At 37.7% G+C, this 72,089-nt stretch overlaps 4 protein-coding genes across 5 annotated transcripts; 3 read left to right on the forward strand and 1 right to left on the reverse strand.

The window, feature by feature from the left end:
• The first annotated feature begins 10,903 nt into the window (after positions 1-10,903).
• Positions 10,904-12,149, forward strand: LOC141658703 (fatty acid elongase 3-like). The gene has a single exon (XM_074465578.1). The coding sequence runs from the start codon at positions 10,960-10,962 to the stop codon at positions 11,875-11,877; it is 918 nt and encodes a 305-aa protein (XP_074321679.1). The 5' UTR covers positions 10,904-10,959; the 3' UTR covers positions 11,878-12,149.
• A 4,481-nt stretch (positions 12,150-16,630) lies between these two features.
• On the forward strand, positions 16,631-24,775 carry LOC141586700 (protein DETOXIFICATION 33-like). Its single transcript, XM_074408008.1, has 9 exons — positions 16,631-17,166; positions 19,326-19,521; positions 21,176-21,521; positions 22,706-22,792; positions 22,971-23,027; positions 23,237-23,475; positions 23,585-23,703; positions 24,113-24,199; positions 24,285-24,775. The coding sequence occupies exons 1-9, from the start codon at positions 16,867-16,869 to the stop codon at positions 24,339-24,341; spliced, it is 1,488 nt and encodes a 495-aa protein (XP_074264109.1). The 5' UTR covers positions 16,631-16,866; the 3' UTR covers positions 24,342-24,775.
• A 20,682-nt stretch (positions 24,776-45,457) lies between these two features.
• On the forward strand, positions 45,458-51,949 carry LOC141586701 (putative E3 ubiquitin-protein ligase ARI2). 2 transcript variants are annotated; one of them, XM_074408009.1, is made up of 8 exons: positions 45,458-45,688; positions 45,861-46,049; positions 46,790-46,822; positions 46,950-47,223; positions 48,085-48,565; positions 49,700-50,251; positions 50,458-50,603; positions 51,530-51,949. In XM_074408009.1, the coding sequence occupies exons 2-8, from the start codon at positions 45,873-45,875 to the stop codon at positions 51,751-51,753; spliced, it is 1,887 nt and encodes a 628-aa protein (XP_074264110.1). In that variant the 5' UTR covers positions 45,458-45,688; positions 45,861-45,872; the 3' UTR covers positions 51,754-51,949. The 2 variants fall into 2 exon arrangements, with proteins under 2 accessions (XP_074264110.1, XP_074264111.1); XM_074408010.1 differs by having other exon boundaries at positions 45,458-46,049; positions 51,453-51,949.
• Positions 51,950-53,251: 1,302 nt separating this feature from the next.
• On the reverse strand, positions 53,252-57,270 carry LOC141586702 (uncharacterized). The gene is made up of 5 exons (XM_074408011.1): positions 57,039-57,270; positions 56,860-56,920; positions 55,716-56,123; positions 54,766-55,106; positions 53,252-53,716 (listed from the first exon to the last, which is right to left on the reverse strand). The coding sequence occupies exons 1-5, from the start codon at positions 57,105-57,107 to the stop codon at positions 53,498-53,500; spliced, it is 1,098 nt and encodes a 365-aa protein (XP_074264112.1). The 5' UTR covers positions 57,108-57,270; the 3' UTR covers positions 53,252-53,497.
• Positions 57,271-72,089: the final 14,819 nt, after the last annotated feature.

Consider the following 72,089-nt stretch of genomic DNA (forward strand, 5'->3'; position numbering starts at 1 on the left):
GTATAAAATGCGTGATTTCCATGTAAATTTCGGCAGCATGACGGCGTAAACCGTTGTCTACCAAACCTGTTCAAGAACTAACCTGCAGGTACAAGCAACACAACCCAAAGCGGCAAAGGCACTCGGGCCATCATATATACAAATGTACAAGCAAACTGGGGGCTTGCGCCCCGAATCAAGTTCCAAAGTCCAGGCAAACTGGGGGCTTGCGCCCCAAACAAGTCCAAAAATGTTCAAAATCAAGTCTACAAGAACTACGCAGACCACTGCTGGGCACCCTCCAACTCAGCAACCCTCGCCGTAAGAGCAGCAATCTCGGCGTCCCGAAACTCGAGCTCCCTCGACAAGCGAGCCGTCTCCTCCCGAGACTGGGTCAACTCCCGCTCCAGCTCACGACCGACCTGTGGACAACAAGAAATTGGCTCATGTCAATCAATTCAAACAAAACTGAAAAATCAAATATCAAGAGAAATCAAATGAGGTTCATACCTGACGATCTCGACCACCGACAAGCGCCTCGATGGCGGTGGCTCGTAGTCGGTTGGCCACCCTCCATAGTGCCACAAACCGGGATGGCGCGACCTGCATTTCAAAAGAAATTCTCAGTAAAGTGAACAAGGTCAATCAAATGTGTTCTTACACGAAAGGTATATAAGCTGGAAGCTCACCCTCCGAATCGATCTTGCCGATCGTCTAGGCCAAAGATCACGGCTACGTCAAAGTCACGCAACTCGGAGATCGTCGTCCTCCCGGTCGCGTCGGTGTACTCAAGAGTCTCGGGGGTACCTTTGGGGGCTCGACGCCCGCCGCCTCAACCTCTGCGAAGACAAATAGCTCTCATTAATCGATGATCTTTTATCATAACTCTCGAAATCAAATCAAGAAAAGTAAAGGATACTCACTACTCGGCCGCACGCCAACCTCCCGTAAAGGAATCTTTGAGTAGTCCTCGCCGAGGCGAGAAGAAGGTCGTCACCACCGGCACCGGCCAGGTCCGCCTCCTCTCGGCCTCGAAGGCTCCTAAACATCGTCCTCGGAGGGTCAATGGGAACCGTCAACGCGCCCGAGAGCACCGGACGAGCCAAACGCTCGCCCGGATACACACGGGACCCATCGACGTCCACAACGGCCGACTCGGGCTCCTAGGTCGAAGGACCTCGGCGACAAAAGGAGGCGCTCCGGCGTACTCCGCCAAGTCAGGCACCCTTTGCGACAATATAAAGGCAAAGATCATTCCTATGATCAAATAGAAGCAAAGTACAAGAGATGCACATACAAGTGAGATACTCACGCTGCTCAGCTGAAGGGCGTTCACATCCCGCCGATAGACATTGTGAGAAGAGCACTTGCTCTTCGTCCTGCACATCACCCAATCCCTCACCACGGGATAGGCCTTCTCCAACGGCTCTGTCCTCTTGGGCACGAAGCTCGGGAAGTAGGAGTACACCCATGCCTACAAAACAAGATGATCAATGACGATCTTTCGCGATTCAACAAAGAAAAGAATTTATTTTGGTCTAAAGGAAGGTTCGTACCTCCAACAGTAGTCCAGGTCCGACAGCGCCAGGAGAAGTCCCCTTCTCCATCAACTCCGGACGAACCATGGCCCTCATGAAGCGGATGAGGACCGCAAAACCAGCAGTAACCCAGTCCCAGCGTCCTAGGGAACTCAGGTCAGAAAGAAAGGGAAGAAGCTTCGTCGATAGCCTCTCGCCCTTGTCTCCGAGGTAAATCGAAGACAAGAACCACCAAAGCCACAGACGAGCTCTCTGCTCAGCTGTACAAGGAGGAGGAGCAGTCTCCCTCCCATCGATTGTCACCAGCTCCGGGGTCTTCCCCGCAAAGTAGTCTCGGACGTAGGTACTGGGTACCAAGCCCGGGACTGCGACAGCCTTCGGCGATAAGTTCCAGCCGATCAACCTCCTCGCCTCGGCCGAATCCGCCCTCATGGCAGTCTCCGGCCACACCATCTCCTCGGTCCCACAAGGCAGACCAGAAATCATGCCGTAATCCTCCAGAGTAACTCCCACCTCACCAAAAGGCAGGTGAAACGTGGAAGTCGTGTCCCAGAATCGATCAGAAGGCGCGGACCAGGCTAAGGTTAGCCCGCAACTTCCTCTTCACGATATCCCTCCGGACCTAAACCGAGAGGACCAAACGCTCCACGCTCGATCATGGCCCTCTCCTCCGCCGACAGTCGCTCGTAGTGCTCCATCATTTGTCGTGTAACCCGAGAACGACCGATGTTCCGGCCTCCTATTATGATTTGAAACAAGGCTATCTTTAGTTTTGAATAAAATTTGCAAGAAATTTGGACAAAAAGAATGAAAGAGAATAGGTGATGAGTAGTGAATTCTTATTTACCAAGCTCTTCACCGATCCGTAGGACGGGTGACCCTCTGCGACCCACACGAGGTGCCTACTCTCCCAGGTCTCGGCCCACGCGGGAGCTCCCTCGGTGACGACCTCTCTGCCGACGTTGGTCTGCGTCTCGGGGGCCTCCTCCTCCTCCTCGACGGCCTCCTCCTCGTGAGCCTCGCCTCCAGTGGCCATCACCGCGTCGGTGAAGACCTGCTCCAAAGCCTCCTCAACAGCAGCGTCTATCTCCATGGGAGTCCTCCCAGAAGTAGAAGCCTCATCACCTGCAACATTAAAGTAAATTTAGGCCGCGTCACTGGACGACGAGCCTTTGTTAAGGAGTTTTCGAGCCTCCGGAGCCCTGAAAACTGTCCTTTCTGGCCATCCTTGGCCATATTCCCGCCATCCCAATCACTCGTGTGATAAATTGGGTCAAGTCAAGTCCAAGTCAAAGCCTAGTTCCGGGTTCAAGTCGAAAACTCGGCAGCATTTTGTTATAACGGCGATTATGCCCTAGAAAGGTGCCCTGAAAAAGTTGTCGCAAACCAAAATTTCGAGATGACAGGAAGTTTACCCATCATCCAAGGATCCCAAATATCAAATTTCGTCGCCAATGGACAATCCTAAGGCCATTTTCGAAGCAATTTACGGTTCAGCTGTGAAACCGTCTCAAAATTCGCTCAAGGGCTCAAAACTCGATGAAAATTCAAAGTGAATACATGGTTATGTTCCTAACATTGCCTACTATCCATTTCTAGCATCAATTTGGCAAAGCAAATTCATTTGGGGGAAAAGCCCCAAATTTTCGATCAAAAGGGTCGAAAACCCTAACTCTTGCGGCTCAAAATTCGACAAATACGGATGATTAATGCAAGATTAAGACACATACCTCGATTAGTCATGTTTAAAGCAAGCTTTTGAATCCAACCTCGACGGAAATGGTGAAGATTTGAGAGAGAAATTGAAAGAATTGAGTTTCGAAATAATGAAGAATAAACCTTCTGATTTCGCGTTTTTACGCGGAAATTGCCAAATTGGGGAAAAGACGCAAAGCAGCTGCGCCTCTTCCAAGAGACGCAGCTCTTCTTTGCGCCTCTTCCTGGTGTTCCCACCATACGAATTTTCAAAAATTCGTTATGAGTTCGTTATTAGTGGGCCCATCTTTGGTGCGCCTCTTCTTCAACGCTATTATATTCTTTTGGTCCGTTTCGACGATCTTCTTTCGTTCGCCCACGTTTTTGTGACAAAGATTTTGCAAAGTATTGTCCAGATTCGTTTTACCCAGCGCGACAGTATTTTGCAGTATTGTCCAGATTCATTTTACCCGGCGCGACAGTATTTTGCAGTATTGTCCCAAATTCATCTTGTCCGGCGCAGCAGTATTTTGCAGTATTGCTCAGTTTATTTTGTCCGGCGCAGTAGTATTTTGCAGTACTGCTCACTCAAGATTCCTCTCACGACGATCAAGATGTTCCTAGTCGTCAATATTTCCCCAGCAAGAGTTCGCTTGAGACCAATGCAAGCGGGTTCCCCAGCAGTTTCTACCGACGTCCTGCTGCTTTCAATATTTCTTGTTTCCCCGAGGAGTCCGACAAGGTGTCGCTCTCCAAAAGTTCCTATACCCAAAACTTAATTACCTCTAGGTTGAACTTATATTTGACCTCCTTCCCGTCGATGCTTTCTTTTAGGGTCCCACACCCTAGCACCAATCCTTATATATCTTTTAGGTCTTACCCTTAGCTCCCAAGCTCAAACCTTAGCTCCTATGCAAACTCCGGAAGCATCTCGAGAAAGAAGTCTCAGGTATGGTCTCTTCTTATGGCTGGCGAGCTTCCTTACGTAGTCTAATGGACTTTAAACGACCCTCCCCGATAGTCGACAGACTCTAAAATGTTCCCGACGACAGGTCCTTGGTTCAGACCCCTTGAGCCGCCTCGCGTCGCCATAGTCGTCAGGTTGTAATCTTCGATTGACCTGATGGCTATACTTTGACTTTCGCCTTGTCCAAGCCTCAGTCAAAGTGGGGGCTCTGTAGACACCTCGTTTCTGCACCTCCCGCAAACCACCCGGTGATGATTGGGCCGCATGTTCGATTCGCGGAACGATTTGTGACAGTTCGTAAGATTATCGTCAAGTGATTGCTCAAATATTAATGTCTACCTCTTAGTTGTCATCTACGTCCTGATACGGTCGTTTTGACAGTAATTAGAGTATATTCGGAGTCCGGGTCAAAAACCGTCTCCATTTTTCGATATTTGTTAAATCCGAGTCGAATGTTGGAATGTTCCGGATATTTCTATTCCATATTTCATAAATTTTATCTTTTGGCAAATAATATCCCGTAATATTCAAAAGATAATCGAATTATTTCCGTCCTACCATAACTCAAACGCGGAAATCTTTCTTCAGCAGGAGGAAACCTCCTGGGAACAGACGCAGCAGGTGCTGCGCCTCTTCCAAGAGACGCAGTGACTGCTGCGCCTCTTCCAGTGCCCTTCTTTGCATGATTTACGTATCTTTTTTATATCTTTCCGAGATTCACTTCCAAAGAGTCTCCGAAACCCTATTCCTTCACGTGATTAGTATAAATAGGAGCCTTCGTTCCTCATATTTCTCACGCGAGTGTCCGCCCTTCTCTTCTCCCTTTGCATTCTAGACTTCGTTCTTACTAATTGGCGCCTACGTGCTTGGACTTCCGACCACGTAAGCTCGGATCTTTCCGGGTACCAGCCTCTCCGTTGCATGACCGACCAATTTGACCAACTACACAATAATCAACTTAAATTAATCAATCGTTTTCCTCTTACGAGGGCACTCTCTCTTTGCATTCGCGTCGAGCATTCACTAGTCGATATCTTAGTCCTTCTTGTTTCGTCAACATGTAAGTCTGAGGGTGTAATCTCTCTTTTACTTATTGTATTTTGTTTATCGTATCACCTCATGTAAGATTTATGTCGAAAACACCGTTAAAATCGATTTCTAAAACCGTCTTTCAAACCCCTTTTACGGATTTTCGTAGAGATCGACGATCGAGAAAAGACGCAAAGAATCGCTGCGCCTCTTGAAGGAGCGCAGTTCCTGCTGCGCCTCTTCGTGAGGCTGCCGCAGTTCCTGCTTCTTTTCTTCTTCTTCGTCCTCTGTAATTCGTTGTTCTTATTTGATTTCGTTTGTTTGTTCTTTAATTCGTTCACATGATAGCGTAATTAATCACATGTATATTATTCATCATCCATTAATATGTTTTAATTATCACAAATCCGACTTAAATCCTGAATAATCCATATTTGCGGGTTTTCGTCATTTAATATTCAAACCCGGATTTTAGAGATTCAATTCGTTCATATTGAGTTTCTGGAATTCGTCATTGATATAGTTTTCATCTGTTTATCCATTAATTCGTCATTAATTCGTCATCAATTCATCATGTTTAGTTTGCTCTATTCACCGATGTCACTAATTAATCATTCATTAACATCGTCCCTTCACATAATTAATCCGTTTAATTCCGTCTCATTCATGTTTTACTGTTTTTATGACTAATTCACATGTTAAATAATCTATTAACCACTTTCATCCGAGTAATTATATCTAATCAATCCTTAAAATTAACAATTAACCTTAACGATTTGCGATTCGGCTTCACGGCCCGAGAATTCACCCTTGAACAGACGCAAAGAATCGCCGCGCCTCTTCCAGAGGGCGCAGTTCCTGCTGCGCCTGTTCCAGGATGAGTTCTGTCCCTGAACTCCGTTTTTGCCTTGACATAGTTTAATTAGTCTACGTATTAACTAGCTATTATCCGTATATCACGCTAATTCCTGTTCGTTAATTTATTTCTTTTATTCTTTTATTCTTTTTTCCCAAATTATCCGTTTTAAAGGTATTTTCGACATAAATCGCCTATTCCAATGTAATTAATGTAATTTTCATTATTGTATTTCTTTTATTGTATTCCTTTCATTGCTTGTATGCTTTCACATGTAAATGAGCATTAAATCCTACTTCGACCCAATTGTTTGCTAATTACGTGTCAACCGACTTAGTCTAATCTTCACATGCTAGGATCAAAACAATGGATGTTGCATTGCATGCATATAGCCGACAGTATATCGAGTACGAATAACTTCCCTAATCATTAGTAGAGGCCGCTATCGAGGCGGGCGGGATTAGGTGTTCGATCAAAAGAGCTTCCTAATACGTACCCTCACCCCTTACTCCAGATCTCCGTGAGCACCCGTGTTCATTGGCATCCACGAGAGTCATTCTAGACATAGAATGCTAAGGGTAACGATTGCTTAGTGTTCATGTCACTACTTTGTGTCTTGACATGACACGAGGTATTCGAACGGTTCCAATTTCCCATAAAAATTGGTGGCGACTCCATACAAAATGCAAACGCTTGTCCCTCGTTTCTCACCAAGCGCCCCCGTGGGCGGCCCGCTGTCCACAGTATGTTGACTAGATGCCCTTATTCTTTCGAGATTTAATTATTATTTTTTGTTATGAAAGAAACAAATGAGAATTTATTAAGAAAGTATGTGGTAAGGGTAAGGGTTACTGCAAAGTTGTGGAGGTAGTTGGTTTGAGATTGTTTCTTACTTCCTTGCTTGTACTTTATAATATATTTTTCCTTATCTGAAAATCATATCTGGTAGCAGAGCCTTACACGAGTCCTCCACTTTAATTTTTGAACTATAGTATGCGTTATGTATGCATCACATGCTCTTAATGCAGTTCTTGTTCCCTTCATTTTGTTATGTCTGGCTTAATAATCGTCAAGTTTTTGGTCCAAACTGAAGTTTGGAGTGTCATTTGTTTATTTTTAGTTCTCTTAAATCTCAGTGTGGAATTATTTATCATCTTCGCTCATATTGACATTTGACAAATGATAATACCTTTTAGAACTATTTGTACTTATATCTTTATCGTACTCACTGCCCATTTTATTTCTCCTTTCTACTACTCATATCATAAGTATGGCTGTTCTTGTTATTAGTGACAGGTTATCACCGGAAACATTTTATCCTTTTATCTCTCCTTTCTTTCGAGTGGATCAATTGACGTTGCTGTAAGATGTGCGGGTGAAGTTGCAGCATGAATTCAAGATGAGATTGTGTACATGTAGTGCTATGCTATTAATCTGAAGTTATGTAATAGGATTCTGTTAATTTGCTGGCTGTTTTGGCTCTAGTTGTGGAACAAGTATATTGGTATTTTGTTTTTTATTTTAATGAGGATAAATATATTAATTTTCATCCAATTATCATTTATATATTTTTTTTTAAAAACCAAGAGGGATAGAGACCTGTTAGCTTACCCAACCGTTCTCTTTTCCTAGGAAAAGAGAACGCCTATCAGGTGTTCTCTAAAGCTCATTTCAACTGTTATCTATGATTGTGAATACAAAACGCCTCGTCCAAGCGTTCTTTAAGCTTTAGAGAACACTGAGTTGAAGAACGCCTCTAAGGCGTTCTCTAAAGCTCATTTCAACAGTTCTCTAAGCTTAATTTTGTAGTAGTGCCAAGTCGAACATTGGGCTCTGATACCACTTGTTGTGCGGAAGCGTGAATATCTCGTGTTGGGCCTCTGCTGCATCTATGTCCACTGACCATAACAGTACGATATTGTCCGCTTTGGGCCAAGCCCTCACGGATTTACTCTTGGGCTCCTTCCCAAAAGGTCCCGTACTATTATATTTTGTAGACACTTATAAAGTTGATCTTTCATCTTTATTCTACCGATGTGGGACATGGATTTGCACCCTAACATTTACAAATTCTCAATTATGACAGACACTTTTCGTCACAAGCTTATGACCTCTCACAAATTGTAAGAGGGAGAAAGTTTGTGACAGGTCACAAACAAGACCTTTTGATCTATTCTAGGCCCAAAGGGATGATGTTCTCAATCCAACGCTATCATCATACCCTACATGGACTATGAACTACAAAGCTAGTACACATCCGATATTTTTCATGTTTTGAGGCGGGATAAATAGTACCCCGTACAACTTAGACTATTAATAAGAAGTTAATTTAGCTAATCAGAGATTTGTATTCTCAAGTTCGAGTAATAAAAATACTGTTAGGGTGCAAACTCATGTCCCACATCGGTAGAATAAAGATGGAAGATCATCTTTATAAGTGTCTAGAAAATATAATAGTACGAGGCCTTTTGGGAAGGTGCCCAAGAGTAAATCCGTGAGGGCTTGGCCCAAAGCGGACAATATCGTACTATTATGAGCAGTGGACACAGATGCAGCAGAGGCCCAATCCGTGATATTCACGCTTCCGCACAACAAGTGGTATCAGAGCCCAAGGTTAAAAACTTGGGCCTAGGCCCCGTGACGTACAAATGGTGGAGCTTGGAGAGCAGGACAGATAGCATTCGCGAGTCACGGAGGCATGGGCTCGATCTGGCAGACTGTTTGTAAAAAGCTTAAGTCCATGGGAGGTACGTTGGTGAAGCATAGAGACAAAACTCGAAGATGACTTACATTGTAAGGCGCGGAATTCCGACATTGGTTTCACAGTTGTGAGACGACAGGCTATCCAAGAGAAGATCGTCAGCAACCCCGGGAGGTAGGCTGAGGCTTAGTGGAGGCAACATTAGTCTCACAGTTGTGAGACGGCAGGCCATCCAAGAGAAGATCGTCAGCAACCCCGGGAGGTAGGCTGGCGCTTAGTGGAGGCAACATTAGTCTCACAGTTGTGAGACGGCAGGCCATCCAAGAGAAGATCGTCAGCGATCCCGGCAAGGTAGGGCTGAGGCTTAGTAGAGGCAACATTGGTCTCACAGTTGTGAGACGGCAGGCCACCCAAGAGAAGATCGTCAGCGACCCGGTGGGGTGGGCTGAGGCTTAGTGGAGGCAAAATTGGTCCCACGGTAGTTACCGTGAGATGGGAGGACCCGATCCAGGTTATATTGGATGCAGAGGAGTTTGGCACGCAACTGTAGCACAGAGTCCCATGGAGGGACAGTAGACCCATGGGGAGACACATGGTGTGTCGGTTAAGGGGAGGTTAAGTCTTGGTGATGCTAAGGCGTGTCTAGAAGAAAGTTGGAGCTGTAGGGTGTGGGAAGTTGAAGTTCTCCATGGAGGTCAAGGTACGAGTCAAGATGATGGTCCTTAGTTTGAGGGGAGGATTTGTTAGGGTGCAAACCCATGTCTCACATCGGTAAAATAAAGATGGAAGATCATCTTTATAAGTGTCTAGAGAATATAATAGTACGAGGCTTTTGGGAAGGAGCCCAAGAGTAAATCCGTGAGGGCTTGGCCCAAAGCGGACAATATCGTACTATTATAAGCAGTGGACATAGATGCAGCAGAGGCCCAACACGTGATATTCACGCTTCCGCACAACAAATACGAGTATATTAAAATTAACGAGATAAAGCGGTACCACTCTTGTGATCCTATTAACCTCAAATCCAAACAAAATCGAGTTATGCAAGCAATTAAACTTATTAAACCCGTGAAGAGTTATTGTGCTGGAGTGTTTCCACACATAGATTAGACTCTCCCTTCACAATCATCCTCATCCAACATAGACAATTAGACATCTCTTAATAAATCGTAGCAAGAAGCTCGCGGTCAGCATTTTGCGTTGCAAAAAGTCGTAGTGGCCTACTTGTCAATGTCTACGTAAGAACCTCTAAATCTATCCTAACTGAAAATTAATATAACTCCGCAATACACAAGTCCTCTGATTCTAGAAGTATGACAATTCAAAAGACCACGCCTACGGAACCTTCTATTATCACTTTGAAAAAAGATCCAACATGATCCGGGAGCTAAAAAAAGAAGAGGGGACTATTTTTCAACTATATGCTTTTGAGCTACAAAAGTCCTCCAAATGAAGAAGCATCTAATGTACCGCTTACCTATACATTTATTAATGTGAAAATTCCGAATTAAACTAAAAATAGTTATTTTCTCTGTTTTGGTCAATTGTTGTTATTTGGTTTGGGCACAAGACTAAGAAAAGAGTAGGGGTCAATTACTAAATGACAAATGGGCCAAATTGAGTGTAAATGATTAAATTGCTCATCAAGTTCATTCTTGAAATAGTAAGGATATATAACAGTTGATTGAGACACCTCAAAATGAAATAAGACAACAAATGACCGAAATAGAGGGAGTATTTTTTTTTTTTTACTAAATACGAGTAATTAGTGAAAACTGTACTGAAATGAAAAATGAGTGTGCTAGCTACATTGTATTGCATGTTGTAGATGACTGATCTGACCACACCTAAACGAAGATCGCAAAAACATTGATATTTTCCTTGTCAATGGATACTACATCATAAAACTTTTACGAGAACATTATGAAAATACTTTTACGTGATTGTATGGATCCGATCGTATGATTTATAATTGAATTTTAGTTATTTTTTTACCCTAAAAATAAATAAATAAACTAGTTGAAACTTGTACCAATATTTTCTTTTTCCAGAAATTAACCCTAAACTTGACCATTCAAATCTCAAACGCCTATATATAACACCCTAAGGAACTTTGTTTTACTTTGGTCATACCCAAATACCCAATACATTTCCAATCTCACAAGACCAATTACATTCATAAACTTACAACACCATGCAATCTATCAAATATTACCTAGCCGACCACCCAACCATACTAAACTTCAGGTGGGGTCCAACCCAAACATGGTTCTCAACATGGTCATTCCTCATCTACACCCTAACCATCTACACCACCCTCTCTCTTTTCCTCCACTACACCCTCTCCCTCCTCCTCCCTAACCGCCGCCGTTTTCGCTTCCCCCTAGGCCCCATCCCATCCCTACACACCCTCCTCATTTGCCTCACATCCACCATCATTTTCGCTGGCACCCTTATATCCGCCACTGCTGAGATACACGATAACTCGAGGTGGCTTTGGAGACGGAGCCACCTTCGGACCACACCCGTAAGGTGGCTCCTATGTTTTCCACCAGGAACCCGGCCTTCAGGCCGGGTTTTCTTCTGGTCTTACGCTTTTTACCTCTCTAGGCTTTTCCTACACCTCCCTAGGACTTTTTTGAAGATATTACGACGTCGTCCCGTTACGTTCTTTCATGTTATGAATCAGTCATGTATGTTGCTCACGTCTTTTTTGTGGCTTGAGTTTTCTCAGTCTTTTCAAGTGCTTGCAATATTGTTGTTGACTTTTCTATACGCCGTCGTTTACGGGTACAAGTTTTGGGTTGGTGTTGGACTGCCACGTGCCAAGTTTCCATTTGTTGTGAACTGTCAGGTTGTATTGCTTGCGTGTAACTTGGTGTGCCACGCTGGAGTAATGTTGTTACATTATTTAAGCGTTAATAGAGGTGGGTGTAACGGGATTGGTGCCTGGGGATTTAATTCAGCGTGTAACGGTCTCATCCTTATACTGTTCTTTAAGGATTATAAGAACAGGATTGCTCGAAGTTTGATGGACGACGATTATTCTAGCCATTACTCAAGAATGGATTCAAGGGAGATATTTACTATCGAGAAAAGGAGAAAGGATTAATTCGAGTTTATTTATGCTTAGTTTTTAATTGTGTATATATTTTTGAGGGGAAAAGGATGTGCTCCAACTAACAAAAAGTAATTGCATATGTCATAGAAGTATGAAAATGTAGGGTGATTGACTGTGAGTGAGGTTGAAAATTTTTAAGTTATGGCACACTCGTTTGTATATACGAGCTGTATACAACTCTTTTAAGAGGATTTTGCTAACATTTCTCCATGTTTGTTACGAGAATGTATCAGCCTTTAACATTATGGTTTGACTTATTATAATGTTTCAGTTTTCAAACATCAATGTCAATGAGAATAATAATACTTCCTCCATTCAACTCCACTCTACCACTTTCTTTTTTCACGTTTGTCAACGCGTGTTTTACGCGTTAGATATCGTTAGCTATGTATTTGCAAAAATTATAAAAGTTAGATATTTTTAATGTACTCGTAAAGACGAATCAAACAAGATCCCACATGAATATATTTCCCCTTACGTATCGAGAGAAAATTGAAATTGAATACACAATTGTGAATAGGTAGAGTGGAGTTGAATGGAGGAAGTACTTAAGTGCGGCACGAAGCCGCTGACGCCGAGTCGGCTCCACAAATGCGTTTTAGTTTTAAAACATGTGCCTCACCACCTGCCCCAGCAGCCACTAACTCTTCAAACATAAATCCAAATAAGCAAGGATGGCATAACGCACAACGCTACTCTGAAATTACTAATGTCATTCATGAATGTGAGACGATGAATAGTATATAGTAACATGCCCTTAGACTTAGTTTTGTTGTTTTATCATTAACGAAAATTATAGTGACATTATCATTTCCCTAGAAGGCTAGAAGTAATGGTTAAATTAAAGATTTAGCTTAAATTCTTGATAATCATGAATTTTAAACTATCTCCGTATTTATGCTTGGAATAGACAACAAAAATAATCAAACCGCTCTTGGATCATGCTTACCAAAACAAAATTCACACTTCATAATAAACAAACGGGTTAATAATCCATATTTGGTAATATTTACAATATATTCCCAAGTAAATGAATTACTGGTCATTGGTCATTCATAAACAAACATATTTTATTAATCAAATTTATCTTTAATAAACATGTATTAACTATGTGAAAAAATATAAGTTAACTAATTATATGATGTTAGCAACCGAACAAAGAGGAGTTACATGAGTGCAAATCAAATTCAAGGCAATAAAACAAGCTGAACAAATAATTAGTTAACTTAATTTTTTTTCCACATAGTTAATTCCTTCTCTCTTTTCTTTAAGCATGTTAATTCCTGGTCTAATTGCTAAGAATGAGCTCACAGGTGAGTTAGAACTTAGAAGTGAGGTCTCAACTTATCCACCAATAAAAAGACTCATTTAACTAATGAAGTACGTTGTCGGTTGTGAATGGTAAAGACTCTTATCTCTTAAACAAGTCATCTTGGGTTCGATTTGGTTGGGGTTAACCCATTAAATTGCCTCCAGTACCTCGAAAAAGATTGCCTCAGCGGTCGGTAAGTGATATTCTTGGTCACAAAAAAAAAAACAATTTACCAAAACAACTACGAACAAAACCTCCTATACAATTTACAATTTGCTTTTACAATATACTTTACTCATTATTTGTAATATGCTGAATTAATGTTAAACTGAGCCCAAATTAATTCCAATACAATTTGAATTCCATTGAAAGTTACTCTCTTGAACATCTTTTACGTATGAAACGGTCACTTTTAAACAAACATGTCATTGGTTGACACTCTTGACAGTTGAACCTTCAACAACTTCTTCAGTGCTACAATGATTTGTCCACCAAAAACGACTTTACTTCACTCACAAAGAAGAGCTTCCAATATAGTCCCTACCAAAATATTCTCGATCATATTTATTGTGTGTGTTTTTTTTTTTTTTTAAAATAGGAAAATGATATGGCGGCAGCGACATTCTTCGATTTACTCAATTCGAAGAACAATATTTGTAAATTACTTAAGTATTTTAATTTCCCTCCCTTAACTCTTGAAATTCAACTTAATTAATAAGAAAGGGTAAGTTAGGAACTTCATGTTTTAATTGATTACAATAATCAAATAGATATTCAGTTACTTATCAACGCCATTTTAATAGGGTGAAGATCTTCAACTCATGGCCATGGTTCTCCAGCATGAATTGTTCCAACTTTTTTCAAGTCTTGATTTAAAGGCATACTTTATTCAAATCTTTGATTTATATGAAAGTATCATTAACAAATTACACTACATGTTGATCATAGTAATAGTCAAAATTGTTCCAAACTAAGTAAATTAATTATACGGCCGAGTAGTTATTAAAACTTATTCACCTTTAAATCATAAAGGACAATCAATTTAACTTCGAAGAAGCGGATGAATTAGCGAAGATCAAATTCGATTGCTAAGTATTTTAACCTAAATTTATTATGAGCAAAATTGAACTAAGCGATTGTGAATTATCCTCACGAATGATACTCCACATAGCAATAAAAACATTATGCGGTCAATTTGATTTTGTTATACAAGTAGCATCCATCATTTTCTTTCTTGTTCACAATTTTTATGCTGCAAAATAATCATGATTCATCAATTTGATTCTGTTTTGTTAGATTTACCTCAAACTTAGTGTCAAATTACACTTTTACCCTCTGAATTTTTGGCGCAAATGTGAAAAGAGATGTTTTACTTTTTAATTTTAGCAATTTTTTATTAGGGTGTTACCGAGATTCGGTAACACCCGGTGTCGCCATATCGCTTTCCTTTAAAATAAAGCTACTCAATTATTTCCGTTCCTAATAAATTATTAACCTATATTGTACAATGTCCAACAATTGAAATAAATGCCCAAAATTATTACCTTTTGTTACTAATTTTAAATAATTCCTTGGGGCTTTGTAAAATACAAAGAATTGATTAAGACACATAAATGTGATATATATATTGTGTAAAAAATAATTACATGAAACATAGATAACCTAGTATGAATTAGAGCCTATGACCATTATTGGAAAAAAAAAAGAGAGTGTTGAAATTCGATCCGACAAATTTTGGGGACCAAAATAGACCTACGCTCACTTAGGGCATCAACAATAGAGGTTTGTCAACAAGGGTTTGTGTACTTTTTAGAGGTTTGTTGACAAACCTCTCTATTGTTGGAGATGGGGTTTGAGGTTCATCCATAGGAATGGTTACACATTTGTATACGGGTTTGTTGATTGACATGGCAAGTGGTCCCCTAAAAGTTAGTATATTTTTATTCTCCAACAACATATATATGAGGGGAAAAAAATGGGTAATTTTATGTGGGTCCTATGATATGAACCTTAAAAAGGTTTGTCTATTGTTGTATATGGGTTTGTTATTGAAGAGGTTTGTTAAATTGATGATGTGTCATGACAAACCTCTTTAGAGGTTCATCTATTGTGGATGCCCTTATAATTTGATTTGTTCTACCCAAATAAACTCAACTCAAGATGACATGTATGGGCTAAGGTTTTTTCCTTATGCGAAGAGGAGGGTTATTGTTATTGGACATGGCACGACCCAAATGCAAAACATGTGATTATTTGCTAATCAAATCTTCAAATGTTACTATATTTGATTTAAAGAACAGCTGATGACTAAGTGAGTGAAGTACTAAGTAATAAGAATATCGTAATGAAATCTCTAATCACATATTGATTCAAAGTTTCAAACACAATAAAACCCAACTTTCGAACAAAAAAAACTGTCAATATCAAACCAATATAACCCAAAAACAGAATCTAACTTAACGTTACATATTTAAATATATTCTTTTACACCAAACAAATGTACCTCTAATTTTTGAAGGCGTTTTGAGTAAGTTTCTTCTTAATCGGTTTTACCTTTCAAATACCAAAAACCTTAATACTCTTATCATAAACAAAACAAAAAAAAAATTGTTTTTGAAGTTAGGCAATATTCTTTTTGGCTAAAGGACCTGAATTGAACTGAACTGAATAAAGCTGAAATAAGAGCTAATTTGTGAAGAGATGAGCTAAATTGAATTAAATGAAGCTGAATTGAATTAAACTAAAATTAGTTGAGTTGAAGTGAAATGGTCTGAAATTAAATCAGAAAGCGTATGACCTTATCGTCAAATTTTTTTCTTAAAAAAATACTCCCTTCTAGTCTCTATTTTCTTCCCTTTCTTTGTGGGCACAAAATTTAAGAAAGGGAATAGAAAAGAGTAAAAGGGTTCGGTGAGTTTGGTGATAGGAGAGAGAGAGATGAATAATTAGGAGTTAAATAAGAAATTGTGGGACCAAAACATTAAGAAAAGTAATAAAATAGGAGTAAAAGAGTTGAGTGGGGTGAGTTTGATGATAGGAGTGAGGGATGAATAAAATAAGAGTAAAAGTTTTCAAAATAAAAAAGGGAAAAAAAACCTGAATAATCCGAGAGAAGAAAATAATGAAAAAGAAAAGTATCACTTAATTTTACAATAACACTTGTATAAAGTATAAACCAATTTTATACGAGATTATTAAATACATTTCCCCAAGATTATTTTTTTTTTTTTTTGGGTGACGAGGGGTTGAATCCCCCCCGGGCACATGCAATACCCTGCAACCACCTATGCCATGTAAGACATCTTTTAAGATGACAGGTAACCACAGCACTCCCGTATAGGGAGTCGAACCCGGAACCTCTCAATTCGTTGCCATTGTAACGCTTTGAGGAACTCCCGCACTCCACTACACTCAAGCCACTTTGATTATTTCCCCAAGATTATACATTTCCCCAATCTTGATTCCTACCAAACAAATGACCAAAGACAACAACTCAAGTCCCACACGCCCACCTCACGAAATACCGTTGTCAATTCACACACACAAAATTCAAAGACCAAGTCTATACTAAACTACCCTCCTACCTCTCCTTCACAGTTCACCCCCTCCATTATTAACATTACTATATCAAATTATCAACTGGATCTGTAACTTCCAGTTGATAAAAAATGATGAATACAGAGGAAATAGAAGATGGGACACCATTAATGACTGAAGATGAGCAACAAAAGCAGAAGCTAATAATACAACGCCAAATATCACAAGGTGTCAATAGTGGTGCAATTGCTGAGTTTAATCATGAGTCTAGAAAGCTATGGCAGATTGCTGGACCTGCTATTTTTACTTCTATTAGTCAATATTCCATGGGTGCTCTTACTCAGACCTTTGCTGGTCAAGTTGGTGAACTTGAGCTTGCTGCTGTTTCTATGGAGAATTCCGTCATCGCCGGCCTCGCTTTCGGTGTCATGGTACTTCTGTTTATTCTACTGTTTTTTGTGTAGTTTCTATTTTTGGATTTGACCCGTAGACCTGACAAATGGGTGATTCGGGTTTGTGTTGGTTTGGGTTCGGGTATGTTTGTATTTGGATCGGATCAGGTCCGGTCATTTTGGGTTCAGGTTTGTTTCGAAGTGTGTTCATATGGGGTCAAAGGGTGATTGGGGATTGCAAATTGGGTTGATTCGAGTTTCTGGTCATATTTGGATTTCAGGGTTAATTCTTGTCATTTCGGGTTCAGGTTTGTTTCAAAGTGTGTTGATATGGAGTCAACAGAACAATTGGGGGTTGCGAATTGGGTTGATTCGGATTACGGGGTCAATTCTTGTTCAGGGTAATATCCGTGTTTGTTTGTTTGTTTAGTTCGGGTTGCATAGGGTATGGTCAGTTTTGCTAGGTCTATTATACGATTTCGCTCCTCCTCGGATCATGCGAGATACACATGAAGTTATTTTACTGTGTTAATTTAATTAGGATTTGTTTCTAAATAAGGAGCTAGTTTTCAGCTAGATGATTTATACTATTTTTAGGGATCTTCATGATTTTTGGAGTCTGTTCTCTGTGTACCATCTTTATCCAATCCAATTAGGCATGGTTCTTCAATTAGATCATGATGAATAAATGGTGGATTGTGCTTTTGGGTTATGTGGGAAGTGCTCCTACTTAACCTACTAATGGCTTTTCAAAGTCGTCATTACTAGCGTATTAAATTAGAATGACATTTTTGTCACCCAGTCTCAATGTCCCAACATTGAAGTATATTTGTGGTTTGTTCAGCTTTGATTAGTCGTCGTACCGCTGGACCCACGCTAATAAGTTGAACTCAAACTTTCATTTTGAATTTTCCTTCCTGTATGTAGGACTTTTCAAACCTCAAATGTTTGTTGAGTATGGGTCCTCTGGTGGAGTTATCAGATCATAACTTCTTCACTATACTTTTTACTATTGAAAAATCAGTAGAAATCCTGAAATTTGTGACCAAATGTTATTTTGTAACTATCTTTCCAAATTTATGACCTACAGGGTTAATATTTTTTGTTTTTGATCAAATCGAGGCTTAATGGCCCAGAAAATGGACGGGGGATTTTAGCCTGTGATAGTAGTATAGAATACCCGATGCCTCATTCAAATAGAATGCCTAGACTCCGAATTCCTTGGTATCATGTCAATAATTGTAGCGTAGCTTCATACATATTACATAATTACATACAGTATACATGTACATTGGAATTTTATGTTGGTTAAACATAATCTAATGATGTAAAAGACGCAGTATTTGTCATGTTGAATGATGAAAACAACTCAAACATGTAAAATGACGTGCTAAACTAGATGAACTTTTCTTTAAATAAAATTACTCCCTCCCAGTCGTTATAATGTTCCCCTTTGATATGGGCACGATACTTAAGGAAAAGTATTAAAATATTAGTAAAAGAGTTGTGTGGGGTTGGTGGTAGGAGAGAGGGATGAATTATTAGTAGTTAATTAAGAATTGTGGGCCCAAAACATAAAGGAAAGTAATAAAATATGAGTAAAAGAGTTGTGTGGGGTTTGGTGATAGGAGAGAGAAATGAATAAAATAAGAGTAAAAATTTCTAAAAATAGAAAGGGGAACATTACTTGAATAATCCGTTTTGGGAAAGAGGGAACATTATAGTGACTGGGAGGGAGTAATTTTTACTGTTGTGAATTAGCATTCATTCTATGCAATTTTCATTTGAAATAACTCTGTATAATAGAGTTGTTAATGGGTCGCTCCGTCAGTTGGACTAGGATGTTTGGTCAGTGAAAATAGCTAGTGCGGACACTGCATTTTCCAAAAATCACATAGGCCCAGCCTACTAACCAGTCCCGAACTCCCGACACTTGACACGACAACCCCACGTGTATGCATGCCACAAAATTCACGTTGGCCTGACAACTGCCCACATTTGATTACCTTCACTCTAAAAAAGACTGGCACTATAATAATAGAGGGGCAAGGCTGCGTAAATTTGACCTTCTTACCCCCATTTCCCAGAGCCTGTAAGGTAGTGGAGTAATGTTGTTGGCATTGCTGTCAAAATATGCTATAGTATAAGCCTTGAGATAATCAATTGATGGCGAAATACTTTGTGTTCGGAAAATGCAGCTTGGGATGGCGAGTGCACTGGAAACATTATGTGGGCAAGCATTTGGCGCAGGGAAGATTAAAATGTTGGGGGTGTACATGCAGAGGTCATGGGTCATCTTGCTAGGCACTGCCTTCTTACTCACCCCACTTTATACATATTCATCTTTTATCCTTCAATTTTTTGGCACAACCGTTGAGATTTCTGAAGCTGCAGGTCAGACTAATACTCTTTTGCTTTTACGCTTGTGCCCTTCTATCGCATCATTTAATTATTTCGTTTTCGAATATTGCTCACAAGCCTAGCCGCATGCTATATATCCTCGTGTCAGGTTCATCATTTCAGGCTCTGACTTGGTTACGGTGTGCTAAGCTTGTCTTCTCACATGCATTTGATAATGCTTTGTTTTTCTTTATTCCGTTTACTTTTAAGGACTTGGTGTTAAATGTTATTTGTTCATTGCTCGGTCATCCTAATCTTCCTATGGTTCTAACCAGACGCTTAGCCTAGTGACATTGTATCATCCTCTGTCAATAGGGACATGGATACCCCTAAGTTGATCTTTTTTTAGGGGAAAACACATTTAAGTGTTATTTATCATTATTTTTTTTTTCAGATATTAGAAGTTCAAGTGGTTAGGGGTAGGAATCCCATCATAGCATAAAGCCATAAATAACACTTAAATAATGAATGTTGATTGAGTTATGGGCTAGCTCATGAGCTACCTTGGTAGAATTTTTATGAAAATGTATAAAACTAATTGAGTTACATCGTAAAGATCAATCCTTACAGTTTCATAATATTATTTACTTAATAATTGCACTATCTACCAGTGGTCTGTGACTCTGTGTTCATCAGAACCTTGGCCGGTGGATACGAGGGTAAGCTAGCGTTTTGCACAGTAACTGGCAATCATGAAGAATAGTGTCTCATTTATAATTCTCAGTAATACATATATGATTAGTTGATGCAAAACTTGGACGAGGTTGGATTTCTGAGTTTCCTTCACATTGTTAAACTGTAGACAGAAGTCAGAACTGAATGTAGCTTGCTAATTAATCTCGCCATGTGATGCTAGGATCTATTAAAGTATTAATATCAAGATCATCATATTTTATTAATTCCCTGCCATGAATTTGCTAATTTTTTTTCGTGGCTTAATATATATCATCATTAGTCATCAACTAGGCCTTCAATTTTCATTGCTGTTATCACAAATGATCCTTTATTGACGATGTAATAGGAATATAGCATTTCACTTAGGGGTCGTTTGGTTCAAGAAGATGGAATAGAATAGAATGGGATTTGATAGTATAGGGGTATGATGTTCTGAATCCATACTTGCTTAATGTCGTTTGGTTCACCATAATATTTCTCAAAGTATCTTTCAGAAGAAATGAAAGTCAAAAGTCGTCGTCTCGATGAGCAAAAATGTCATGTGGAGTATGTATTAAAAAACAGAGGTAGTAGTAACTATTTAGTGAACTAATAACTATGCATAGATTGTGAAAGAGGGTTATCTACTTGCCTCAGAAGGTATATTGAAAGTTTTTATTCTCAATTCGAACATCACGTATAACTAAATGAACAAGTTTCAAGTCTGTTCTCAGCATAATTGACGAGGTTCAATTCTGAGGGGACCAAATTGTAAATGCTCATGCTTACAATCATAAGATAATAGAATAGTAGCCGATACCAATTTTTCTTTTTGGCTTTCAGCTGACTAGTTGTTCAGAAGTACTACTATTATTTCCTTGTGGCATAATGCCATAATGGTACTCAGAAATTTCGGACTTCTTGTGATAATTTGTACAAGCAAGTGTACATTATCTAATATTGTTTTAATTTACAATGCAATTCTGTGGTGCAGGCAAGTTTGCTTTGTGGATGATGCCTCAACTATTTGCCTATGCTTTCCATTTTCCTATACAAAAATTCTTGCAATCACAGGGGAAAGTGCTTGTGATGGCGTGGGTGTCTGCTGCTGTACTGGTGCTCCACACAGTGTTGAGTTATATTTTTATGCTGAGGCTAGGCTGGGGATTGGCAGGCGCAGCAATCATGCTCAACATCTCGTGGTGGCTTATCGTCATACTCCAGCTTATTTACATTATCTATACAAAGTCAGATGGCGCTTGGAGTGGATTGTCCTGGCTAGCATTTGCTGACTTGTGGGGCTTTGTGAAGCTCTCCGCAGCTTCTGCTGTCATGTTATGGTATCTTTTTCATCTTCCTAGTTCTCTATTTTTATATCTACTCTTGAAGGCATAAGCTTATGAAAATGTCAAACCAAGATATTTCTAGTCCAAAAAACATTACCACCTTTCTAGTTAGGTTATGTCTTAGTTAGATCAAGCACCTTCAATGCTCAATAGAATGGTATTTGCTCACATTGTTGATCATGATTAATGTGAGAGTCCAATAACATGATAGCACACAAGGACTCTTAGCCCCTGTCCAATGTTTATTTATCACAGCTTGTTTTTGTTATCTTCTAGCTTTGCACATGAGTATCGCCTTGTCGGTCAAGTATCAGTGAAAATTTTTGGAAGTATCTAACGTGTTTGTACAGCCTAATATTAACAATGATGTTGGTAAGCTGAATTTCACATAACGGCTATTATGCTGCTAAAAGATATTTAATGCCACCCCAGCAAGTTATGTTGGTGATATTCTCATTTTATCAACATTAATATCTTATTGTCATAGTGATGTATAGGGTAACAGGAGTAATTAATTGTAATAGTCAATGGAAAGTGAGATAACATTGAAAAAAAAAAGAAAGGCGGGAATAAAATAGAAAGTGAATAAAGTTTCAAAAGTGAAAATTAAGTGAGATTTCATGCACACAAAGGTGAGTAAAGTGTAAAGAAAACTTGGCATGAAAAAGTAATGATAGATGACAGCCTTTTATTGAGATTGATGGAGTATAAATTTCGTTCGTTATATTCAATATGTAAATATTCCTGCCAACTCCAACACTGGAAGGAGTGGAACGCCTATACCTTGAATGTTTACGAAATCAGCTACCATTCAAAGAGTCAAAGAGCATAGTGTGCATTTTTCAAAATTTCAGCTGTTTGTTGCTGAAATAGTGAAATGTCTTCAGTATGTGTGTAGAACTCTAATCCATATATATGTCACATGTGAGTGTCCCACGTTGAAGAAAGTGGAGAAAATTTATCACTTTATAGGACATAGGATACTACTCCTATTGTTAATTGGTTTAGGATGGAACCTTCTTAGCTTGTAAAATGGACTCAATAATGCCCAATTGCCCATACATGTATTTAACAGTATGCAATAGAAAATGATTTGATTTAAAGACGGGAGCTTCAGAATCTTTATGCGCTTTGTACATGCTGTGTTTGATACATTGTTTGCATGTTGACCTGTACAGCTTGGAACTTTGGTACTTGATGATGCTAGTGGTTATTGTAGGCGTTCTTCCCAACCCTTTGATACCTGTTGATGCTATCTCTATATGGTAAGATTCTTTAGCAACCCATTCAAGTAATCAATTCATTGTACATTTTTATCATCATCCATTCATTTGAATACAAGTTGTTTTTCTTTTAGATATGGGTTAACCAGTTAAGATCGAGTAGCAATTTTGTTTTTTGACATCTGATTCCTTATTACTTTAAACTTTTTTGTGTTTGCAGCATGAACTTGCAAGGATGGGATGCAATGATTGCGTTTGGGTTCAATGCTGCTATTAGGTAACACATCTTGACCTGCATCCAGTTTTCTTCTTGTAAAAGCCTTTCAATTTTATACAAAAATAAAGAATGATAATTCTTGAACCTCTTAACAATGAAAATAATCAAATGGCAGCTATGATAACTTCTAGAATCATAGAATCATTTGTGATATTATGTGGAGATAGCATGAAAAGACACTCACGGGGGTATGTTCTTATTTACAACAGTGTAAGAGTATCAAATGAGCTTGGAGCTGGCAATTATCGACAAGCTAAGATTTCTGTAACGGTAGTTTCCATAACATCAGTGGCCATAGGATTTATTGCCTTCTTAGTGGTGCTTGCAACTCGAGACACTTTCCCTCATCTTTTCACCAGCAGTGAGGCTGTGGCTAAAGAAACAACAAGAATATCAATTGTGTTGGCATTCACAGTTCTTCTCAACAGTCTTCAACCTGTACTATCAGGTAAGGTTTTTAGAATAGAAAGCTTCAATCTAAGTGATCTAACACATTAGTGTACTCTCTCCATACAGCACTCCCAGTTTCTTATTTATGCTCTTACTTCTGTGTTCAGGGGTTGCTATTGGAGCAGGATGGCAATCACTTGTGGCGTACATCAATATTGCATGTTACTATCTTTTTGGGCTCCCGGCTGGCCTTCTCCTTGGATTCAAATACGGTCTTGGAGTCATGGTAACCAAGCATAAATTTTGTATCAAATCCTGTTACTCAATATTTTTCTAGTCTGTGACTTGATATACTCGGGTGGGTCAGTTATTTGGGATAGTTTCAAAATTTCACTGAAATTTACAAGGCAAACATAGTTTGAGTATTGCGAGGTAGCAGTCGGTCAATGCAAGTCTTGAACTAATTTTCATCACGTGTCACCCGAAGACATTGGCCTTCAACACCGGAATAAAACTGTGTGCATTCGACGCTCCCCTACCTCACCATGGGAGGAAGCTGTTTAAGGCATAGGACATGTTGTAAGCAGGGTTTTAAGTGGGTTTTGGCTGGGTTATGTTTTTATATAAGTAATTTATAATATGTTCATTCACTTTTTCGTTATTTTGGGACTAATTTATATATTATATTTTTGCAGGGAGTTTGGGGAGGAATGGTAGGCGGAATCTGTTTGCAAACTGCTATTTTAATCGTAGTCACATCTCTCACAAACTGGAAGAAGGAAGTAAGTTCAACCAACCTTTTCCATTCATGCATGTTCCTACATTAGTTTCTGTTAAATTTTCCATAACTTCACTCTGTTGTTACAGGCCGATGAAGCATTAAGTAGGGTGCGGAAATGGGGAGGAGCAACTGCAGATGATTGATAGATATACCATTCAAATATGTCAAACTTATCTTCAATGGTCGGAAAATCATCATCAAAATTTCATGCCAGATTTAGGTGAGTTATACAGTCGTGCGCTACAATGTGCTAACGTGAAATTAACACACATGCAAAACGATACCATAGGGCATTGTCATAAATAGATCAGCAGATGGCAAGATTGCCATGCTTCTTTGATGCAGCCTGAGAACGGTTTGGATTCGGCCTTGGTTATTTATCACCTGTACTATATGTCCTTAGCTGCATTGCATTGTATTTTTTTTGTCAAGTTACTGACATGTGAGGAGACGGAACTGCCAATTTGTTTAGGATTGAGATATAAGTTCATGTAAATGTGAATTGATGTATACGAAATTTTGTGTATTTCCTACAAACATGAGTAAAATGATTTTCAGTGCCTTTAAACCGCACAAATTTGTTTTTGTGTTACTCCTCTCCCTAATAACATAGTACAATTTCTGAGTCGTTAGTTTAGTGCCAGTTCCGTCCTATGATCTCCCTTGCACGGAGGATATGTCCATCCGTCATTCTGGCAGTAGTAAGATTTCACCTTTGATAGACATGGCTCCCATGTGCTTTCTCTTTCACAAGTGTCCTCTTTGGTTGTGTTGAAGACTGAGGTTTCTCCGTCATGATCATGTTCTCGGGTTTCTGCAACTCAGGCGCATCCTCGTTCACGGCCACACCGTTGCGTGCATGATCTTTTCTAGACATGACAGATAAATTGGCCTCCCTTGTTTAAGATTTTTCACAAATCCTGTCTAAGACATCCAAATGTTCCATCTTCTCCAGCTCAATTGCCTTCATCATACACGAGCATGCGCCCATCATCACTAGGGATTAGATAAGAGGCAACCATAAGTTCATGGGAGTTAATCGTGTGTCTGTGTCGTATACGCTGTTAATAATTGTACCCGCGGACATCAGTTCCATAGATTTGGTGGCGACTGGGTTGCTCTTTCGTATCACAATTATAACTCAGCCAAGTGTTTCATCAGTATTCTCATCTTGAACTTCATCAATTGCCTTATGGTCCAGTTGGACCCATATCTTGAATAGGTTCTCCATCATGACATTTAATTCCCTCCGGTTTGGGCATTCAGACATTCGACCGACACCTTGAAGTAGACAAAGGCTTCCTCACAAAGGATTGTTACTAAGTCGAACCAAGGGTTCGCATTGCTCATATTTGTGTTCTCGGCTCACCATGGATTGTCCCGAATTGGAGCAAACGATTCGTATTGATCATATTTTTAATACGGCTAGTCTCTCTCATAATGGGCATATTTATCTTAAACTTAAAACGGGTCAAAGAGTATGGTATTTAGATAGATGAGACAAGATTGTTCCCTATCCATATCCATTATTTAACGTGTTAAGTTTATCCATTTTAAACAAGAATTTGTGCTTTTTTTTTTTTTTTTTTTTTTTTTTTTTTTTTTTTTTTTTTTGAGCACGAAGATCAAGTAGGGATCAAGTAGATAAATCACACAGATGATCAAGAAATTTATCAGCTGAGTCAACAGATTTATGTCAGCACTTGATGTTAAAAATGCAATCTTGGCAGAATATATGCAACTAACTTGAGATGGGCATGCACAATTGTACATCGTCACTTGTTTGTTATGAAGTATAGTTGGACGATTCTGTTGAAATTAAGGTATAAGTGTACAACCAAACCTCTTCTTAAGGGTCATTTGTGATTTGTTTGCTTATTTACTTCTGGTGGTTACAACTATTTAAGTCGTATTCGTTTTTTCGCTTAAAAAAGTTGAATCAAATGCGAGGTGCGAGTTGAGTTAATGAAATGAAATGAATGAATCGAAATGAACTTAACTAAATAAAAGAAAGTTAATCGAAATGAGTTAAACTAAGTCAAAAAAAACATGACCTTATTTTAATAATTGGGAAAAAATAATTTGTGTATAATAGTCAACTTATTATCCATTAACAATAATTATTTTATATATTAAGTAAGAATCACGAAATGACCTGATTGAGAGTAGTATATTATATGGGTCATGCTCATTCATGTACATGATTTACTCAATCATAGACATAAATGACCGTTATATCCTTATCATTTTTACACCATTATTTTCCATTTTTTATTCATCTCCTTCCAAACCACCAGCCCCCACGACAACCTCCCTTCCCTACACCAACGCTACCACCGAGCCCCTGTACCGGACTCCCGTACCAAACCCTTGCAACCGGAGTCCTACACATGACCACCTCTCTAATGGAACAGTAGCCCCGCCATTCCTATCTAACAACCGCACTAACGATAATGACCGCTAATCATTTGCATCCATTAATGTGTCAACTCCATCTTTAAGCTCATGTTTTTTATTAAAAAAAATTAAAAAAAACAGTAAATTGCAGGGCCTTCGAACAAAAACAAACAAGCAATTAAAAGTGAACCACGTTAAATTCTTTGTGTCTTTTATTTTTGCATCTACTCCGTATCGCTTCCGCACAACAATTGGCACCAGAGCTTAGGTTTTTGGATCCAGGGAGGAGAAGATGGCAACTGACACTATAAGGATTGAGAAGTTCGATGGGAGGAATAGTTTTGCACTATGGCAGATAAAGATGAGGGCTTTGCTAAAGGAGCGGTGCATCTGGAAACCCTTGACGCGGGGTTTCTCCACGAAGGTGACGAAGACTGAAGCTTCGGCTGCAGGTGCTGAATCTAGGGTGACTGTGTAACACCCCCGCACACCAGAACGCCTTACCAAGGACCATTCCAGTGTATGACGGTGTCACCATCTCGGTTTCCCGAGGAAGTAGATCAAATAAGACAATACAAGGACAATATTACATTAATAGAATATCTGTCACAATACCATTTTATTCAAGTCTCTAAAATAAAGTTCAATTACAACACTTGTGATTCTACAACTCTAGACCAGTAGCGTGATGACTCGATCCCTCCAATCCCAGCAGCAGTAATCTACAATACCTGCTAAACCAACTGCTCACCATCCCCGAATGGATCACCGCAGATACCACAAAACAACACGGGGTCAGTACTGACTAATCAAATATAAGATAAGACAATACAGTAAACAGCTGATCATCCACCACCTCAACCTTACCGCATCGTACCATAATCGACTACACCGCGAAGGGTGTAGCCCTGCCAGGCTACCCATCGCAACAGGTAGCCCTCGCCGCCAGTGGGTGACCATGATCCATTCCCACCTAGTCCGGCTCATCATCGAGCGACTAACATTCCCTGTCCTTTAATGTGCACATCCCCTCCCGTGGCGGGTTCCACGGAGGGCGAACTAGGGTGTGAAGCCACTCCCGCAAGTGACTCCACCACAATCACAATCACATAACACAGCTGTCACACCCCAACGACATCATCACCCCAACACCCATACTCCGATGATCGCAGAGATAGACACAAATTACAATACAATCAAAATCTCAAATCAATTAACATGGGCGAGTAGGAGACCCTACCTCATCGCAAAGCATGAAAGACTTCCATCTACAGCCACGCACGACTCCAATAAGCACCCTAACAATGATAACTATATCCTATTACACGACTATACTCAAAGAATCATTCAAAAGGGCACAAGGCAGTAACTCACCTAACCTTGCACATCGGTGACGACATAGACAACCACCACCCACGTCCTCCTTGCTCCGCGAATCCCGACATTCCCATGGTAGGGGTTTAAGCTAATCCCTTTAAGGTATAAGGCTATGGAGTGATAGAGTAGGGAGATGGTCTAGGGTTAGAGAAAGAGAAAGCGTCGAGGAAATGAGAAAATAGAAATGAATCTCGCGAACTCGCACTTATATTAACGCGTCGACAAAACAGCCATACTCGGTCGAGTATAGGAACACTCGGCCGAGTAGGCTCCACTCGGTCGAGTATTGGTGATACTCGGCCGAGTGGCCTCAGCTAGGTCGAGTAACTAACCTATACGTCTCCTATTACCAGTCTGATCCCTCACCCAATCATTCCTAAGGTCTGTTTGGTCAACAAGGTCGGTCAACAACGCTCCTATAAATCCTGGGTGTTACAATCTTCCCCCCTTAAAAGAACTTCGTCCCCGAAGTTCAGCCCGTACGACACTCCCCGTAAAAATTATGTACCAAGACCTTAACCACCTTCACAAAGGTGCACAAATTCATACTATCCATCAATTATCATCAGCCATCTTATTCAACAACAATCGCTTATCACCGCTACCTTCCCAAACAATGCTACTCACCACTTACACATATACATACAGAGATTAGTCAAAGCAGCATTCAACCCTATACTTACACAAGTATGCAATTGAAACACTTTACACAATGTAAGAAACCATACTCAAATGTAAACTACCACGTTCCGTACGCTTATATTAAATATACAAAAGCAAAGCGATACACCCTTATAAGGTACCTAAGTACACAATCACCACATTCCGAACACGTATGCCAATTATCATCAACTGAACCGAATCTTCATAATACTTGACACCCATGCACCATATAATTTTCATATTAATTACATACAACATAGATACGGCTTAAAGAAAACATAATTGTAATCCAGTAACTCCGAATGTGAACACCTAACATACATATAATTCCCAATATTTCATAAAATTAAATACTTACTCATAAATAAAATACATATTTCACAAATAAAATACTTATCATAAAACTTGAGTTGCGACATCCGTGTATAGTATAATCTTTATATTACCCGAATACAACATAGCTATCGCTTCAAGGAAACGTGAACATAAATTCCGAATGTTAACTACATACATGTAATTCCAAAATCATAGGTATAACTAAACACATATTTTACATAATTAAATACTTAATTCCGCGACATTACTCTTCCCCTCTTAAAGGAACTTCGTCCCCGAAGTTCACCAGTAATCATTTTCCTATACCCAACGCTAAAACGTACTTTATGACGGCGACATTACTCATAAACTCTTTTAGCCCAACTTGCTTTACGACCTTACACATTTATGACATATAAAGACCAATGATTTCAGCGACCAACATGTACATTCTTGTAGCGTGACAATTAATATATATAGAATAAATAAGAGAGAACAGCTCTATGCGTAATCTCATTGGAGCAATTATCATTGAAACCAAACATATACATACGTATAAGACTCTTACAGTTACCACGTTGTATGAGTAAAGTGTTACCTTTCATATAATTTAATGTCTAGGATATTCCACCCCTAAACAATTTAAGATCCTGGTAACCAACCTATGTTATACAACGAAACACTCATAAATTCATAGTTGATACTAACAATCACAATTCCATGATGATCTATCTGTGGGATGTCATTTAGTATGACATAGTAAAATAGGTATCTAACAAGTTTTGTCACACAATTATCACGTAATTATGAAATTTTCATAACAAATTTCCAATGTCCCTCTGAAGTCGCAATAATCGGCCGAGTATGAAAGACTACTCGGTCGAGTATGCTCTACTCGGTCGAGTATAGAAGTACTCGGCCGAGTAAGCTCTACTCGGTCGAGTAGTAATCTATACTCGGTCGAGTGATGCCCGCCAGAGAGCGTTTTTGTCGATATTACTTATCTATCACTAACAACCTGCAACAATTTTTCACAATGGTTTAATACATAACAAATTTCTACCTGAAGTGACATGAAACACGTCTCCATACGTTAACCAAGTAGCGGCCTTATGGCCAAATACAATCATCCAACCGAAGATACCAAATACCGAAAGCAATATCTAAAGAAGAGACAATAAATCCGACACAACAAAACAAGTCCATCACCACTAAATAAGTCTAACATCCAAGAAATCAACTAAATAGTCTAACAACCTAAGATCAGCAACAAGGACCCTCCTCCATGTCATCTCCACCACCGCGCTGAAGTACCTCGCACTGAACTCCCGCACTGGAAAACCTGCGCCGCCGAGTAGTCCCCTCCCGGTGATCGCCGGAGTTGGCTCCCCACGGTCCTGCGAGGTAGCCAAACTCAGTCTCCTCTGGAGGTCTCCAGAAACTCGGGTCCACCCCATAACTGTGGAACACTCCCGTATCCACTCCCGGTCCTCTCCACCATACATGTGTGGTGTGCCAAATCGGTCCCGATGCCCCGATTAAGGGTCATCTCGTGAAGGTTGCGGAGCACCAAAGTAGAAGAGATCCGCTCGGCCCGGCTCATGAGGTCGCATCCTAAGGTCATGCACCGTAGGGTATGACGAGTGCGATAAGGGTGGTAAGGGTAGGAGTCGGGGGCGAGTAAGAGGGCTCGGACACAACCGGGTCTACCCTAGGTCGCCTAACTCCACGACGCTCCCTAGGGGGGGAGGTGCGCCGCTTCATTGTCCCTCATGTACGGTGTGAGGCTCGGGTAAGTCCAAGAGGATCCGTGGGTCAATCAGGTAGGACTGGGGCTCAGGTCTAGGGATGCCACAAGGCTCCCACTCGGCCAAATGGTCAACAACAGGGAGATAAGCTGGGTCCGGAAGCACCATCCACATAGTACCCCTCACCCTCCAAGCATACGACCCATCATCCATCTTCCTCAACCATCGGTTCTGACGCCAGTACTGGGCGTCCATGGTGGGTACAACCTCAACATACTCATTCCCCTCAGGAGGTGGGGCCTCAAAGTCGGTCGGTCGGCCGAGCTAGGCGGGTCACTATGGCCCCGCAAGCAATAAATCGGGTCTCAGACTGTGCCATGCGCTCCAGACTAGAGCACACTATACCAGGAGCACTGTAGTAAAACGGTTTCCGACGGTGGAGGTTAAGGTAGGACACCAGGAGCATGACTTCGTGAGAATTGAGCTTACTCACGTCCTCTCTCGAGTAAAGCAGACAGGTCAACATCCTTAGAAACATACGAAGGGAAACGTGCTGGATATCATTAATCAACATGGGCACGGTAGGGCGGGTCCGCCGGTCAAATAAGGAAGGTACTGAGGTGCGCCACTGTTCTTGGCCACGTCACTAAGGTAGTCGTCCTCCTCGGCCTCTAAACCTAAATGGTCAGCCAACTCATCAAGGGTAAGCTCATGATCCTCATTCATGAGACGAAAAGAGACGGTCTTGCCCTTCCTATCATAAACAAAAGAGCTTAAAAACTCTAAGGTCAAGTGGGGGTATGATTTCTTTCTCAAGTGATACAACCCCTCCATGCCCAAAATCTTGAAAATGTGAACTATGTCCTCCTTAATCCCCAAAGTCTCAAGGATACTAGGGTTGACACATCGGGTGGGGCGAAAAGGACGGCGCATAAGAGCCACAAAAGCCTTACGATGATCGAAGTTAGCAAAAATTACCGATGGATGTGCCTCCACCGGCGGTACAACCGGTCCACTGCTACATTGCCCAGCCTCGAGTTGGACATTCGCGCGAGGTCTCTTGTTGGGTAAACCTCTAGTTTTCACCATACTGCAAGAAAATCATTTTTAACAAAGGATTGACACTTGAAAGTTCTTAGCACAATGGACGGACTGTTTTACTTGTATATCGATTTTGGAATAAGCTTTGTAAGATAAACTATCAGAAATCACCATGTATTTTACAATTCACATAATTCCAAGTTTTCAAATCGCCTTAAATCAGGAAATACTCATCAACGATAAGAAGAATTTCGTTTTTGCTAACCCTAGAATTCAGAAATTGAATTTTTTTCCCATGAAATTAATCAAACAAATTATACACAAGTTCTATATGTGGTTGAATTCGAAAATCAATAAGTTTAAGACTGAATTTCAATAGTTTTTAACAAGGAATCGAAATATAGCATGCTATTACACAAAGTCTTTGAAAACAATTAAGGAATTTGAGTTTAAATCTTACCTTAAACTGATTTAGGGCAATATAGAACAAGTGTGGTACCAAGATTTTACCCAAAAGCTTGAGAAAGGAAGAGTATGGAGTTTTAGAGAGAAGGAAAGATGAAGATGGGAGGCGGAAATAAGAAAGAAAGGCACGAAATTAGGGTTTTTGTATAACCCGCAAAAGGCCTGCTACAGCAATACTCGGTCGAGTGTTGGGAATACTCGGCCGAGTGTTCACTACTCGGTCGAGTATTTAGGATACTCGGCCGAGTGAGCACTACTCGGTCGAGTACCATCCTTACTCGGTCGAGTTTTTAAGACCAGAGACGATTCTTATTCTAACAAAATAGGTACTCGGTTATGTAACTTTATACTCGGCCGAGTTTGGTCTACTCGGTCGAGTACTCGCATCTACTCGGTCGAATTTTTCGAAATAAAGAAGGAGTCGTAACTTTTCACTGTTCCTGCAAAATCAAATAATATCGTTCGGAGTTCCGGGATTCCGGCTCGTCACAATTAAAACTGATTCCTACCACGTAAACACATAACAACACGTATATCCGTACATTCATCTCCAACAATCATCACTTCTACCTTCATCCCTCACTATGCCAAGAAACTATTTTACTGTACCCATATGGCATATGTCACAATCTAATTACGGTACCTACCAGGTTTAGCTCTATATCACATCATTTCTACTTCTGCTAAACACCAGACATACACATTATTCACGTTTGTAACACAATAATTTCACACCTAACACATTCATCATAAAACAAAGTGATTAATTTGTCACTGATCACACCTTGCAACAATTCCATATTCACTTCCACTTTTCCACACATCTATCTAACACATACCACTCTAGTAATAGATACGCACACAATAGATGCACACAACACTTAACAATCCACGACTCACACTAGCTACCCTTTTCCCGTGTCTGGCTTAAGTCCGATGGGGCCATGATTTTGAAATGAGGGCGCCTACTCACCCAAAATCTAGCATCGGCTGGGGCTCCCAACGTACATACACCAGGTTCATTTTACTTGACACCCTATGTTCATTAATTTCGTTAGTTCAGGTTCCAAAATCGTCGGCTCTGATACCACTTTGTAACACCCCCGCACACCAGAACGCCTTACCAAGGACCATTCCAGTGTATGACGGTGTCACCATCTCGGTTTCCCGAGGAAGTAGATCAAATAAGACAATACAAGGACAATATTACATTAATAGAATATCTGTCACAATACCATTTTATTCAAGTCTCTAAAATAAAGTTCAATTACAACACTTGTGATTCTACAACTCTAGACCGAGCGTGATGACTCGATCCCTCCAATCCCAAAGCAGTTAGCGAGTAATCTACAATACCTGCTAAACCAATCGCTCACCATCCCCGAATGGATCACCGCAGATACCACAAAACAACACGGGTCGATGATCTTGACTAATCAAATATAAGATAAGACAATACAAAAGAGTGGTGATCATCCACCACCTCAACCTTACCGCATCGTACCATAATCGACTACACCGCGAAGGGTGTAGCCCTCGCTGCCGAGCTACCCCATCGCAACGGGTAGCCCCGCCGCCGGTGGGTGACCGCATCCATTCCCACCTAGTCCAGCTCATCATCGAGCGACTAACATTCCCTGTCCTTTAATGTGCACATCCCCTCCCGTGGCGGGTTCCACGGAGGGCGAACTAGGGTGTGAAGCCACTCCCGCAAGTGACTCCACCACAATCACAATCACATAACACAGCTGTCACACCCCAACGACATCATCACCCCAACACCCATACTCCGATGATCAGCAGATAGACACAAATTACAATACAATCAAAATCTCAAATCAATTAAGAGATGGGCGAGTAGGGAGACCCTACCTCATCGCAAAGCATGAAAGACTTCCATCTACAGCCACGCACGACTCCAATAAGCACCCTAACAATGATAACCATATCCTATTACACGACTATACTCAAAGAATCATTCAAAAGGGCACAAGGCAGTAACTCACCTAACCTTGCACATCGGTGACGACATAGACAACCACCACCCACGTCCTCCTTGCTCCGCGAATCCCGACATTCCCATGGTAGGGGTTTAAGCTAATCCCTTTAAGGTATAAGGCTATGGAGTGATAGAGTAGGGAGATGGTCTAGGGTTAGAGAAAGAGAAACTGTCGAGGAAATGAGAAAATAGAAATGAATCTCGCGAACTCGCACTTATATTAACGCGTCGACAGCAGCCATACTCGGTCGAGTATAGGAACACTCGGCCGAGTAGGCTCCACTCGGTCGAGTATTGGTGATACTCGGCCGAGTGGCCTCAGCTAGGTCGAGTAACTAACCTATACGTCTCCTATTACCAGTCTGATCCCTCACCCAATCATTCCTAAGGTCTGTTTGGTCAACAAGGTCGGTCAACAACGCTCCTATAAATCCTGGGTGTTACAGACTGAGACGGAAGATCCTGCCTTGTTAACAATGGAGGAGAGGGCTCATTCATCGATCTTGTTGAGTTTGTCAGACGATGTCCTAACTGAGGTAGCCGATGAGTCGACTGCAATGGGGTTATGGCTGAAATTGGAGAGTTTGTACATGACAAAGTCGCTCACCAATAAGTTGTTGTTGAAACAACGTCTGTTCTCTTTCAAGATGCAGATAGGTATGTCACTTCGTGATCATCTAGACAAATATAATACTATATTACTAGATCTGCGTAATATAGATGTTAAGATTGAGGATGAAGATCTTTGCTTTAATTCTGCTGGTTTCTTTACTCGCGTCGTATGGGAATTTTGTGGATTCTTTTGTTCTTGGTAAAGAAACATTGACCCTAGAGGAAGTGAAGTCAACACTTTGCACTAGGGAGTTGCGACAAAAAGCAACTGTTGACTTAGAAAACGGATCAAAGGGTTTAGTTGTTGATAATACTAAAAAAGGTGGAGTTCGGAAGAAAAAGGCTAAGTCTAATATTCCGGACACCAATATCTGCTGATAATTACGTTATCTCGTTATCTATGTAAAGAACCCGGGCATAAAAGACCTAGTTGTCCTAAGTTGAAAGCTAAGTCTAATGCGGCTGTAGTTCAAAGTAAGAATTTGGAGTACGATTCTGAGGCGGACTATGCACTTGTGGTTGATTCTGTTCGTCCTATTGATCGTTGGATTCTAGATTCGGGTTGTTCTTATCATATGTGTCCACACAAGCATTGGTTTAATACTTATGAGTCCTTTAATGAGGGTCGCGTTGTTGTTGGTAACAATGCTACTTGTGAGGTAGTGGGTATTGGGTCAATCAAGGTGAAGACTGCTGAGGGTAAGAAGTATACTTTGACTAATGTGAGACATGTTCCAGCTTTAGGGAAGAATCTTATGTCACTTGGTTCATTAAGTGATTTAGGATATGAGTTCCAGAGTAAAGGGGAGATTTTGTCTGTCACGAAGGGTTCTAGTTTGGTGCTGAAAGGTGTCAAACAAAATTCCTTGTATGTATTACAAGGTGAAACACTGACTAATTCTGCAAGTTGTGCATCCGTAATTCACAAGAAGAAGACCAAGGTTTGGCATAAGCGGCTTGGTCATATGGGTGATAGAGGGATACAACAATTGTGCAAGAGGGATCTTCTTAAGGGTGTCAAGGTGAATAACCTTGAGTTTGATGAGCAGCGTGTGTTTGGTAAGAAACACAGATTTAAATTTAGCAAGAGTGTTCATATAACAAGAGAAGTCCCTGACCCTTCGGGGTGCTGAGTTTAAGGTGGAACATCCTTGAGCGACCCGGTCCAGGGCTAAATGGACGCAGGCCTAGTCCAGGGCTTATTGGACGGCAGACCCAGTCCAGGGTATATTGGATGGTTATAGACTCAAGGTGGAGTCTATGGTGTTCTAGTGTGAGAGCTCAATTTGCTAGAACATGGCATATATAAGTCTACTTGAGTGACTTGTATATTGGTCGAGTGATTTGGAAGTCGTTTGCTAAATGCGACTGTCCGAGTCAAGGTGGAGAATTGTTAGTATGTGACTCGTATGTCGCTTACGAAGTATGTCGAAGTTTGATTACGGTGAGATAAAATAGACTAAAGGAGAAAAGAAAGAAGAAAATAAGAGACGGACACGGGCGAGTAGCAAGTTCTTATGCAGGTCGCACGTTTTCCTGGTGTTGCTCTTCTTTTCTACGTGATTTGGCTTGGTCTTGGAAGTTGGTGGGCTCCACCACTTTTCCAAGTTTAATTTGGCTTTTGGTTGATTACGTGGGTTTCCGACTTTCGTCTTCCGTCATTAGTTTATTTGTGGTTATTCTTATTATTTTATTTCCTAATTGTATTAGTCTTTGTTAGGGTAGTTTAATATATAAACACTACCCTAACCTAGCTATTCTTGAAGGAGAGATTTGTGAGGCAAACACATTGAGAGTTTTAAGAGGCATATCTAGAAAAACTCTGTGCTCATCTTTTGTAATCTGTAATTCTCCCGACATAGTGAATTATTCTCCCTCGCCCTGGTGGATGTAGCTATCGCATTGATAGTGAACCACGTTAAATTCTTTGTGTCTTTTATTTTTGCATCTACTCCGTATCGCTTCCGCACAACAATTATGTTCCTCATTCTCAGAATTGAAGAGTCATCATCATCCCCTTTTCATGTTTTTATTAAAACAATTCATGTGTAATTGCAGGAGGTGCATTGAACAATAAAAACAAACAAATGAACATTAATTCTCTGTCCCTTCCCGTAAACCTCAGTACCTCACTACCCAGACATCACCACGGCCAACACCTATGCCACCATCACGGCCAACACCTAACGCCACCACCATGAATAGGCGAGTCGATGTCCCAAACACAGGAAGACCGACTGATATCTAACCGTACCACCACCGGCTCAGTACAATCACCACCATGGTCGTCGTCCCCACCATAGCCCGCCCTGCTACCACCGCAGCGACTGCCGACGCCAAACTCCGACCATGAGTTTTCTTTATTTTTTTCAAACCCTAATTTAATTAGATTAAATTAATTTAATCTCTCTAATTTGATGAAAACATGGTTGTTTAATAAAGTTAGAGATTGTTATTTGATCGGATATGAGAAGAACTAGCATTCATAATTGAGTAATTTGTCGGATTTGATTAGGTTGGTGAGGAAGAGAATTAGAGAGCTTTTTTTCTTTGTTTTTTTGGTAAGGTTAAAGAATGGAAAAATAATGGCAAAAAGTCCATGAAAGAGTAATGTTTGTACATGAATGAGCATGTATTATATCGAGGGTCATGAGATACAGGTAGTATACCACCACATCGATATTTCATATGTTCTCATTTTTGTTTCCACCTCGATATTTCATATGTTCTCATTTTCGTTTACTTTCCCCAACAGTATCCAAAATAATCATATTATTATTTCCTTAAGGGTGTGTTTGGATTGAGCGAATTGGAGGGAAATGGAGGAGTTCAATTTCCTTTGTTTGGTTACCATATATGAAAGGCGGGAAATGAAAGCAGAGGAAAATGGGAGAATTTAATTTCCTTCCTTTAGACCAAACTAAAATCTTTCCATCATTGGCAAAATTTGAAAGAAAAACTTTCTTTCTTGTCCATATTCATCATATTACATCCGAACTAAAGCAGCCTACTAACATCATTTTTCCATCTCCCTCACATCATTTTTGTTATCCAAACAACCATAATTTATTTTCCATCCCCTCCCCTTCCCTCCTTTCACTCCTCCTCTCATCCCCTTCTCTCCTAAAATGGTATCCAAGTACACCCTAAATGTCCAAAAGTAGAAGTCATTGATCCAACTCAAAGATACAAGACCGGGCTGACTCGAAGTTACCGAGTTAGGGTTGAAGCAATGTGGCCCGTTTATAAAACTGGGTTGAGACGAAGGCAACACAAAATTATGTGGGTCGATTAAGGACCAAGGTAACTAGACCTAACAAACGGGTCAACCGGATCGGCTTAGGGATGGGCAAGTTCTAGTCGGGTCAATTTCGGGTTTTCTGGCTTCGGGTCGGGTTTTCTTGGGCTTGGTCATTTTTGGGTCAACTATTATCGAGTTATTTATGGATAATAATCTATCTGTGACAATAAATATTCGGGTCAGGTTATAAAAGGTCAGGTCAATTCGGGTTTTAGGTCAAGCTTGGATCTTGAATGCTGATGTCGGATCGGGTTCGAGTCGGGTTATTCGAATTGGGTCAATTTTTCCAGTTCTATTCGAAACAATATCCTTTTAATAAAGTTACTATTGAGTTTGGTTGACTCTATAAGCCAACTAACATGCTTTAAAATAACACAAACAGTATCCTTCATCATCCCCTTATACTAAAAGAATAAGAGCTTACTAAAAAATTTTCGCCTAAATGAATTATTTTATAATTAAACTTCATCATTGTATATATCATATCTACAAGTGAACCCTACTATTCAAGACAATAAATAAATCTATATTTTTTCAATTTGTATAGACAAATAAGATATTCTGATTTTGCTACATAAACGAAATTACACTAATTAAACGTATGATGTGATATAAATATTTTACTGTTATTATTTGTAAAACTAAACATGACGACCACGAACACTTTTTTAGCAAATACTTTCTAAATAATTGCACTATTCCATCTTTCTAAAAAGTAGTATTCATAGATATTTTTACTTCTAAACTGTAAAAACTTACGAATTATATAGTTTTTTCTTTCCCTATAACTTAATATCTATCCCTGCTAGAGGTGACAATCATTAACACAACCCGACACAAAGTTAGCGGGTTAGGGTTAAGATGTTGTGACCCATTTAAGTAATTGGATTGACACAGATACGACGAAAACTTAAATGGGTCGGGTTAGGGTTGAACTCTTTTGACACGAATCCGACACAAATAACCCATTTATTTAGAAGTGTCATAATATATTTGGGTTGAATCAATAATTCTACCAAACAACTTAAAAATAAGCATTTTCATTCATTATTTTTGAGATAATAGGACTATAAAATTTAGTTTATTTTATTAGTTTATTGGGTTAAACGGGTTAAGTGGGTTAAAAAAGACCTGCCAAAAGATAAATGGGTTAAATAAGTCGGGTTGGGTTATAGAAAAAATAAATGGGTTGAGTTAGGGTTGAGACATATGACCCCTTTATGTAATTGGGTCAGGGTAGGGTTGGGATAGTGGTTACCCGTTTAAAGTTGACACGAACACGACACGACCTGATCTGTTTGCCACGTCAAATCCCTGCTCCATATTATGTGAACTTGTGAACATTAAATTTTGGTAATTTTTTTAATTCTTTATATAACATATACGGAGTACATAAGTATATTTATTATAATGTATATCTTATCAAATTGTATTACAACCGTCATTATTACGTTTATATTACGTCTTTAGTAGATATAATGATATAACATTTTTTTTTTTAAATAAAGTTAATAATATAGTTTGAGTAAAATCGACCATCTTATTAGGAGTAAATTTTACGATTAAATTTTAAATGGAGCTATACCTGTGGTGTAATTGTTAATTTTATGATATCTCTATCTAAAAACCGCGCATTCGCTTGGATCTATACTAGCTTTGAATTAATGGGTGAAGGTTTAGTTGGGTTAAATTGGTCAAACACAAAATCTCATTGAAGACGGGCACTATCCGTCACAAGCTGAAGACGGATAGTGTCCCTCTCACAAGATACAAGTGACAATATGCATGGATGCTCCATTTTCCTTCCCACTTGCCAACCTACTTGTCAACAAAATTGTCTCGCTATACCAGTGTTAATAATGCTAATGGATAATGGCAAATATGGCATCTCGCTAGTTTGTTTTACAGATCATAAACGACATGGTTTATTTCCAGTAGTCAGTATGCGAGAAATAGGAACATATATCGGATGTACTACCTCACCCCTTATTAGTTTTTGAGCTTATGTGTATCTTTTCTGAGTTTTTTAAAGTTTATAAGTTACCTTTTAATTTTTTGCCATCAAAACTCAAATTTAACTGAGCTTATATGTAATGTTTTTGAGTTATACTAGTATAGATCCTGCGCCACTGCACGGTATATATAGAGATTTTATTTTTGAGGGTATTTATTTAAATCAACACCTTATTAATATTTAATATTTCATTCCATTTTATTTTGATATTAAAAAAATTGAAATGCAAAATTAATCAAAGAGAATTGAGTAAAATTATTAAATGTGTATTTTTATGAAAGTACTTTTTTTTACCATAAAACTACGGATTTCATTTTATAATTTTCTCCAATTTTTTTAATGATTTTTTTTTACGAACCTAATAGTAAGTATGTGTTAATTCTCTAAAGTAATCATTATTGCATTGTGAAAAATTTAGCAACATATAGTCGATAGTTTAATACCAAATTTATTTTATTATAATGAAAAAAATCATAATTTTGAATTTAATTAAAAGACTAGTGTAGTTCCCGTGCTAAAGCACGGTAATTTCTGAATTTATTTTATAAAGAGACGTTCTCAAATAAATTATTTGTATAAATGAACGGTAGTTTTAATTAAATGTTATAATATACTAAATATAATATTAATAAGAGCTAGAAAAAAAAGTTTACTGTCATCAAAAGAGACTTTAAGTAAATTATTTTATTACTATTAAAAATAATGTTATATCATTACATGCAACTAATTTATGACATTAATAATAAAATTAAGTTAGTTGTATAATCTAATTAAAACGCGTATTGACATTAAAATAAAAATCGGTAAAAACAGTGGGCTAATTCAAAAATCTGGGCTATTAATAGCTTTTACCTCGACATGTGGGATAGAAAAAAAGTGGGCTATTTATAGGGTCCACAATTTACAATCCAACTAATATTGGGTTAATATTATGGTGTTAGTATCCAGAAAAATAGGCTCAACTAAATATAAATTTTTTAGGCGGGAAAACTAAGAGAATTTTTATTCTCTTAGTAGTAGAGGAGATTAGAGTATAATTATAACTAGTTGAGATCCCGTGCTAAAGCACGGCATTTGTGAGAGTTAAATTAATTGAGCTTTAATTTTTACATAAATGAATTGTAGTTATAATAGTATGTTGTAATGTACTGAATACTGATTATAATGTTAGTAGTATTATAAAAAAAAAGTTTATTATTCAAAGGACTTTTAGATTAAATTATTTTTGTGTGAACCTATTTTTATTATCAATACTATATATTAATTCCAGAAACCAAGGGACTTTAATGTAACTAAAGAAAGTTATACAAATTAATTATACTATATAGTTTTAAATCACTAACACCGTGTGATGGACCCGATTAAGGGATCTCAATGCAAAAAAAAATATATAGTTTGGGTTAAAATTAAATTATATAGAAGTTTGGTAATTTTCCTAAATATTTGTAAGAGACTAAAATATGGTCAATTTCCTAAGAATAAAATAATTAATTAAGATGACAATCTCCTTGAAATAAAATAATTAATTAAGATGGCAATTTCATTAAAATAAAATAATTAATTAAGATGATCAATTTCAATGAGACTAAAAAAATAAGATGCTTGGTAATTTTCCTAAATATTTATAAAAGACTAGAAGATGGTAAATTTCTTAAAATAAATAATTAATTAGTATAAACATGCACACTTATGGTATTAATTATTATCATCATAAAATTATATATTAAATTTAAAATCTATACAATTTTATTAAACTTTATATTTTATTAGATGTATAGAGATGTTAATTATTTAACATACAAAAATATAATATAAGTAGGTTGTAAATAATTCCAGTTAGATTTCATAACATATAATATCGCATAATTCTTTCGATTCGATTTAATGCATATATGTAATATATTTATATAAATATATAACCCTCTTAAAATTGCATGCCTAGGTAGTAAAAGTAATTTCGCCAGTAAAGAAAAAAATTGTAGTAACATTGGATATAATTATATGATAGTAATCACTCATATGAATAGTAAAAATAACAATATTATCGGTGAGATTAGTGTAAGTGTTAGAAACAAGAACAGGAGTACTGAAATAATCAATATTAATGCGGCAATAGTGAAAGTAAGAATAATTACGGCGGGAGTAGTGAAATTATCAATATTAATGTGGCAGTAGTGACAGTAATAATAATTACGACTGGGATAATGAAAGTAACAATGATTACGGGCAAGTAGTGAAATGTTATTACTATTCTTTCATTAATAAGAGTAAAATATTAATAGCGGGAGTAGTGAATGTGTCTCAATATTTATTTCATGATAATTTTAGGATATCTCACAGAAAAATATATTAATGATAAATTTATGGGTTATGCAACTTTAAGTAATTTAATTTAATGAAAAAAAATTTAATGGTAAGTAGAGGTAGCCCGGGCGAAGTCGGGCACCAATACTAGTTAAAAATAATGATAGCATCCTAGATTTTTACGAAGAGAATATATAAAAAATCACAAAATAACAATAATAATATCACATTTTTATATTGGACATTAAAACATGTTAGCTTGTATAGTTCTATAAGATGGAAAGATTAAAAAGAACGAAATTGACACATTTTATTTATATAATCAGTTGGTTTTTTACTTAGCTTTAATAAAATTCAGTTTCAATGTCAAAATTTATTTATACATCATAGCTAATTTTTGTATATTATTTAAAATGACAAAAAATTATTTATACATCATAAGATTTTGGAGATTTTATTTGTATTAATTATACTCTATACTCTATATTATACTTTATACAAACACTATAATGTTCGGAGCTAGAACTTTTCTTTGTATAGAAATATAGAATACTGAATATTTTATTTGTGCCAAAGATTACGCATATAGTTATGGAAATTCTATTATTATTAAATAAGGTAACATTAATACAAAATATCAATGTTTGGGGCCCACCGAGTTTCTTGTTTTACAGAAAAAAATTATGCTTATACATTGAATTTTTCGTTGGCCCACTAATGTATTGAATTGTAGTGAATTAAGATTTGACAAAAATAAATAGGCCCACTTATAAGAGAATGCATTTAGGCGGGAAAACATTGAGTTAGCTTATTCTTTTAGTTTAGTGGGGATTATAATAAGATTATATTTTATGGAAAAGAAAATAGTTTATTAAAAGAAAGTTTTAATTGTTTCCTTATTAAGTTGGATACATTTGGAGGGAAAACTAAGAAAATTTTTATTCTTTTAGTCGTAAAGGGAGATTGTAATTTTTTGAGCTTAATGTGTAGTTGAATGAACTCAGAAATTTTAAAACAAAATTCAAAATTTTTATTGTAATGCTCAAAAACTAAGCAATGAGTGGTAATACATCAGATATATAGTGAGTATGCCATAACAGTTGGTCTTCCTTGTGACGGGTTACCATTTGTGGCGGATAATTTGTGAGATAAAATGGTAACAAAATGGGTTAGTGGAGAAAGGGGACCACATGAATAGTGTTGCAGAGAGAGAAAAAGTGGGTACTTTGTAAGGTAAAATGGTATCCGTCACTCAAAAGTGACGGATATGTGCCGTCACAAACAAGAATTTGTGATGCCCTAAATTGTTGCAAGACACAAGTTCCCAAATTTAACATCCAACTTAAGAGACCATGCATTTCTACTTACGTAGTCTTTTTGTCATGTTTCAAGGCCCGTCGTGGTGGCCCATAAGAGCTGGAAGCCCGTCAAAACCCGTGCAGGCTAGGCTTAGGCCAATTAGATAGGCCCATTTGTGTGGTTTGGCCCAACCCGCAAGTCAGGGCTTATTTTGATGCTCAAGACTAGACCTGATAAATGGGTCATTTGGATCGGGTCACTTAGGATCGAGTCATTTTCGGGTCAACATGTTATGGCTCATTTTTGGGTCGGGTCGCTTCAGATCGGGTTATTTTGGGTCGGGTCGTTCTGGGTCATGATTTTTCATTAATTCAGTCATTTCAAGTCATTTTGGGTTAATCAGGTCATTCCGGGTCACTCAAGTCGGGTCACTTTGGGTCATTTTCGGGTCTCAAGTCAACCTTATCGGGTCGGGTCAATTTTGCCAAGTCTATTAAAGAAGGGTCAAGCCTGACTCGACTGGTCCATAACCACCTCCAATGTAACTGTCGCAGGTTCAGATTAGGGCAATGATGAGTTGATGACACATTTAAATATAACACGGACACGAAATCGATACGACCTAGAGGTGATCATGGGCCGGACCAATACAGGCTTGGGCCGGGCCCTTCTAATAAAAGCGGCCCATTTGTGTGGGCCGGGCCGGGTCGGCCCAGATGCGTGGGCTTATTTAGCAAGCCCAAACCCGGCCCTTATGGGCTAATGCGGGCTTTTGGGCCTAAATGGGCTTTTTCGGGCCCTAAAATTTACGACTTACCCTAGGAAATAATTAGCGTAATACCTTCAGTTACATATTTTGAAACATACATAGTGTATAAAATTGCACAAAATATGATGAAATGCATATTAATTGCTCTCTAAAATAAAATAATGACAAAAATCGCCACTTTAGAATGCTTAATCATGCATTCTTAGATATGATTTATGTTATGTATACTTTGTTTTATAAATCTAAAAAAATATACTTGAGTTTGTAAAGAGTTGAGTATAACTTTAACGCTACTTTAATAGGTTTTATTAGAAAAATATTCATTATTAATAAATATGGGCCGGGCCGGGCCAAAATTTGGGCCAAACGCTTGGCCCAAACCCGACCCCAAAATATTTTGGGCCTTTTTAGGCCGGCTCATGGGCTTTTTTGGGCCAAAACTAAAGGCCCAAGCCCTTTAAAAAACCGGGCCGGGCCGGGTAGGGCCAATGGGCTTGGGCCATTTGATCAGCTCTAATACGACCTAATATGTTTACCAAGTCTATCCAAAAGTCAATCAATAAATTACAACAATATCGAAAAGTCGATCTGTTTTATACGCTTCCATAAAAAACATAATACAATTCCTAAATAGATAGATCATTTTCTTATCATGGAGTATTAGAATGCATGGAAGTCGATCTTCGTTGATCGATATCCTACTTTAGATTGATATATTTAATTCAGATCGAATCAGTTAGTATCGGATCATATGATCATAATATCCTACAAACTAACGCCCAAAACCTAGTTACAATTGTTATACTAAATACTAAATAGTAAAATTTTTGAAAAATACAAAATTAAAAGTATAATAACTCGAAATCAATGACCCGTATCTGAAATGATCCGTCAATAACCCTTCCTCCACAAGTCTCACCTCTATAAAAACCCCCGAAGAAGAAGTTGAACCTTCACAACAACCACTTCCTTTGCTTCCACACTTAAACAAAATCTATATGAAGTCTCCCTTCAAAACAAAAACACTTCAAAAAATGACCAAAGAATTTCTACCAAGTCAAAACACACATATAATAGCAACCTTTTCACCTTCCAATTTTCCTTAAATTTAATTATTATTACTGTATTACTTAAATTAATTATATAAATATATGAATTATTATTTTGCTATTTCACTTCCCAAAAAGTAAAATCCTCACTTTCTCTCTCCTCATTATTTTCTCTCTCTAGGGGTTTTCCCGCCGTCGATCGGCGTCGATCGTCGCCGTAACCCTAATTTCTCTTTAAGTTTAACTCAATTCGATTAATTCAATTTGTAACATAATCTCTAATTTATTGTTTATTATTGTTATTATTAGTTTAATTGAATTATGGAAGAAGATTACGCTGATAGCGATACCGAGTATTACTACGACGATGATAATAATAGTGATAATAATTACGAAGAAGAAGACGAAAATGATGATGGTGTTGATTGCTTGAATGGAATTCAAGATGTTGATGATCATCTTCGTCTCTCCCTCCAAAATAAGAAATCTCCAATTCAGGTTATTTCTTGATTTTTGATTTCAATTTTTCGACTTTTTGATTTTTTACGGTTGCTGTTTGGTCGCAATTTTGTGTTTTAGGGGTTTTAGTTTGTTTAGTGCTATTAGGTTGTGAATTGTTTTTTTTGTTCATGAATTTTGAGTTATATTTGTTGTTGTTAATCGAGTTTTGATACTGGAATGCAGTTTAAACCGTCTGAGTTTGTCGAATTTGTAGTAATGTGTCATTGTTTGAGCCATTTTTTACTTCTAAAGTTTTCTTGTCAATGTTGGTTGAAGTAGAATGTGGACTCTCTTGCTACAAGGGTGTAATCAGAGTATCAGACTAGTGATCTTTGTTTTCGAAAGGGTTGGTTTCATTCGAGTTTTAGGTATTTGTACTTCGTCGATTTTGTGGTCGTTGTTTGTGAATGTCGTATTACCTCTGTATTAATTACCAAGTTCATGACATTGGTATAGAACTATAGATGTTAGTTATGATAATGGTGTTTGTAATTTGGTCATTCTTGGGTTCTTCCCGGATATTTGAGGGTTAAGTGCCGGGTTTGATTTGTCATTTTAAAACCTGCATGCCAATGCTGATTGCGGCAAGCATAGTTTTTAGTTGTTTTGTACAGTTGTGATGTTCGAGATCATGGGTGAGGACACAGAAATGAAAGTTCTGGTCGTTTTATTAGTCTGTTACTAGCTTGTTATATGAGTTGATTCTAATTTTTTTTAATCCACTCCTCATCATGTAGGTGATCACACGGGAATCACTTGCCGTAGCTCAGGTAAACTGTTTCTGCTAATTTTTTTTTTCGTAGTTGGCCTTCACAAACAAGTATTAAAGTTTTATTTTTGACAAAGATTCTGTGCGGCCTGAAATTCATGATTTGATCATGCCGATTATTGTTGTAGAGGGAGGACTTGCGTAGAATAATGGATGTGCTCTCATTGAAAGAACATCATGCTAGAACTCTTCTTATACATTATCGTTGGGATGTTGAAAGGGTGTTGGCTGTGCTTGTTGAAAGAGGAAAAGATCAATTGTATGTGGAGGCCGGAGTCAAAGTTATTGAACATTCTAAACCTTGTTCCTCATCATCTTCTCTGACGTGTGGTATTTGTATTGAGGACAAGCCTGCTAATGAACTTATGGCCATGGACTGTGGCCACTCCTTTTGTAATATCTGTAAGTTCTTTTGCTGTATATGTTGAATTTAACCTACTTCGAATTCTTTTATCACTCTTAAGTTGTTAGAAGAACCTTTTTACTTCTTCAAGGAAGCTAGTTGCCAAATATACAGATCCTATTATCTTAGTTTCTGCAACCGCTGAGAAGTGTAACTCTCTTAGCTAACACATTTTCAATTTCCCGGTTGCACATTCTACAAAATTCTTCCAATTTGTTTTTTGGAAGCATTGTAGATATGGACTGTCGGAAATAATATGAAATATTTGTTGTGGTTGTTGATGCTGTATCTGACAAACTGACAGCATTCGTCCTTGATGTGATACTTTTGGTTCTTAGACTTGTTTCTCCCTGACTATCAATCAGTTAGTGTCGTAATAAGAGCTCTCTGAAATGTTGTGGGGGTAATTGTTACAAGGTCAGCTTTCTTGAAAGTTTGTTGGCCTCTTGAGTGTCATAGGTGGCTGTGTACTGATGATAGTTTGAGTGATGTAAAGGCATCTGCAAGGAATGTTACACATACAGTTACAATCATAGTAAGTGTGTCCGAAATCGTTCATATAGTTCAGTTGCGTTAACTAGTAAACTTTGTTACATTAACTCAGCTCCTATTATCTGTGGAAAGGTAAGCGTAAAGCACTGAGATCTCAGATGCCCTTCTGTTTTTTTTTTTTTTTTTTTTTTTTTTTGTCTTTGTCTGTTCTTTCCATCTTTCACTTGATTTTTACAGCATGGTATGGCTCTAGATATCATTTGTTTTAAGTTTTTTCATCTTCTTTGCTGAGTAACTAGATTTTTTTTTTTTTTTTTTTTTTTTTTTTTTTTTTGCTGAAACTCTACCATTACCTTTTTTATAATCAGGTTGGGCACAGCATTTTGTTGTGAGAATAAACGAGGGTCAGAGTAGACGTATTAAGTGCATGGCATACCAATGCAATGCAATTTGTGATGATGGAAAAATAAGACTCTTGCTCAGCATGCAAGATTCCGCCATTGCGGCAAAATTTGATCGCTTTATTCTGGAGTCCTACATTGAGGATAATAAAAGGGTCAAATGGTGCCCAAGTGTTCCACACTGTGGCAATGCCATTCGTGCTGATGAGGATGAATTCCTGGAGGTAGAATGTGCGTGTGGTCATCAATTCTGCTTTGGATGCTGTGGTGAAACGCACTCACCTTGTTCATGTCTTATGTGGGAACTTTGGATGAAGAAATGCCAGGATGAATCTGAGACTGTTAATTGGATCACAAGTCACACAAAGCCCTGTCCTAAATGTCACAAAGCTGTGGAGAAGAATGGAGGATGTAATCTTGTTGTATGTGTCTGTGGCCAAGCATTTTGGTGAGCGATTCAAATTGGTTTGGGCTTTTGCTTTTTGTTGGGGGTTTAATTTATCTTGCTTTTGAGTTTTGATTCAAGCATCCTCTAATATCTGTGCATTTCCTCTTCCTGGTTCCCTATTGATCTCTTACATCTTTTGATATTATTTTAGGCTACTTGCTGCGGTTTGTGCATCTGCTTTTGTGTTCACTTGCACAATATAATTAGTCAACTGTGGAAGTCTCAAACTTTCCATCAAAAAATTAAAGTTCGTTTATAATGTCTTTTTTTTTTGTGTGTGTGTGTGTGTTGGTTGATGTCAATATATAAGCTATTTTAGGCTTTGCATTTAGATGTCTGTATAAACCAATTACAGATTACCTGAAATCTGGTAGAATTCAGTGTTGCAGCTGTTCATATGTAATGCACTTTTTCGTAGGCAACTCTTCTTCTAAAATGTGCATCCTCTTACTCTTGAAGTTGTTTGATCTACTTATTCTATCCTAGCTTGTTTTATAGAAAAATGTGCCGAAGGAGATTGCGATTTTTTTTTGTCTTACAGTGCAACATCAACAGTTTTAATTTTGTAAATGTATGGATCTAATATCAACATTATCGCTTAGCTTCAAGACTTCAAGTCCTCTTACTCGAGTCTGTAGTTGCACACGCTTGGAACGAAAACTTGATTTCTTGACATTTATGACAGGAGCATTTTTTGCTCTGCCATTTAAATTCCGCCTACAGGATGATATAAATTTCATTGATCATTTTCATGAAACTAAATTCACTTGCCTGTTGTTGTGAATTCTGTTCTTCATTATTGTTAATTTTAGATATTTGGGTTGCATGTTACTACCTCAATCCCGTTTTACTGTTCCCATATGACTTGTGGTACATCATTGGCAACTGTAACCATTAATTACTTGAAATTAACGTAAATATTTAATATTTAATTTTTTAAAAAGTCGTGTTTGGTTTATCAAAATAACTATTTCCATATTATCATCTTTAGCTTTACATATGTTATATTACCGATATGTCGAATCACACTCATATTCAATTGACTACCATAGTCAAACTGGAGGAATATTAGAAAATTTCAGTTATGTAAATCATGTGCATAGTCTTCGGCCTACTAATTTTCTACTCTTGCAGCTGGGTTTGTGGTGGTGCAACAGGTAGAGCTCATACATATCAAAGCATTGCTGGTCACAGTTGCGGAAGATTTAAAGAAGAAGATATAAAAAAAACTGAGCTTGCAAAGAAGGAGTGGTGGAGGTATATTCACTACCACAACCGGTACAAAGCTCATACGGATTCATATAAGCTTGAAGATAAACTCAAGGAAACCATTCAGGAGAAGATATTAACGTTGGAAGATAGGGAAACTGAATCTAAAGACATGAGCTGGGTTACGAATGCTCTCTACAGATTGTTTAGATCAAGACGTATTTTATCATATTCTTACCCATTTGCATACTACATGTTTGGTACTGAGCTTTTTAAGAATGAAATGTCTACAAAGGAACGGGAAATAAAACAAAATTTGTTTGAAGACCAGCAACAACAACTGGAAGCCAATGTTGAGAGACTTTCCTTGTATTTGGAGGAGCCATTTCATGAGTTTGATGATTACGGCAAAGTTATGGAAAGTAGAATGAAGATAATCACTATGACCAATGTGGTTGACAGCCTCTGCCGTAACATGTCAGTTCACTTGAACTACATCTGTTTGATCTCAGATGTTTCTTTTTCTTTTTGTTATTCAAAATAATATATTCCGTATTGCGTTTTGCTAGCAGCTTCTACTCTTTACTTGGCTCTCTTCCCTTGTGTTTGAAGTTCTATGAATGACTGTGCACTTTATGGTCTTATAGCGTGATTCTGACTCTAATGATGGTTTTTAATTGCAGGTATGACTGCATTGAGAATGATCTGTTAGGACCTCTTCGGCGCACCACCCACATAATAGCGCCTTATATGTCTAAGGGTTTGGAAAAAGCTTCAAAGTTTTGTGATTGGAGGATGATTAGTAATGAGAAATATTCTAGCTCAATAGGTATGGATTTTCTGAATCTTCATCGCATTTGAATTTGTATTCAAAATTAGGTTTAGGTAAATAGTTCGATTCCTTTTATATAGTTCACTTCTCCAATAAAGTTGACGAATATTGAGTAACATAGGCGCATTGCCGAATCTTTTAGCTTCTTATAGATATAAGATCTTACATTTCGAACTGAGAGTCTAGGTAACTTTAAAGACACCTTTTTCCCCTTTTCATGGCAAGATTGCTATAGATTGACTCTTTACTATACTCTATCAATCTCTTTTATTTTGTCCGATTTGTCCCCATTTGACTTTGTTGATGAGTGATCTCAATTTTGACCGATGATTCCTCACAATATACACTAGTCACAACATTGTTAATTTGATAAGATGAAAATGCTTTCATATATCAAACCTGACAAAATTTACAATGTGTCTCGACATTTCTATTGAGATAGCTAATGGTCAAAGTTTAGCTTCAATTTCCCATTAAACTCAAATGGGTTGCATGAAGAATTTCTATGAATGTCTGGATATAAAGTTTAAGCATTCAGAATAGTGATTCAGCCTTCAGAATTCTGAAACTACTATACATTTCATATGCCACAGATATATCTGTCATTTTCACGTTTTGTAATCTTTGAAAGTTAAATGGGATCTCATACATTGACATTGCCAACTTCTTTTAGTTTTTAATTAGTAATAACAAATCAGGAAAACATGTTTTCACCTGAATTTAAATTTTCGGGAGTATTCAGAATTCGAATCTTGATCCATGGCACCCTTTCATAGTGTAGCAGCACATTGTATTTCCCTGCTGACCTGTCTGGCAGGTCAAGTCATAATTGTTTTTGGGTTTCAGTAATTTTCTGAAGAGATAATGAAGGTAGAATAAAGCAAATTGGTGTTTCGAAAGCCTACTGATACATACATGTATAGGGGGTGGAATAAAGGGGTCAAGCGAGTCATCTTCCGGCTTGTTTCTGAATCAAGACGAGAGTGAATGCTCTTCCCGGAAGCGTGCAAGACCTGGAACTTCTGGCTTGTCATCGCTGAACCAAGATGGGCGTGGATGTACCTCAAAGGAACTTTCTAACATGGAATCATTTGGAAGCAGTTTTTTTGATCTCAACTTGCCTGCTGATAAGATTTTCAAAAGCTGATATGTTTCGGCTCTTTTATATTTTGTCACTGTAAGAGCCAGTGAGCCAACTATCTTTCTAAAAAGTTAACCCCTTTTTTGGATCCACATTGATGTTTAATATGTATTTACAAGCCCTTTAAGTAGCTTCTGCAAGGAATATATAAAAAGAAGTTGGATCTAATTAATACAAGCATGCTGACATCCTTTTCTGAGTTTCTCAAATTCTTTCATCTCCAATGCTTAAATTTATTGTTGCTAAAGAATGCCCTCGACTTCCGTACAAGGGAAAGGGTAAAATTTAACAAGGCAGGCTGCGACCTGAGTTCTATCCTTGCTACACAAATTTGATATTAGGTTGGATAAGAGTGTTCCAAACCGATACATCTCCCTATTGGACGTTTTGTTCAAAAACATTATCCTATACTTATTTATGAAACCAAGCGGCCACACAAGCATCCTCCCTCCCTCTTTTATTATGGTTCATAAAATGAAGAGTGAACCTTATTTAGAGATGGCCTAAAAAGAAAAGGATTAACCTTATTCAGAGCCAGGAGGAGTAAAAATCAAGCAGCTTTTATTACTCAAGTTCTGGGATCATTTGTTTACATTGAACGTATTGGTATTTCGATAGTACAAGCCTAGGGCTGTAAATGATTTGAGCCAGCTCGTAGAGTCCGCGAAATTAAATTGGTCAAAGATCGGCTCAAAAACTGATTTCGAGCCGATTCTGAGCCAAGGTGGACCAAATCCGAGCCCATTCCGAGCTTAATAGAGCTCGAAATCGGAAGCTCGTTTATGCTCGTTTTATTTTTTACTATTACTTTTTGGCATTTTACAATTATTTTTGTTCTTAATAAAATGCTACTTTTACAATTATAATTGTATTTTTGTTATATATGATAAGTATTTTATATTTGCATTTTTCTTAAAATATATTTATTTTAAGCTCAGAAAATAAGTTCAAAGCCGATTCCGAACTTTCATTTTTTAAGCTCAGAAATTTCCGCACAGATTCCGAGCACAAGCTCAAGTTTCCGAGCCGATTCCAAGCTCACTACGAACTCTCAGCTCGATTGCACCACTATACAAGCCAATGTCAGATTGTCAGTTATATTTTGGATAACTTTTTGCTTATGCTTAGCTCGTGAAATGTCAGTTATACCCTTGCCAAAAAAAAGGACCCTCGCAGTCGCACCTATTGGCTATTACCCTCTATAACAACCAGCCACCATTGACACACGTCAACCCACTTTCCCTCATAACTCTTCCCGACTTCTCGAAGTCATGTTCCTTCACATTATAACTAAAGCTAAACTTACAGAGAGATTTCAAACAGTTTGGATGGAGAGGGAGAAGAGAACCACCAAAATGAGTCTTCAAAAAAGCATGTTCTCTGCGGTCCTATAAAAGCTCTTAAGCATACTACACCAAATGATGCAAACCAGAAAATGAATGATCTTGAGTTCTAACTTTAAGGCTTCTCGTTGCATCACATAGCTGATATTTTCACCAACTGATTAAAGGCACAAAATATGTTTAATTCGGAATTTCAGATTTAAAAACCCGTCATCATAGTTACTGCCTACTGGGGATATAAAACCGTTCTAATGTTCTATGAATTCGTTCGTGATTACAGAAATTACAATATTAAGTATCCTACAGTGTCCAGCCAATCGAAAGGTTGACCAAAAGAGCTCTATCTGCATTCTGCTCTACAGTGTCCAGCCAGTCAAAAGGTTGCAGAATGTACAGTTTAAAAAGGATCAATACTTCTCTGCAACTGGTCTAGATGGAAATAGCCGTAAAAGAAACGTCAACAATGACCACAGGCAAACAATCGCAACTGCTTCAAACGTTACTGTCATTGCTAGTAAAGCACGGCTTCTCTCGATAACTTGAGGAGTAGCCTCCATTCCTCCCATCACAAACATCAGTTTATCAATAAAGTTTACTCCTCTTGCCAGTTGATACAGTCTGTAGATCTGTCAAAGCAATTCAAAACCTCCAAGGATAAGAAAAGCATTCTCCGTTTATATATGTTGTTTTCCTATTCCGAGACATTCTAATCAGTGTTCAATATCTTTTAATATTGTACAAGTAAATAAGTAATTAGATTAGTGTTCTATAAAAGCGAGTTTCAATAGGAATCCCATCATATTTCTTAATTATCTTTTCGAAGTAATTCAAGTTAAAACTAAAAGTCAAATTCGTCACCTCAAAAACAAAAACGAAATGCTTTCTCCGTTCAGATTATTTGCTTAACCCAACCATTTGCACAAAGACCAAAGTTATAATTATACAAAATTGCCCTTCTCTGAATACTGTCATACAACCGCTTCTCTCTTTATAGATCTCTCCCTCAAGCTGCTCTCTTTATCTTCTTTATTCATCATCAATTCATCGCCACAACAAAAATGACCTCCATCCCCATTATCATGTTTCTTTCTCACCTCCTCCACAGCTTTCTCTCTGTTACTATGTCTTTGTATGTCTTCAATTGGTATATTGCTCGATAATGTTTTTGGCGGTCATGATTGTTAAAGAGGGTTGAGGTATCGCAGATGTGGTTAGGGGTGTGTCTTGGGGTTGTCACGGATAGTTCAGGGGATCTTTGATGGTTGGGTGTATGAGGTCAGGAAATGCAAAGGTCTAGGGTAGTCGGTTAGTTAAGAGCAGGGTCTAGGGCGGTTGGAAGGTTAAAGGTGGGTCAGCAGTGGACTGTGGTGGCTCAGGGAGGTGCTCAAGGTTCGGTGGGGGTGATGGCTGGAAGGAGATGGGGTGGAAAACTGAAGATGGTGGTGGGAAACAAATTTATTAGGTGCGGTCTGAGGGTGTGTGCAGCATTCAGAAACCAAATTTTAATTCAAGAACAGAAATCTTGCCTAAGCCATATTTAATAAATTACCGAGCCCCAAACACGCAATAGCAAATAGGTAAACAGTTTACAGGGAAACATGGAGTATAAAAAACATAGTATCTCGGTAGCAAGAGAAAATTTAGAGTTAACAAGAATGGCTAAACTCTAAAGTACCTCAAAGATGATTGGAACAATCGGCCAACAGGATGACCCTTGCTTGTCAGCAAAACTCTCAAGTGCAAGTTGAGCCACATAACCAACTAGTAAGGGGGTAATCAAAGTCACTGCTTGGTAGCCTAAGAAGGGCCATGTAACATAGGCGATCACTAACGGAGCAACGACTTTGAGACCCATGGTGAAAAATGAAGCTGTTAAGAACCCTTTTAAACCGGTTATGAGACTCCATCGCTTTGAACTAAATTGCAGATATGGTCTCTGAACCCGGTCGGTAATAAGAAGGAACAATGCAACACCAACATAGAGTACAGCTTCAGAAGTAAGAGCGGCGGCAGTCTCTGCATGGCAGTTAAATTTGTCATGATCCACATCATACGTGAACATACCCAATCAAGGATGATAGACAAGGAGGCATCTAAACAAGAACAATGTGGTCACTCATTGAGTCGCAAATACTTAAAAGAATGATTACTTCTGTTGTTAAACTTTAAACAATGGCAAATGCAAGATATGAGCAAGGGAGGATATAGAGTGTCCAACAAAGAAATAGTGTAGATATTAGATAGCCGTGGCATATAACCTCTCGCACTTTAGCGTAATCATTTGTCAAAACCAAATCTCTGACATATTTCATTAGGAGAGAATCAAAGCTATGTATATTTCAAGTAATTTATAGAAGTAAGAAAGGATAAACATGAGTTCTCCAACATCCTCATCTCATTATATGAGTTAAATTTACACGGCATTACTGCTATACCTTAAGGCCTGCAGTCTACGACATGTTAAGGAGGTCGAATGTACACAAACATTTCCTCAGAGACTGAAACTATACAAAGGTATATCTGAATGACACAGAATGAAATTACCTGAGATTAAAATCTACCGACAGGCATCCTGAGCAAAATATATCATCAAACACATACAAATTAATATAACACAAGAGCTACCTGCAAGAAGGCCTTCACTGAAAAAACTGGCAACGACATTGGCAACATAAAGTTGAGGAAGGGCGAAGGATAGCATCAACACCGCCGGAGCCAAAACCCAAAGCAAGGAGCCACCTCCATCATTATACGGAGAGGAAGCCAACTTGCTCTCTTCTATCACTTGGTGAGTCACCCCATAAAACGAAATTGAACCCGATTTACCTCTAAACGGTTCAACACCACCAAACCTCATCTCAGGCACACTAGATGAACCGTTAGGAGAAGCTTGCAATTTCACATCAAAATCAGAATGTTGTACTTCCAAATTTGGCTTAGAATCAGATTGCGAAGCACAAACAATAGACACCCCCTTCACCTTTCGCAACCGCGACTCCCTATCCAACCATCTCAAACCCGAAATAGGATATGCTGAATAAAGCCTTAAGTCAGAACCCACAAACATTAACTGACTAGAAACAACATTACAACTCAGGGGGTGTTTGGTTCACCCAAAAAAGGTATGAGGTATGGGTTTGGAATGAGCCAAACCCATACCAAGTGTTTGTTTGGCAAATACAAGGGTTTCATACCCATACCTCAAACCCATGAGGTATGGGTTTCTCATACCCAAGGAGGGGGGTGAGTATGAGATTGATACCCACGGGTATCAAACTAAATTGATCAAAAATATGAAAAAACAAATTATAGCATATTGTAAATCCAATTTTTTATATACTTATTTGATTAACTAATCATTTTCATGATTTTATAATATTGAAAATTATTATTTATAATACTTTAATTTACGCATTTTAACCTTAATTGACGTTCAAACTCATACCACTCAAAAATGAACCAAACACAAGGTATGAGGAATCAAGTTCCAAACCCATACCACCCGAATATGATTCCTGATTCCAACCCCATACCCGTGCACGAAACAAACACCCCCTCAATAGTTATATTTCATACCCTCCAGGCTCTAATGCTCAATTGGTAAGCTGAATTAAGAAATGATTACTCCCCTATGTCTCAGTCATTTGTTTACATTTGATTAAAATACCCGTCACAAAGGATAAAACGTAAAAAAAATGGCAGAGACGGAGGGAGTACTAAAGCTTAACCAAGCAAGCAATATTAAGAAACAAAAGGGAAGAAATCATACATTTTTGCACATGGGTAAGCTGAATTCTCTTGTTTCCTCCAGTAATTATACCAGTTGAGACCTTTCAAACACATACATAAAACATAAATTAGACAAAGTTTTGAACTTTTAACCTAAACCCACATGAAAAATAGAAAATTAAAAACAAAATTGAAGATGGTAATAAATGAAAGACATACAAGATTATTAAAGGAGAAATGGGAGATCTTAGGAGAGGAAAAGGAGCAGCAAAGAGATTGTAATCCCATGGTGTTTTCACTCAGAATTTGTGTTGGTGTAGGGGTTTAGGAAGTACATAGACAAGGGTTTAAACTAGATGATGATGTTGAATTCCCTCAATTATCAAGTTTGTCCACAGCCCAGGCAGGTAGGTTCCCAACTTATTAGGTCCAAAGATTGGACATTTAGGGTATCTCTTGAGCCATTGCTAAAAAATCAAAATGAGGTTATAATCGGGTTTATTCCGGTTGGTTATGGGTCTTAACCGGATAGTTTGTATTTGGTTTGGGTTTCACGAGTCAATATCGAGTTTAGATTGTCTTAAATTCGTGTCGGGTTATCGTCATTCGGGTAATCATCAAGTAACAAGTCTAGTAACAGGCGTGTGACCCCAAGTTATTACGTACATTTATATTTTTAAGTTTTGGACCGACAATTTCGCACTGAAGTTACATTTCGATACATAAAAATAGTTATCGATTTGATCTTATTCGGATCAATGTTTTTGCTTATTAGATTATCCATCGTTTTGAGTCATAAGGTAGTCATCAGTTGTCTTATTTTGAATCAAATTGGAGTAGGACAAATAAAGTTATAGTCTATAAATATAAGGCAACAACAAAGCATTACTTTTCATTATTCCCCCCTTCTATATTCATTTTAAAAATCCACATCATCATGCATTATTTAAAAAGGAAAAAGTTAGAAAAAATGATATCATTACTTAAAGATGTCAAGAATATACTTTCTCTGGTTTATTAACACTACTAACTCAGATGTTGTATAAGACATACTCCTAATTCAGATTCAGCACTACTCTTAGAAACACTCCTTTGTTTCTTTGTTTTCCAAGAGATTAGGGACTGTCCTAAGAAGACACAGTAGCCACTCAATGACTTACATGAGAATGCACATTGCCCCCAGTCAGCATCTGTGTGTAGATACCTCATTTCTACACCTCTCACCAACCACCTAGTGATGATTGGGCCGCATGTTTGGTACGCGGAACGATTTATGACAGTCCGTAAGTTTATCGTCAGGTGATAGCTCAAATACTCGAGTCTACCTCTTGGTCGTCATCCACGCGCCGATACGGTCGTTTTGAAAGTAATTAGAGTTCATTTGGAGTCCGGCTCAAAAACCGCTTCATTTTTTAAGAAAGCGTTTAAAATGCCGAGTCGAAATGTTCTAGAATATTCTAGATATTTATTCCCAATCAAGTTTTATATATTTTGGTAAAATATCTTCCGTATATCATATTTTATGGAATAAGGAAGTATAGATCTACCGCAATTCCATAACAAAAACGTGGAAATCTTTCTTCCGGAGGAGGAAACCTCTGGGGAAATGACGCAGCAGATGTTGCGCCTCTTGGAAAGACTGCAGCAGCTGCTGCGCCTCTTCCCCAACCCTGTTTGGCTGTTTACGGATTATTTCCGTGATTTCTTTCCAAAGTTTGTGTCATTCCAAAACTCTTCCACATTTTTTGGTAAAAATAGAGACCTCCGGTCTCCATATTTTTCACGCGAGTGTCCGCCCTTCTCTTCTCCCTTTGCATTCTAGACCTTGCTCTAAGCTTTCGACGCCTACGTGCTTGCTCTACGCGACCACGTAAGCTCAGATCATTCTGAGTACCAGTCACGTTGCAAGACCGACCCATTTGACCACTACACATCAATCAATTAATCTAAAATCCTCCCCCTCAAAAAAAAAAAAAAAAAAAATCTAAAATCCTCTAACGAGGGCACTTTCTACATACATTCGAGTCGAGCAATCACTAACGTTAACTTAGTTAATCTCGTTCCGTCAAACATGTAAGTTTGAGGTGTAAATCCCACTTTTAATTTATGTTTTTATTTAATGTAAGATTTACGTCAAAAGTATACTCAAACCAATTTTAAAGACCCTTTTATAAACCCGTTTTTACAAAACAGCGGAGATCAGACGCTAAGAAGAAACGCAGCAGCAACTGCGCCTCTTCGAAGAGTCGCGGTATATGCTGCGCCTCTTCCAGAGGATGCTTGCTCCTCCTGCTCTTCTTCTTCTTCCTCGGGTTTCCATTGTTTTGCCTTCTTTGTCTTATTTTCTTATTTCCTCTCATCCTTCATTACATAAACATATTTTAATAATTCTCTTTTAATCATGACGTTTTATTTAGACCAAAATCTCTTATAATTTGATATTTGCGGGTTTTCGTCACTAAATCAAACCCGAATTTTAGGAACTCGATTTATCCATATCAAGTTTTTGGGATTCGTATTTTGTACATGCTTTTTATATTTTGTTCTATTTCGTTTTCCAACCGTCTTAGATCTTAGTAATAAATTAATTCCGACGTCGTAAGTAAGTCTTAACTCGTTTTAATTCGTTTTTATCCGTTTTTGTCGCTTTTTATTTTTATTTTTTTTATTTTTTACGGTTACAGATGTATATAAACCTGCTAAATCACTTTTACTCGAGTTCTCAATCAATAACCGGTCTTAAACTTACCAACGAACATTAACAGATTGCAGTTCTGACTTCACAGACAGAGCTCAACTTCAGAACAGACGCAGGAGGAGCTGCGCCTCTTCCAGAGGACGCAGCAGATGCTGCGCATGTTCTGAGGTGATTTCTGTCCCTGAACTCGTTTTTGCCTTGACGTAGCTTCTAATTACGTGTTTAATTAACCATTAATCGTAATATCGCCTCTAATCTGACCTATTTTATTACTTTAATTTCTAAACCTTTTATTTTTCTTTACCGTCATCTTCAAAATTCCGTCTTAAGTGTATTTTTGACGTAAATCAATTAAACCATTGTAATCATTGTAATTTTAATTATTGTAGTTTATTTACAGTTATTTATCGCTTTTGTATGATTTATTTTCTCGTCTCACATGCAATCAATCTAACTCTCAACTTTGACCTTAATTGTTTGCTAAATTACGTGTTCACCGACATAGTTTAATCTCACATGTTAGGATTAATCTGTGGATGTTGCATTGCATGCATATAATCGATGACATATCAACTATGAACGATTTCCCTAATCATTAGTAGAGGTCTCTATCGAGGCGGGCGGGATTAGGTGTTCAGTAAAAGAGCTTCCTAATACGTACCCTTGTAGATACCTCATTTCTGCACCTCTCGCAAACCACCCGGTGATGATTGAGCCGCATGTTTGGTACACGGAACGATTTATGACAATTCGTAAGTTTATCGTCAAGTGATAGCTCAAATACTTGTGTCTACTCCTTGGTCGTCATCTACGCGCCGTTACGGTCGTTTTGACAGTAATTAGAGTACATTTGGAATCCGGGTAAAAAACCGTCTTCATTTTCTAATAGCCGTTTAAAATACCGAGTCAGAATATCCTGGAACGTTCCGGATATTTCTATTCCATATTTCAATATTTTAATCTTTTGGCAAAGTATTTTCCGAAATTATATCTTAAATAATAAGGAAATTGAGATCAACCACAATTCCATAATAGAAACGCGGAAAATCTTTCTTCCGCAGGAGGAAACCTCTAGGGAAAGGACGCAGCACCTGCTGCGCCTCTTCCAAGAGCCGCAGATGGTTTCGCGCCTCTTCTGACTCCTCCTTCTGCGTATTTTAAGATCTTTTCGAGATTTACTTCCAAAGTTTTATCGAAACCCTAATTCCTCCGTGTGATTAGTATAAATAGGGACCTTCGTTAGTCATATTTCTCACGCGAGTGTCCGCCCTTCTCTTCTCCCTTTGCATTCTAAGACCGTGCTCTTTGCTTATTGGCGTCTACGTGCTTGAACTTTCGACCACGTAAGCTCAGATCCTTCTGAGTACCAGCCTCGTTTTGCATGACCGACCAATTTGACCAATTCCACTCAATCAAGTTAATCAACTTAGTTTAATTCCTCTTACGAGGGCATTTTCGTCGTACATTCGAGTCGAGCAATCACTAATCGTTAACTTAGTGAATCTCGTTTCGTCAAACATGTAAGTCTGAGGGTGTAAATCCCATCTTTTATTATTGTACTTTATTTTTGTATTAATCATTGTAAGATTTACGTCGAAAACATGTTTAAAACCGATTTATAAAACCTTTATTCAAACCTTTTTTTACGGATTAACGGGAGATTGATGTCGAGAAGGAACGCAAAGAATCGCCGCGCCTCTTGAAAGGGCCGCAGATCGCCGCGCCTCTTCCTGAGGTTGCCGCAGTTCCTGCTTTCCTTCTTCTTCCTCTGTTTTCTGTTAATTTGTTTACTTTCTTTCGTCTTTTCTTGTTTATTTCTTATTTCGTTCACATAATAATTTTAATATATAATTCATTACTAATTCATCTTTTAATTCCCGACTTAAATCCCAATTAATTAATATTTGCGGGTTTTCGCCATTAAATCAAATCCGGGTTTTAGAGATTCGATTCATCCATATCAAATCTCTGGAATTCGACCTTTGATATATTTTCATCTGCTTATCGTCATCATCATCAATAGTTTAACATTAATTTAACCTAATTAGTTTGTTTTAACCAATCTAGTTCATAATTAATCTTGTAATTAGCATTTAATTTGTTATAATTAATTTGAGTCCGTCTTTTATTGCTTTTATGACCCTTTCATATGTAAATAATCCATTAAACCACTTCTATCCGAGTCAAATACTAATAATCGAGCATTAATTCACCAACGAACATTAACAATTTGCAGTTCCGGCTTCACAGCCAGAACTCACCTTAGGAACAGACGCAGTGACCACTGCGCCTCTTTCAAGAGACGCAGCTCTGCTGCGCCTGTTCCAGGTTGAGTTCTGTCTTTGAACTTCCATTGTTGCTTTGACCTAGTTTATTAACTTACGTATTAATCGACTATAATCCGTATTATCGCCCTTAATCTGTTTATTTTCTAACCTAATTTATTCTCTTTTCTTTTCTCAAACTATCAGTTTTAAATGTATTTTCGACGTAAATCAATCAAATCGTTGTAATTATTGTATCTTTATTGTATTGTCATATTGTTTGTATGTCCTCACATGTAATCAACCTAAATCCCTACTTTGACCCAATTGTATGTTAAATTACATGTTCACCAACTTAGTTAATTTTCACATGTTAGGATTAATTTATTGGATGTTGCATTGCATGCATATAATCGACAACATAACAAGTATAGATGATTTCCCTAATCATTAGTAGAGGCCGCTAGCGAGGCGGGCGGGATTAGGTGTTCGATCAAAAGAGCTTCCTAATACGTACCCTCACCCCTTACTCCAGATCTCTGTGAACATCCGTGTTTATTGGCATCCACGAGAGTCATTCTAGACATAGAATATTAAGGGTAACGAGTTCTTAGTGTTCATGTCATTACTTTGTGTCTTGACATGACGCGAGGTATTCGAACGGTTTCCAATTTTCCACAATAAATTGGTGGCGACTCCACAAATGCAAAAGCTTGTTTTCCCAAGCGAACCCGTGGGCCCGCGTCCACAGTTTGGCGACTCCGCTGGGGAGTAATACACTTACGTGTTGCCAAGGGTGAAACTTGAAAAAGGTTAGGGAAAAGTTTATACGAGACAGTTGTCGGTTTTCATAAATCGGTCTTCCTAGATCGTTTATTCGGCCTTCCTAGGCCCAACTCAACCCATTCGACCAATCGTCCCATCTGGACGGTCCAAATTCTTATTTGGGCCTAAGGATGGATAGCGATTGACGTCAACCATACCATGATGCTTACTCCTGTTTGTATCATGGGCTTTCACTACTCGAGGAAATGGACTAGGAATCGGCCTTACTCTTGTTTGGTACGAGCCTCTCCACAAACCCCGGGTTTGATTGTTCGGTATGGCAACCCACCCTTTAAACCAAAACCCTTTTAAATGCACTCAGCGTACCGTTATAATGCCTGTATGAATGCTTGTATCATATGTGATCACCATTTTCTAAACAAAATCATGACGAATTTTGTAAAACCCAAAACCTCTTTTAAATGTAAATATTTTCGGAAAAGGCCTAAATTAGTGCAAAACCAGTCAAAACTTTGTCCAAATCGAGTGAAAATTCGGGATTTAAGCCCATTTCAAAGCCTCACTTCGAGTCCACTCCTACAACTACACTATAGTTGACTAGGACCAACATTTCAAAACTTTGCCTTTTTTTTCAAACCTCACTTACACAAGTGGCACACTCCCACTTTCTTGAGTCGAGTCTTTTCTTTGAGTAAGTGTGCTAGAATGGTTGATCGTGTTTTGATTCATCGTCGGTCTCTTGTCCAGTTTCCAAGATGTCTAAGACTAGCACCACAAGCGACAGTTAACCCCGGAATGGTAATGATCAAATCCTAGCAACGCTCGCTCATCTCCAAACTAGCCAAGACCAAGTGTATGATAGCCTCAACACAATCGAGGGCCGAATTGTTGCCGTAGAGACTAGGCTACCTCCTGCAGAAAATGAAGTGTCTAATGATTTTGTGAATGACAACCCTCCACCTTATGTGGGACCATAAGAAGCCAACCCTCCAATGGGTCTTACTGAAGCTGATAAACGACTCCAATACTTGGAGGAGCAATTGATGTACCTCAAAGGGGATGATATTTACAGGGAAAACAATCGCAAGTATGAGGCCGTGAGTGCCAAATTGCCAACCAACTTCAACATGACGGATATCCCGAAATTCAAGGGGCATGAAAACCCTTTGAACCATATCTGTGCTTTCAAGGACTACATGTCTATCAAAGGCATCAAACCCGAGATGTTCTTAAGGATCTTTCCTTCATCTCTTGACACCATCCCCAAGCAATGGTTATACTCCCTAGAGCACAAGAAGATTACCACCTGGGATGACACCGCAATTGAGTTCACTAAACAATACGCGGATAATGCCGAAATCCAAGTCAATATGCGCACTTTAGAGGTTCTTATCCAAAATGAGAAAGAAGGTTTTACCTACTTCCTAAGTAGGTGGAGGAAAACTAGTACCCAACTTGTCGAGTGTCCAGATGAAGCTACCCTCGTAGAAAAGTTCGTGGACAACTTGAAGCCCATTTATGCAAGTCACTTGAGGTACCAAAACATTAAGACCTTCAAGGAGTTAACTGTACTAGGGACAAGAATTGAAGATGACATCCGTAAAGGACTCTTGTCCAAAACGGTAGGTCGTGGATATCAAGGCTCAACAAGTCGTTCCTATGGCTCTACTAGCAAGACTGATGAAGTTAACCTTCTCGAATCATCAAAGAAGAACAACCCACAAAGGAAATTCACTAACATTGGCGATACATACTCCAATGCTTTGAAGAGATTGATGAAACAGGGTAAGCTCCAACCCATAGGGCCTACTGTTGGAATATGTGTCCTCCGACAATAATGCGATCACAACTGTAGATCATGATGATCACATGTTTAAGTCTCATTTTAAGAATACATGTGGGATGTAAATATTTTACAGTCAACTGGTCCACACATATCGGTAATGATTGGCTGACTAGAGTTTGACATTACTGTCGTGCGACGGTGGTGATCAGTTGATCCCCTTAGGTCATACCTTTAGGGAAATACTCTTAATTGATTATTTAATTAATCGTATGCCGATACGGTTTAATTAAATTGCTTAAAATTGACGGATGATTTTGTGAGTAAAGTTAACGTGTCTTATTGTAATTCGATTAAATTAAATACGGTCTAAGTAATCGAATTGTTTTATTACTTGGATAAAATTATTGTTTACGAAACAATTGATATTGAATTGAGATTGAATGAATGATTTATTATAAATACAAGATGTTGTGATTTATAATTGACAAACCATTTTGGTACAAGTAATTACGAATTACTAGTCGATTTTGTAAATGACAAATTTTATGAGTATGTTGATTTTTTAATATGTTAAAAATACATTACATTGTGACATGTCATGTAATATGTTACATGTGACAAAATTGACAAATGATAAAATAAAATGGACCTCCCATTTTATAGACATGTACCGAAATATTGAAGGGAGTTAGTGGAAAAATTGTGTAAATTGTTTTAAGTGGAAAACACAATCATAAAAGCTAACTACTAGCCTTGCATGCCTATCATTTTCTTGGTTAGAAAATCTTGCCCATGCATTGGACACTTATACTCCCTCCAACCGGTTTCACCATGAAAAATAGAGAGTGTTTCCTCTACAATTATTCATTCACTCTTATCATAATTTTTCTAGTGTAAGAAAAATGCATTCTCTCTACATCTTATGAAATTTCTAGAGAAATAAACCTCACAAATACTCCCTCTTGACCGAAATATTCAAGAGTAAAAATACAATTTATTTTGTGTCAATTTTATAGTAAAACTTATATTATTACTAGATCATAATAATATTTGTTATTGAGAGGTTTCCTTGGGTATTCACTTTTGGGAGAGATTCTATACTTGAATCTTTTTTCATCCATTATTTGGAATGCTCAAGAACTAACAAGAAGGAGATCTTGTTGGTGCCCTTTTAATCCGAAAATCATATGGTGAGAAAACGATTTCTTCTCTATATTTACTTATGTTTGCATGCATAAGATTTGTAATTAATTTTATGACTAAATTAAATGTAACATATATGAATATGTAAAGTAATGAGATATAGATTTCTAACAAACGGGATCAAGAGCCTTTGGTTGTTTGCATGCAAATCGGTTATAGTTTTTCCAAGTTATACGATTAACCTATAAAACTTGTAAATTTGTGTTATTATGATATATCACGAAATAAATTATGCATGTTAAAGTTTCTGGTCCTAAAATGTATTTAGGATTTTTTGGTTAATTTATGGATTTTTATTGTTCATTTTATATAATAATGGCATTAAAAATGAGATTTTATGATAAAAATGTCATTTTCGGACTAAAATTAGCTAAACTTCGAATTTTCCAGTGGTTTTTGGATATGTTTTCACATATATAATTTTTAGATGACCTGTAATTTTTCAGAATTTGTGGAGTTTTTATGCTCGAAATATGGATTTTTCATGATAAAAATCGAATTTAAATGAAAAATAGGTTAATATGAGATAAATTTCGAATATGGTCATATAAATTTAGTATGTTGTTACATGCAATTTTACAAGATGTGTGTAAAATAATAGGCTATAATGAAGTCTTTATGCATGATTTATGAATTTTTGATTAAAAATAACATAAATAGTGACTTAATTAGTGAATAATTGCTAAAACATACTTCATGACTAAGGAAAAACGTCACATGTTGCATTTTATTATCTTTTTCAGATCTAAAATTGAAAAGTTGATGAATATATTTTTTCTCATGTTTTTATGATTATAATTGATAAATCCGATAAACCGCAACATAGTTTTTCCGATAATTTTTCGAAATTTTAACCTAAGTTTTTGAATATTATGAGTGTCATGGTATTTTTACAGAATGTTCATGAGTTTAAATTTCAAAATTTTAATTTATTTGAAATTTTTGTGATTTATTTGAAATTTATAGCATTTTATTGTAATTTTGAGTCCACTAATGAACAATTTTAAGAAATATAAGTTAATTATAGTCAAATAGTTAGTGGAGACTAATTTTGAGTCCTAAGTTGGTTAGGGTAATTAACTTGTGCATAAATATGATTTTATGTAATTGATAGTGATTTTAAAAGGTTGAATCACGCAAATCCGTAAAAACCGTTTAATATACGATATTGACTCCTTAAAGGCGATTTAGCATAAAATTGGACATGTTCATACATATTATAATGCTGCATTTTATTTATGATTGTCATAATTTTATTTTCTGTAATTTTTGAATTATGTAATTTTACTTAGTATGGCCTTAGTTTTAATTGGTATTACCCGAAATGTATGAGAATATCGATTCGGTTGTAATTTATTGTGATCTCGTATCACCGTTTTGTAATTTAATAGATTTACTTTATTTTAATTACAAATGTATAATAGGAAATTATGTAATTTGTTATGTAATTTATTTATTTCGGAGTTCCTTGAAGTCGGTGTCACTCAAGAAGGCGATACATAAAGACGGTGTTACCTCGAGATGCGTGCCAAAACCGAAGTTCAAGGGACCAATGGAGTTGGTTTCCGAATATGTAATAATTAATTAGATTTTCTATTTTAGGAAGGCCATACTAGGATTTTATTTATGTTTTGCATTTTATTTATATGTCGCATGCATCGCTAAATCGCCATAACTAAAACATGCATTATCATTTTAATCGAGTTTATCGTCCGTGTCAATTACAATTATCGTAGTTCACCGCTTTAGTTCACTTAAAATGTGATAGATAATAAATTGACATGACCTCTCGCTAAATAAACAATTGAGACTTAGCCTTACCAAAAAGTAGAAACCATGAAAACCTATTTCATGAGGGAGTGCACTCGGCCACACCGGGGTACAAACCTTGTTACGTAGGGGAAGTGGGTGATAAATGTCTATCCACCGAATTTATGTTAATGAAGGGTATTTCGGCACACCGTGCCCTAAGTTGATATGAGTTTGGATCATGGACACATTTATTCGAAATTTGGGTTGAACTCAACGAAAGTATTCACGACGATTTCCGGATGTGTTAGGGGCTAAAGATAAATATTAATGTAATTTTATCGACCAAGAGTTCTAAAAGTAGAATCGATTAAAGAGTTAATCCACCGAGTTATATTAATAAAGGGTATTTCGGCACACCGTGCCCCAAGTTAATATGAATTTGGATCTTGGAATCATTTATCATAGTTGGGTAGAGGTCACTATGTAAATGCTTTACTTGTTATTTACAAGTATTAATAAAACGATAAATGTTAAGTTTTCCACTATTCCGTCATCATATTGTTCTATTTCTTTACCACAATTCATATACGATATCATTTCGATTTTGATTCAAATCTCCATTAAAACATCGTAACTAAAGACAAAATTTGAATTTTCTTCTAAAACCTCGAATTATCCATTGGAAGGATCTCTTGTGAAAAGTATAGATTAAAGTTATTCATTATCAAACAGGTTTTTGATTCTTGACCAACACATCTACTTACAATGGATTGTTTTTCATATACTTAATTGAATTAAGTACCTTGAAGAGATAAATTGTTTTGGTAATTAGATTTGTCGGAAATCGTAATAGACCAAAATACCGCAACCACTTCAATGAAAGTTTTAAGACTAAACAAACGAATGAAGAGTAGTCTTCATGAATTTAAATTTTGCTTCTATTAGCAAAGACTCATTGAAATGAGTGGGAGCATTCTCTTAAACCGTTAAGAAAAGGATGAGGTTCAAAGAAGTAAAATTAGAATGGAATTGATACAAGGTAATGTTAAAAGTAAAGTTATTGAGAATAACGACACTAAACCTATCAATCCCGACCGATAAAGTTTTCATTGTCTTAAATGTTGGACACTAGAAAGGAAACTACCCCAAATTATTGAAGGATCAGCAAGTTAGTTGTGGGACATCTAATGGGACCTTCTTCTTTAAATGTTTATTTGATTGACATAAATTTTGCTAATACTACTTCGTCAATATTAGAAACCAGTGGAGGTTTTCATCATTGTATTCGATATATAAGATGATTATAATATGACGACTAGCAACAATGATGTCGAGAGATAGAGTCATTGTGTATTCAATCTAGTTTATGGGTTTGGAGTTGTACCTTAATTAGGAATATTAAGTACATGGACCCTAAATAAGAATACAATTTTGTTAAGATACAAAAGAGGTTTCACTTTTGTGACCCTATACACTATGATTTGATGTATGGATAGCCCATTATCAAGGTGATTATATTCTAAACCAAACTAGAATGATATATCATGAAGATGATGCAAGACTCAAATTGGTAACCCAATATTAAACCTTAGATTCTGTAATGATGAACGCAAAGAGTTATTGAGTACTCTTGAAACCATTAGACCTTATGGTATATGCGTATCTTGTATTCAAAATAAGATATCTCGTGCCTTTTGGTTGAAAAGGAGATCGAGGATTGTAAATCATTGATCCAAAATAGGTTGATCATTTTCTTTTACCAACGATTTAAGTTAACGCTAATGTGTTCACTTAATAAGGTAAATAGAGAAATCTTTGAAGAAGTTCAAAGAGTTCAAAGAATCACGATTTAGTCGTGATGAGATTATCAAAGTAAAGACTTTGATATAAGCCAAAGGAAATGTGATATAGTATCACAAATTAATCTCTCTTAGCACGCATTATGGGATAATGTGTTGTTGGATAAAGAAATCAAACGCTATTCGATATGGTTTGGACTTCAATCAAGTTACTTTGAGTTACTTGATCCTTTTTGGGGATTTTATCATTTTGTCTAAATTATTTTTCCACTAAATCTAAAACGAGTCATATGAGATATGAAATGGTAGGGTACCATGCTTGTAAGTTTTCACAAAGAAACAAATGCTCATTTTTCCTTACTATAATCACGAGTACAACGGGTTTGCGGCTCGTGAAGCTGTCTTTCTAGAATACAAGTTTATTTCTAGAAGACAGAGTGGGAGAAATTATTCAAGAGCCACAAAAGAATTGTATGTTGTAAGAAACTGGTCTTTCTTGGCTACATGAGACGTTTTGTACGTTTTGTGTAAGACGTTGTTTCTTCAAAACCTAGGAGGTTAAAGTCATCACTTGTTGAAGATGATGAATTAGTGTTACTTTTAGAAAGTAAAGAGCTTACAACTTACAAATAAATTGTTTGATTCAAGTTGATTACTTCTGGAAAGTAATGAACATATGACTTACATAAGAGTGTTTAAGTCACAACTCAATACAAGGCTTAGAGCCATGAAAATCCGAAATAAAAGGCTTGATTAGTTGCAAAGGGTTTTGCACTAATAAAGAGAGATTTCAAAGCTTGATTGGTTGCAAAGGGTTTTGCACTAGTTGAAATGCTTAAGTCTATTTGGATCTTCTTAGGGATTGTGTTTCATCATGAGATATATAGCAAGTAAATCTAAAACCCACTTCTTCAATTAGAAGGAATGTATTCAATACATGTCTTGAGTTTTGTAGATTCTTGTAATCCTAAGATAATGTGAAACTTAAGAGAGGGTCTTGAGTAGGACATCAATGAGTTGGAATCAATGATTTGATCATGGTATAAAAATTTTCTCGATAAGTCGAGAAGTTGTGTTTATACATGGAGTTTAGTGGGAGTTACGGAAATTTTAATTAGTCTAATATGTGGATGACATACTGATCATTGGGAATGATTTTAGACTTTTGGAGTATAATAATACATCTTGAATATCCGGTTTTATGGAGATAAATCCACATGATATTAGCATCAAATAAGAAGTTTTGTGTTGATAAGATTCATGATTAGTTCAATCGAGTTGAACATATTTGATTGATTCCATTTGCTTCCGCTGCCGAATCAATTAAATAGGAAATGATGTATAACACTTCATATACTTTGAGTATGATGAATTGTTTCAAATCAAATTTAAGTAATAGTTACCAAGTAAGCCATGCAGATTACCCTTAAGTGCTTGCAGAAGCATTAAGGATGTAATGCAAAGTGTTTTTGATGAAATTTTGTGTAAGGGTGTTACACAAGTGACAATTGACAATTGAGATTGCGCATGGTTTCCGACAAAACCATAATCAAAACACATTAGGATGGTTAAGATACCATTGTGGCTATGTTATTTAAGAAATAGATTTCTAGAATCGTTCTAGGCAATAAAGAACAATGAGAAATATTTACAACGGAAATTGAGTACACTTGCAATCATGGGATGTGCAAGAGGGATGAGTCCCGCACACTGTGAAAACAATGGGAGCTATTTTAAGGCAAGAAAGCCTATGTATAGATTAGATCTAGACACGTACTCAGAAAGTTTTGTAATGCAAATGTATACATTACGAAAGGAAAACAAGTATGTAGCAAGGTTGAGCAGAGAGTTGCTAAGACCTACTTACAATGCCTATTCATAGGCTTAACATGATGAGTCATGTCATTTCAATTGAATTGAGATGAACAACTACATACAAGATCTAAATTGGATTATAGAATATGAAGTAGTAATCAAGTATTGACTACTCATATGATAATCACATTTGTCGTTCGAGTTTTTTAAATCTAAAAACTCCTTTTATACTTTGTTACATCCAAACGGGTTGTGGAGACAATATTGAACCCCGTTAAAGTAAACCCGGATTAACATGGTATTCGCCCATAGTCACTTGTATGAGGTGACGTCTCGAAGTGACTAGAGTGTGATGCGATTGATGGCAAGTTCGAGTGCCATAGAGTGTGAGATGACTAGTCGATCACATAGGCAGACTGTTAGGAACGCTTTGTCGGGCCTTATGACCGCTTATAGAGTTCTGGCAAATTTATATAGCCTGGTCGTGGCGAGAGCTACTATAGTATTCTAATGAGTCGACTCTTTTGACTAAAGACTGTTCACCTAAGATGGCACAGTTTCAGATTAACTTTGATTTGTGTTACTACGACCTTCGTAAATGGGGTCAAATGGGCATATTTTGGGTTATGATGGCTGTGGCTAGTCGAAGGGAATAAGTGCAATAGGAATTGTCCACCCCTTGTCAGGGTTATAACAATATCTCAGGGCCACTCGAGGAGTAATGAACTGGAAATGCGTGGCCACGCTCGGAAGGTATCTATGGCGATAATTTCGGTCAATCGTTATTCTCCGATCGAGGAAACCACTCTCGATATGATCACTTGCAAGTACGACCGAAAGACACCTTGCATTGAGTGGGAGATAGTAATAGGACAAGAGAATTGGAGACGCACACTTGTCGAGGACAAGTGGGAGATTGTTGGAATATGTGTCCTCCGACAATAATGCGATCACAACTGTTGATCATGATGATCACATATTTAAGTCTCATTTTAAGAATACATATGGGATGTAAATATTTTACAGTCAACTGGTCCACACATATCGGTAATGATTGGCTGACTAGAGTTTGACATTACTGTCGTGCGACGGTGGTGATCAGTTGATCCCCTTAGGTCATACCTATAGGGAAATACTCTTAATTGATTATTTAATTAATCGTATGCC

The sequence above is a fragment of the Silene latifolia genome, chromosome 6, assembly GCF_048544455.1.
Source record: "Silene latifolia isolate original U9 population chromosome 6, ASM4854445v1, whole genome shotgun sequence".
In the NCBI taxonomy this organism is placed as follows: domain Eukaryota; kingdom Viridiplantae; phylum Streptophyta; class Magnoliopsida; order Caryophyllales; family Caryophyllaceae; genus Silene; species Silene latifolia.

Excerpts from the sequence above, each read along its gene's own strand:
- LOC141586702 (XM_074408011.1), bottom strand. The coding sequence starts at position 57,107 with ATGGGATTACAATCTCTTTGCTGCTCCTTTTCCTCTCCTAAGATCTCC. Across the intron at positions 56,124-56,859 it reads GCTTACCCATGTGCAAAAAT|CATATCCTATTTCGGGTTTG; the intron begins GTATGATTTCTT and ends GGCTTTATTCAG. Across the intron at positions 53,717-54,765 it reads TTGTTCCAATCATCTTTGAG|ATCTACAGACTGTATCAACT; the intron begins GTACTTTAGAGT and ends TTGCTTTGACAG.
- LOC141586701 (XM_074408009.1), top strand. The coding sequence starts at position 45,873 with ATGGAAGAAGATTACGCTGATAGCGATACCGAGTATTACTACGACGAT. Across the intron at positions 46,823-46,949 it reads AATCACTTGCCGTAGCTCAG|AGGGAGGACTTGCGTAGAAT; the intron begins GTAAACTGTTTC and ends TTATTGTTGTAG. Across the intron at positions 50,252-50,457 it reads GACAGCCTCTGCCGTAACAT|GTATGACTGCATTGAGAATG; the intron begins GTCAGTTCACTT and ends TTTTAATTGCAG.
- LOC141658703 (XM_074465578.1), top strand. The coding sequence starts at position 10,960 with ATGCAATCTATCAAATATTACCTAGCCGACCACCCAACCATACTAAAC.
- LOC141586700 (XM_074408008.1), top strand. The coding sequence starts at position 16,867 with ATGATGAATACAGAGGAAATAGAAGATGGGACACCATTAATGACTGAA. Across the intron at positions 19,522-21,175 it reads TGAGATTTCTGAAGCTGCAG|GCAAGTTTGCTTTGTGGATG; the intron begins GTCAGACTAATA and ends TCTGTGGTGCAG. Across the intron at positions 23,028-23,236 it reads GGGTTCAATGCTGCTATTAG|TGTAAGAGTATCAAATGAGC; the intron begins GTAACACATCTT and ends TATTTACAACAG.